This window comes from Hyperoodon ampullatus (genome assembly GCF_949752795.1).
Source record: "Hyperoodon ampullatus genome assembly, chromosome: 2".
Taxonomy (NCBI): domain Eukaryota; kingdom Metazoa; phylum Chordata; class Mammalia; order Artiodactyla; family Ziphiidae; genus Hyperoodon; species Hyperoodon ampullatus.
The window spans coordinates 18,431,384-18,503,472 of record NC_136915.1 but is presented as its reverse complement, the minus strand read 5'-3'; the positions used below and the strand labels follow the sequence as shown (position 1 = coordinate 18,503,472).

The 72,089-nt window shown below is 46.3% G+C and overlaps 1 protein-coding gene across 2 annotated transcripts; it reads right to left on the bottom strand.

Moving 5' to 3' along the window:
* Positions 1-23,824: 23,824 nt before the first annotated feature.
* Positions 23,825-66,032, bottom strand: ZBTB40 (zinc finger and BTB domain containing 40). 2 transcript variants are annotated; one of them, XM_079696348.1, is made up of 17 exons: positions 65,321-66,032; positions 64,715-64,848; positions 50,739-50,931; positions 49,980-50,122; positions 46,173-46,365; positions 44,304-44,440; positions 43,694-43,895; positions 43,201-43,334; positions 41,416-41,584; positions 40,663-41,130; positions 39,672-39,878; positions 33,386-33,550; positions 30,586-30,800; positions 29,202-29,364; positions 28,413-28,499; positions 26,961-27,187; positions 23,825-25,160 (listed from the first exon to the last, which is right to left on the bottom strand). In XM_079696348.1, the coding sequence occupies exons 1-17, from the start codon at positions 66,015-66,017 to the stop codon at positions 24,966-24,968; spliced, it is 3,729 nt and encodes a 1,242-aa protein (XP_079552474.1). In that variant the 5' UTR covers positions 66,018-66,032; the 3' UTR covers positions 23,825-24,965. The 2 variants fall into 2 exon arrangements, with proteins under 2 accessions (XP_079552474.1, XP_079552475.1); XM_079696349.1 differs by lacking the exons at positions 49,980-50,122; positions 50,739-50,931.
* Between the last annotated feature and the right edge of the window lie 6,057 nt (positions 66,033-72,089).

The following is a 72,089-nucleotide window of genomic DNA, read 5'->3' as shown; positions in this document are numbered from 1 at the left end:
GGCCCTCACAGGAGGCCGTCTCACCACAGAGCAGCCAGGACATGGAGAGGGGACCAGGCCGTGGGTTTGCTCCCATGCCAGCCTCAGGGACAGGTGGGGTGGATCTACGTGCTGCTTCCCAGCGGCAGGGGAAATGAGCAGCCAGAAGGGGTCGTCATCTATGAGGTGGCAACTGGGGGCTGGATGCTTTGCATGTCCCCTCTCCAGTCACCCCACACCAAGCTTGCAGGGGTATCATACCATTTACTTTAGGCTCTCTGGAGGCTCGGAGAGGGAGAGCAAGCTGTCCAAGGCCACCCAGCCAGGAAGTAGCCGAAATGAGATGTGAACCCAAGGATATCTGACGCTCAAACCAGTGTATGTCACTCTCAGCCAGATGAGATGACTCCCTGGGGCGGGGTTCTTGGGAAGGAGACAGAGTGTGCCTTGGAAGCTGGAGACCCATCTGTGGCTGGGGTCACTTAGAAGGAGCTCCCAAGAGTCCAGTTTAGTTTGTAATTGTCCCAGATGCAGATTTACTCCCTGGGATGTGACTGGAAGAGGGAGTAAGAGCCCAGGGCTGCCGGAGGCCCAGGATGTTTGAATTCCGGCCAAGCTGTTCCCGACCCTGGCCCAAGGTCATTTGTTCGGGGGAAGAAAGACAGCTTCTCAGCCCTGTGCTGGGGGAGGCTGAAGGGCAATGTTCCTGGTGAAAGCAGATTACCCAGTGAGGGGCCGGCTGGGCGGGATGGCACTGTGGTGACAGGTCCATCAGGGCCTCTCCAGGGGGATATTTCCTGGGGCTGCTGGTGACGGGCCTGGGCTGGGGAGGGAGTGCTGATGAGGGGGAGACAGCCTGGCCCCTCGCCTGGAGACAGCGATGGGCAGGGGCTCAGCCTCTCTCTGAGCCTCCTCCCCAGACGCCCAAGGAATCGCCCAGCCACCATCCCTGTTCTGGCTTGGGACCACCCAGTGAATCCATCCCCCTCTTTAACTCCATCACCTCCCTCTCTCCTTGCCACTCCTCCAGTCCCGCTTCCACCCGCAGGCAGGGTAATCTTTCTAAAGTGCGACACTCCCCTGCTTACCAGCTGCAGCCATCCCACTGTCCCAGGAGAAAGCCCTGGCTCCTTGGCCTGAGAAGCGAAGCCCTTCATGGCCTGGCTTCTGCTCTTTGTGGCCACACCCTGCACTCTTCTCCTATCTGCGCGGGGCCTTTGCACACGCCTCGGTCTCCTAACACCCACCCCTCGCCCTGCCACTTCCCCAGGGGGCCTAATTCTTCTCCAGTAGGTCTCAGCTTGGACATCGCCTCCTCCTTGAAGCCTTCTCTGAACTGAAGCCCAGAAGTCTGCGTTGGGTGCCCCCCTCCCAGTGTCCCTGTCACTTACCCCTTCATCATCCTCATCATCCTAACAGCTCACTGGGGTAAATTCTCAAGGTGTGCAGGGTGTGCGCTAAGTGTTGTGTCCATGTCGCCTCATTCCATCCTGGCAGCCACCAGAGTGTGGTAAATGCCTGTTTGTCTCATCCACCTTATGATTACCTTGAGTGCCTTATGATCACCCACTTTATAAAGGAGGAAATGGGGGCTCCAGGTGGGAATGATGTGCTCAAAGGTACCAGCAGGTGAGTGGCTGCTGGGAGCCAAGAATTCAAGGATCCTGATTACCTACGTTCTAGCTCACATCGTACCCTTGGTATCTCGGCTTCTGGGGGCTGGTCCCGAGCTCTAGCTGGAAGTAGCCCTGGTAAGTCAGACTGTAGCCAGGGCCACCCCTCCCAGCAGCCCTGCGCCTCTGGGCCCTGACAGATCTGAGCAGCTTCTAGCTGGCGGCAGGAAGGGGCCGCTCTTCCCAGGGCGGCCGGGAATTCACAGCCCACTCCTCGGACTCTCTCAGCTCCATTTCTGCAACCCCTCAGCTGACTCTGGAGTTCCTGACCTCACCCAGCTGTGACCTCCTGGCTTCCAGATCGGATCTCGTCTCCCGCTTGACCCGGATCCCCATCTCCACACTCAGATCTGCCTCTGGCCCAGCCCACCTCCAGCCTGCTGACTCTGCGCCAGCAGCTGGGGATCCCACCCAAGGCCCTGCCCTGCCGTCCGTCTGGCTTCGAACCCCAACGTGGGAGCTCAGCACTCTGACCCCACCTCCTCTCCCTACCACTGCCGAGGGGCTGGGGTGCTGGGGATGATGAAGTCGTCTCCGAAGGAGGAAGCTAAAGACGTAAACGAGCCCGTGAAATCCCGGATGACAGCCGTGACCACTGTGGCCATTAAACACAGAGCTTTAACGGCCCCCGAAATACACCTGGGGCTCTTGTCAGCAGCTCCTGCTGACAAGTCACACATGCATATGCGAGCCGTGCACACGTGTGCAAATGAGTGCACGCACACAGGCTTAGCGAGCAGCCCACGAGGGTAGGATAGGGAACCCCGGCAGATGGTTTCAGCAGTCCCCTTGGCCTCAGGATGGGGAGAAAGGGGTGCAGGGTGGGTCCCAGGCATCTTTCCATAGTCTGCATCCCTCGTGGTCTCTTCCTCTTTCAAATAGCACTTTATATTTGCATAGCACTCACTCATCCCCTGCATCCTTCTGAAACAGCTTTGAAGTGGGTCAGATGCGATCTAATATCCCCTCCTCCCCCCGCTTGTCCCACAGCACAGCCTCCGAATGCGCAGCACAGTGCCTGGCACACAGCAGGCATGGGGAGATGTGTGTTGGCTGAATGCATTCAGTTGCTGTAGCCATCAGGGAGATTCCGAACCGAGACCCTTATGCTTTGTCTGAGGCTCATTTGGTTGACTTGAAAGCCCTGGATGGGGAGTCTGGGCTCTGAGTTCTGGCCTTGACACTAACTCCTGTGTGACCTTGGCTTCTTGTATGACCAAGGCGTCCCCCTTTTTGGTGTCAGTTTCCTTATCTGAAAAGTTCTTGTCCTGCCCTGGTCATCGGAGCATCCGTGATGGTTGTCTGAATCACGTGGTGAATACTGGCTGGTCTGTGGGCCCTGCAGCCTGGCCTCAGGGCCGAGAAGGCTCTGTGAGGGGTGTTTCCTCTGTTGACAATCATCTTTGTTCACGTAGTGCTAAGTGCACTGCACGTAGTAGATAATCAGGGAAGTCTGGCTAGTCTGAACTCAGCCACCAAATCCTGCAAGAGTGAATTTTCAAGAAGCGTTCAGAAATCCCTTCTTCTGTGTCAATTCCCCACAGAGAGAGTTCTGTGGCCTGGCTCTTGCTTACCTCTTCAGACGCAGGTCTCACCACTCCTCCATCCCCACACTAAGCAATAACCACACTGAACTTCAGTTTCCGCAGTCTGCCGTGGTTCCCCAGCGCCCCTCTGCCATTCCCTCGGCTGGGCCCCTCCTCTTCCTTGCCCTATCCCTTTGCCTGGTGAACTCAGCTTCAAACTACTCAAACTTCAGGTGTCCAAAACGCCTTCCCTGTTTCCCCGCCCTGGGTGTGTGCGTCCTCAGGCTGCTCAGCCTCCTGAACTTCTGCCATCACAGAACTCACCTCTGTGACATGTCCATGCTGGGCGCCTTCTCCAGCCACCTTGAACTTGGGAGAGCTGGGATGGTGTCCTCTCCAAGGGAAACTCAGGGTTGGGGGGGGTTCTGGCACACTCATGTCCCCCCACTGCTTCCCACTGCATGATTTGAGTGCCCTCCTGGCTCTTCAGGCAGCCGAGGGCCTGCCACATGTGGCCATTTCTGGGGCCAAGACCCCTCCACGGGACTGCTTGCCCAGTGGGCTCCACGCCTATGCCAGAGCCACACTCAGCTGGGGACTGTCCTTCTACAGTGCCAGGCACAGGGCCGGTGCCCAAATGTCAGCCATGCCCTCCTGGGTGCCTTTTCCAAACACAGTGGGTCCCTCTCACATTCCCAAGGGCCTCGGGGCTCAATCTTCCCATCTCAGTCTCATGACTTTTGCCCTTTTCAGGGATCATCTTTCAGCCATAACGGGAAGAAGAGTCCAAGGACTTTTCAAGTTCCTGAGCAGAAAACTTCCTGTCCTTGCCGGTGGTAGCTTGTGACGAGACCAAACTCAAAGTATTATCTGCAGTGGGAAAGGTCAGACCGGTGGGGGGACGGCAATGGTGGAAAAGCAGGCAGGCCCGGCGGGCAGGGAGGGTGCTCCAGGCGGGCGGCGGGAATAGCGAGGGGCCTGCAGACACCTCGTCACAAGGGCGGGCGGAAGGCTGCCGGGGAAACTGAAGTGCAGGCCACCGGCGAAGGGCAGGCTCGGGACAGAGCTCCAGACCCTGGGACTGGGGACGCAGGAGGGCCAGCAGAGGAGGGTGTGGGAGAGCCGCTGGGGAGGAGCCTGAGCTGCTTAACAACTCTGTAAAATGGGGATAATCCCAGCAGCTTCCTCCCAGGGTTGTTCTGAGGATGGAATGAGTGGATGTAGACACAGCTCTGAGAGGCAGGCCTGGTGCGTAAGTTGGTGAAGATGCTGGTTGACTACCCACGCTTTTGCTCTGACTGTTGAAGTGATGGTGGTTATTTATTGAGCAGTGTGCTGGCCCTAGTCATGTGATGGCTTATTTCATCCCTGCCACACCGTGTGGGTAAATACTCTCACCCTGTCCCGTGGAGGAAGCCCCGAGGGGTGGAGTCAGCTGCCAGGGCGCAGCAGAGGGACGGGGCCCTGGAAGAAGAATCTGTGCAGAGCCTGCATCACGCCTCCTCCCAGGGCCTCAGGCTCTGCGTCCAGGACTCCATCCTCTGTTTCTTGCAGCCTCTCCACAAGTCCATGGCGGGCCGATCCCCTGGGGAGAGGTGGGGAGCCTATGGGGCAGTGGGATCTCAGCCTGGTGAGGCTGGCGGCTGACCCAGGGAGCCCCCAGGGGGAACCATGTGACAGGGCATGTCTGGGGGTGGCCTGGCAGGGAGGGGCCCCCACTCCAGGCCCGGGGATGGTGACCCCGCCCAAACCCTCTGCCCAGCCCTCACTTCCAACAGAGACTCATTTAAGAGCAATGACCAGCTTGCTAGGGGACTTCAAAGATAGTATTTGATGTGTTTTAGCAGCTTCAGCAAAACTCTAATTTGAATTTCAGGCGCTGGTGTGTGATTTCCTTGGTGACAGCTCCGAGGGAGGCTTGGGCTCGGCTGTCATCCAGCGGGGCCTCTCGCTGGCTGCCGCTGCCGCCACCCACATTCCCGGGGAGGAGAAACAGGAGGCTGAGAGGAGCCGGGGCTCCACTGAAGCTCAGGGAGGAGAAGAATAAACAAGTGACAGGGAGAGAGGGGAAGGGGGCGGCGAGAGCGGACGCAGAGGGAGCGGAGGGAGGCGGGGAGAAGGAGGAAGAGGAAGAGGAGGAGGAGGAGGAGGCTGGAGAGGATGAGGGTGAGGCCAGAGACCTCGGGAGAGACAGAGCCCCAGAGATCAACCCTGAAAGGAGGGGAAAGAGAAGAAGACCCAGAGGGAACAAGGTGAGAGAAGGAGAGAGGGAGAGAATCAAAGGGGCAGAGAGACAGGCTGGGGGAGCCAGCGAAGGACGGAGGTGGAGACAGACATGCAAGGACAGGGGAGGGCAGGAAAGAGACAGGGAGGGGAGGATGGACAGACAGATGAGAGCGCTGGGGCGATGCTCGTTCACGAAGCGCCCAGGGCCAGGCCCGGGGCCCCGGGGTCCCAGCGAACACGTGGGGTGCCGGATCCCGGGTGTGTGTGTGGGGGGTGCGTAGCTCAGGGCACTGGGTGGGGCAGGAGAAGAAAGTTCTGCTCCCAGACTCTCTCCCCCTCACACCTTAGCTGAGGTGAGGGAGCTAAGTCCTGTGTCTCCCGATCCCAGGGTACTGCTGTGAACCCATCCTCCCTCCACTGCCCCAACCCCCAGCAAAGGGGCAGCTTGCAAGCAGGAATGATAATGCCTAATCCCAAGGCAGTGTGTGTGTCCCAGGGAGATTGTAGTCCCCCCTACCCCAACAAACACAAACTCGCACATACGCATGATAGCCGGGAAGGAGAGGGAAAGGGAGAAGCAGAATGAGAGAGGGTTCAAGGAGCAAGGAAACGAGTCACTTCATCTCTCTGAGCTTCAGTTTCCTCCTCTGGGAATAATCAGGATCAGAATATCACACATCCCCCTGGGCTCTTGGGAGGGTAAATGAGATGATTCACGTAAAGGGTTTAGCCCAGCACCTGGCTCAGTTGAAGGGACACACACTCAGAAATGGAACCCGGGTCCTGAGAGCTATTTTCCCCATGACATCACCCCCTCCTGGGGACGAGGAAGGCACTGCCCTTCTCCCCTCCGTCCTCTCTTCCCATGCTGGGCAGAGAGAAGCCTTACAGGGCTGCGTGTACCTTCAAGCCCTCGTAGGACTCCCCCAGCCTCAGAGGGAGCTCTTGGTGTCACAGGCCCTATAGCTGCTGTCCAGACTGGCTCTCAGCAGGTGGGGAGGGATGGGGAGAGAGAGGGCAGCCCACAGACCCAGGCAGGGGCCACAGCTCTCCTGGATGCGTGAGAGCAGAGGCTGGGGGTCAGGACAAGGTGAGAACTCCAGCCCAGCACCGTCCAATATGGCAGCCACTAGTCCCACGTGGCTACTGAGCACTTGAAAAGTAGATAGTCTGAACTGAGATGATTTAGTATGAAAAAAATGTCAAATATCTCATTAGTATTTTTATATTGATTACACATTAAGATGAAAATAATTTGGATGTATTGGGTTAAGTAAAAGATATTGTTAAATTAATTTCACCTGTTTTTTTCTTACCCTTTTCACATGGCTGATAGAAAATTTAAAATGACACTTGTGGCTTGTATCGTATTTCTATTGGTTTCAGACCATCTGAGCTAGAAGAACCATTAGACATCCTAGAAGGGAAGGGACTTGCTCCAGGTCACACAGCCAGAAAGGAGTGTCCAGAAGATGGAACTTAGGTCTCAGGGACAGAATTGGGAAGACAAACACTAGTCTCCTCTGGTGTTGCCTGGGCCACTGGACGGGATGAGAAGGCAAAATTTCCGAGAGTTCTAACAACTACGAGGTGGATAAGCAGCTTGAAAATGCTCCTACTACGGCCATCAGAAGATCTTGACCTGAGGCTCTCACCAAGGATGGGGAACAGAGAATTAATGATGCCACAGCCACTGAGGGGTGTGCTCATTTAAAGAGGGGGGAAAAAAAGGCAAAGCTGAATTCTGGGCAACTGTGAAAGCTGCAGTCCTTACGTGCTTAATAAAAGGCAGAGTGGAAGTACTGCAAATAGGACCTGCTCTGGGCCTCAGGCCCCTAGGGACCCCGCAGAGGGCTGTGCAGAGAACAAAGCCAGTGTCTTCAGGCAGGAGACCGGGGCTAGTCCGTTAGCCTCTCTGGGGCCAGCTTGCTCATTTCTGACCTAGTGTCTGAGAGTGCAGCCTTTGGAATCCGATGGACCTGGACACTGGCTACCCTATCAGAGGCCCAGAGCAAATTACTACTTAACGACTCTGAGGCCCCAATTCCTCTCTGAAAAAATGTGCCTAGCTCCTAACTTCAAGGACTGCTGGGAGGATGGGTGGGTGACAGATGGGAAGGGCTCAGGCCCTCTGGGCAGATGGGCCTGGGAAGTATTCATTCCCTCAGCAAGCGCTTTCTGGGCTCCTGCCCTGTCATAGGCGCTGGGAATCCAACAGTGAGCTACACAGGCCAGGTCCCTGCCCCTACGCTGCCTACAGTGTAGGTGAGGAGACAGACCGATGAGTAGAGACATTTGTAAAAATGTAGATGGAGACAAGTGCGATGAAAACGACTAAAGGAGGGTGAAAGGATGGAGAGTGATATGGGACCTTTTTAGGCAGGGTGGACAGGGGAGGCTCTCTGGGAAGGTGACACTGAGCTACAATTAATATTATTAGAATCCAAGAACCCTGGTGTTGGGAAGGTCCACCAAGGCTACGGGGCTCCCCCTGCCCCCACCAGGAAGGGGTGCTCTTCCTGCACAGCTGAGATGGCAGCTCTGGCATTGGACTTCTGGGTCACAACCCCAGTTCCACCTCCTAGTAGCTGTGCGACCTTGGCTAAGTGCCTCCATTTCTTCCCCTGTGCAGTGGGGATGATAACACAGAATGAGGCTGCGCTGGCCTCCTGTGAGAGCCAGTGAGGCAGCTGGTCCACCCGCAGATCCGGACTCTGGCCCGGCCCTGTCCGGCAAGGCAGACCCAGAGACAGCGGCCCCTGGGGTCAGGGAAAGGCTAGGTTGCAACAGAGGCATGAAGGAGGGCTTCCTGAAAAAGCTGACATCTGAGTCACAGCTCGGAATGCCTTCCAGCGGAAGCAGGAGTCGGCCAGGGAAAGGGGAAGGACAGGCACTCTGGCCTTCGGGACAGCACGAGCAGAGGCTCAGGGAGCGGGGGGCCACTCTTCCTTCTCGCCCCAGCAGCGGGGTCAGGCACAGTGCGTGTGGGGCTGCTGGCAGTTTGATAACCTGGAGAGTGAGGTTTGAGGCTGGGAATTGTGAGTGATGAGGCTGGAGAGGCTGGCCAAGGTCACGTTGCAGAGAGCCCTGTCTGCCCAGCTGAGTCGCCGGGACTTCATCTTGGGCTCTCTGGGGGGTTGGAGCCAGGGCACGATGTGACCCCATCCATGTCCTAAGCAGATCCCTCTGACAGTTGCAGGTCTGTGAAGACAGCTGTATGGCCCCATGGGCCTTCCTTTTTCCAGCCTGGGATCTCCAGGGCCTCCGGCTGCCCCAAGCCCACCTCTTCAGTGTGTGCTCTGCTTGTAAACGGCGCCCAGAGAGTGAGGGATCGTGGCTCTCAGACGGACATCCCAGGGCTGCCCTGGCTGAGCATCCGGTGCATCTGCCTCCCTAAACCCACCCCTGTCTGTGTCTTCTCACACCCCACGCATGCCTGTTTTCAGCCAGTGGGTTCAAATCTTGGCTCCCCCGCTTACTACCTGTGTGGCCTTGGAAAGTGACTAACTTCTCTGTGCCTCAGTCTCCTCACCTATAAAATGGGGAGGAATCTCCTCATCACTGCGGGGTGTGTGAGTAGATGAGCTCATGTGTCTGTAGGCTGAGACTGGCGGCTCCTATGTGTCTTCCCATATCCATCGCCCTCGTGAAGTAGGCGGGGGGAAGAGATTGTACTTATCTCCCGTTTTAGAGATAGAGGATGCTGACTCAGTACATCAGGGGCACTGCTGGGACCAAGAGTCGGGTATTTTGGCACCTGGTCTGGAATTCTTTCCACCATATCTGCTTGCCATCAAGAGCAATATTTCAAGTTGAGGGATGGAGCTCTCATGGGAGGATTCCAGGCATCTTCCAGTGGTGATGTTATTTTTGAGCTGAGGGTCTGAAAGAAGGAAATTCTCAGCCTCCCCTCAACCCATGCTTCACCCTGTTTACCCAAAGGAATCACTCTACATAGGCATCTGCTCACTCGGCCCCTGGACGGGGAGCTGGGATCCAGCAGGCTGCCCTTGCCCAGAACTACCTAGTCACCTGTCCAGCCCTGCTTGGCCCTGTCTGTGGAGCCTTCCTGATGCTAGAGCCCCATCCCCACTCCTACCCCTGGCCCCAGCACGGCGCTTGTCATTGGGTTTAATGATTGCCTAGCTTCTTGCCTGTCCCACACTAGATTGTAGCTTAAGGGCAGTGTCTCTGAGCTTGGTCACCTCTGTCCCCAGCACCAGGACTGAGCCCTGTTATCGTGTGGCCAAATGAGTGTGTGCTCCAAGCCCTGACCCTCCCTCCCTCCCTCTCTTAACCGGTGTTTCTCTTTTGGCTGTGCCATGTGGCTTGTGGGACCTTAGTTCCCTGACTGGGGATCGAACCCAGGCCACGGCAGTGAAAGCGCCGTGTCCTAACCACTGAGCTGCCAGGGACCTCCCCTCACTCTTTTTTTCATTATTGCTCCCCAAGGAGCCTTTTAAGACATCCTTTCCCCTAATCTCCATGCTCATGAAATTTTAATACCATAGATACACTGTATATTTGTGTATGTACTTTTCACATATCTACACTTTATACATGAAAAGAGTCAGATTTTTTTTTCACTCTCCAGTTGCCAATTATCTTCCCCCTTAACCTTAACCCACGTCACTCGTAAGTTCTGTGGACTGCAAACCACACTGGCTAGGTTGACTTAATTGCTTCACCACAGTTAATCACTTCTTGGTGGAAGATGAACAGAGCAAAATTTAGGTTAGGGCCCATTTTCTGGTCAGATGGGTGTTATGGGAACAGGAAGCCAATGTGGACCCCAACCCGAGCTCCATCCACCCCAGCTGTGGGGCCCAGCTCAGGGGAGGCCGAGGGAAAGTTGGCCTCATGAGTTTATGGGAGGTCTGAGTTGGTTGAGCTCTTCAAGATTTTCTGGTCTGAACTCATTTTACCAAAGGAGAGATTGAGGCCAAGGGAGGCATGGGGGAGTGGGAGGCCTGGAGAATTTATAACCAGACTGTGAGCCTGATGAGGAGGGGACATGTCTTACTAATTCCTGTATCCCCAGCACCTGACACCATGTCTGACACAGGTTAGATGTGCAGGGCAAGGTGGATAAACAGATGAACGGGTGGATGGATGGATGGATGGATGAACGGGTGGATGGATGGATGCATGGATGGATGGATGGACGGACAGGTGGAAAGATGCACAAAGGAAGGGAAGATTGTGACACCTGGGTCTCTGGAAGGCTCTGGTGATGCCAGGTGCCACCTGGGACTCAGAAAACAAAATAGGAATGCTAGACAAGGTGATCACTAACGTCCCTGACTCCAGACCCACGTTCCAACTGCCTACGCTACATCTCTCCTTGGGTGTTTAACTGAAATCTCAAACTTAACATGTCCCCAAGTGAATTCCTTATTTTTCCTCCAAAACCTGCCCCTCACTCTTCTCCCCTCCAAAGCATATGGCAACTTCATGCTCCCACTTTCAGACTGAAAATCTTGGGAATCATCCTTAAGTCCTCTTTTTTTTCTCAGATCCCACATCTAATCCGTCAGCAAACCCTGTCTGCTCTACTTTCAGCATCTGACAACTCCTCACCAGCACCCTGGTCCAAGCCAACATCATTTTCCTTGCTTGGCTAACAAATGAGCCACTCAGAAACTTATTGAGGTTGCAGCCTCATTTTAATTTTTTATCTTTATGAAATTCTTCTGTGATGCAATATTGCAATAACCCCTAAGTAATCTCCCAGCACCCACCCTTTCTCCCTATATTTATTCTCTACACAGCAGCCGCAGCACTCGATCAAACCCTCCACTGACCAAACCCTCACGATGCCCTAGAAGGTCCTATGTAATCTGGGCCTGACTACGTTTCTAACTTGATCTCCTACCAGTCTCTCCCTGGCCCACTCTGCTCCAGTGCACTGGCCTCCTGTGTACCCCTCACACTGGCCGCGTGCACTCGCCTCAGAGCCCTTGCATGGGCTGTTCCCACTGCTGGGGATGCTCTCCCCTAGACATTCACACGGCCAGGCTCTCAAAGCCATCAGGTCTTTGCTGGAATCATTTAATAAGTGAGGCCTTTCCCAGCCCCCCTATCAAAACCTCCGCCATGCCTCCAGCCCCCCTGCCAATTTAATTTTTCTCATTGACGCTCAGCAATACCCAACAGACTACATATATACTCATTTATTGTCTGTCTCTTCTACTAAAATATGAGCTCCATGAGAGCAAGGATTTTATTCTGTTCTGTTCACTGTGGTGTCTCCAGCACCTAGAACCCTGTCTCAGCCACAGTGAGTGCTTAATAGATGCCTGTCGTCAAATGAATGAATTCTAGGAGGTTAGCGATGTGAGGGGTGTGGAAGGGCACCAGGCCTGTCTCGGGAAGCCTTAGGCATCACCTTTGTTCTCTGGCTCCTTCATTTGCTGCTTTTACTCAGTCGCTCAGTAGAGGCACAGGGCTCTATGGAGGGTTAAGACATGAACACAGACAGATACTGCATAATTCCACTTCTATGAGAAACTCAGACTAGCCAAAGTCAGAGACAGGAAGCAGAATAGAATGGTGGCTTCCAGGAGGAGTGGGGAATGGGGGGTGATGCTAACAGGAATGGGGCTTCCTTCAGGGGTGATGAAAATGTTCCATGGGGACACAGTTTCAGTATGAAATGATGAGAAAGTTCTGGAGATGGACAGTGGTGATGGTTGCACAACAATGTCAATGTAGTTCACACTGAACTTTACACTTAAAAATGGCTAAAATGGGGCTTCCCTGGTGGCGCAGTGGTTGAGAGTCTGCCTGCCGATGCAGGGGACACGGGTTCGTGCCCCGGTCCGGGAAGATCCTACATGCCGCAGAGCAGCTGGGCCCGTGAGCCTGGCCGCTGAGCCTGCGCGTCCGGAGCCTGTGCTCTGCAATGGGAGAGGCCACAACAGTGAGAGGCCTGCGTACTGCAAAAAAAAAAAAAAGGCTAAAATGGTAAGTGTTATGTATATTTTGCCACAAAAAAAAGTTATGAACACAAATTACCATATGATCAATATTGTGGGTCATACAGGGTATCAGAAAAGTCCAGGGGAAGACAATTTTGGCTGAGGTAACTGAAGGAAACTTTCTAGAGTGAGAGACATTTGGGCTGGGCCTTGAAGGATAGGGAAAAGCTGGGTGGAAAAGGCTGGCAGGGGGCATGGGTGGGTGATGGGGATAGCTTGGGCCAAGGCCTGGAGGTAAGCTTGTCCCTGAGTGTGTATGCTTGGCTGGGGTACACAGGGCTCCATGCTGGGAATCTTGAATCCCTGTCACTTCTCCCTTCCACCTGGCAGCCTGCGCATGAGCCCCCAGGAAGGCTTGTGGGGAAGCTTCTGACCAGAAGATGGGGGCAACCTGTGGAATCCAGGGGATCCTATCTCCTCAGGCCTCCTTAGTGGTGGGTTGAGGAACGCCCCCCCCCCCACCATAAACCTGGGGTTCTGGTGTCGATTGCCCAGCCAGCCAGCCAGGCCTCTCTCTGTTAGTACTAAGGCCACAGCCTAACTAAGGTCAGGGGTGGAACTCCGAGCAGGACTCCCTCCTCCTGTTACCCTGTGGGGATCAGAGTCCAGACTATGAGGCACAGTCTCCTCCTGCAACAGCTGGCCTTTCTGGGGTCAGGTCCAGGGAAGCTAAGAATAACCACTTATGGAGTCCCTTCTCTGCCTGGCACATAAGGGCCTTCACGGGTGTAATTTTATAATCCTTAGAGGCAGGCGAGGACTATTATCCTTCCCATTTCATAGATAAGGACAGTAAGGCTCAGAGAGGTTAAGTGCTTTGCCCGGAGCCAGAGAGCTGGGAAGTGGCAGGGCTGACGTTAGACCACATGACTGCACGGCCGGACTCTCAGCCCTTGGGCTACCCTAGGCCCTAGGCTTGCTTCAGACCAGGGCTCGCAGGGCCACTGTGCTGATGGCCTTCTAATCCTGGGGCAGCTCCTCCCAAGCTCCAGGAAACTTCCCTCTCCCAGGCCTAGATGCTTTTGTCGCCCGCTGTGCCGGCGGTGGGCGCGGCCCCTCCTACGGTGAGGAGAGGCAGGGCTGTACCAGCTGTATGGCGCCACAGGAGGCTCTCTTTGGTATAGCTCTTGGCACCTGCGCCAGTGTCTTGGCCCAAAGAGGACACGTTCCCCTTCTTCCAACTTCTCTTCCTTGAGAGCAGGGCGACAAGGTACTGCTGGGGGTTGTGCGTGCAGCCCCGAAGCCCATCAGGGCCTTCCCTGTGCACTCGCCACATGGCAGCCCCTTGCCCAGCTCGGGCCTCACAGCTCTGTGCGGGCAGCACCAGGACAGGTGAGGAACCAGAGGTTCAGAGGTAAGTCACACAATGTGAAAGCAGCAGGGTCAGGCCCAGATCCTGATTCCTCTACTACTTGTGCTATATAAGGAATCATAGAACACCGGAGAAGGGCCCTTAGAGGTCATCTAATCCACTCGCTGGGGTGGGGCTAAAGAGACCTGTCCAAGGTCACGCAGCTCGTGAGTGACAAGGAATTTAGTTTTCCCATGACTCTCATTATAAACGTGCTGGCATGTTGCCACATATCTTATTAGCTCCAAGATAAACAAAACTTGCATTTAAGATTGTGGTAGGCTTTTTAAAAAAATGTGTTTGAGGCCAGTGCCTTCTACTACAATAGTTGTCAGAAAGCCACAGACACACAAAGGTGAGCCTGTCCCCGCAAAGCATGCTTGGCCCCTGCCGTCCCCCTCCTGGACAGTGGACAGTGGCTGGTGCCCAGGCAGTGTGCTCAGTGCAATGTCTTCTCAAGGACAGGACAGGGAGAGGGCTTCCTGGCTGCCTCCATGGCACCTTCTAACTTCAGTTTAGCTCTGGTCTAGAGCTGGAGAGAAACAGGAGCAAGAACTGGGCATTTTGTATTTATACCAGCGTGACTCTTCCAGCAAGAGGTTACCCAGCTTGGACAAGTTTCTCTACCCTTTTGAGCATCAACGTGCTCGTCTGAAATGGGGTAACAGTGACGTCACTGTGGAGGAATTAGCAGGATCAGTCACGATGGAGGTAGAGCCCCTGGTACGATAAGCGGTGTAGACAACGACGAGGATGAAGATGGGGGGGCACAGAGCAGCGATGGCACTAACTGTATGAGTGTAAAGCGAGGGACAGCCTCACTGAACGAAACTAAGTGTTCTGAGCCCCGCAGCCAATGTCTACCGCTCACTCACGTGCACCTCCCTCCTGACACGGCACCAGGGGAAAGGTCGTGGCTGTTGGAGTCTGACAGACCTGGGTTTGAATTTAGGCTCAGCCACTTCCCATATGACGCTCATCCCTGGGCCTCCAGCTAGTTGCCATCCAGACGGTAACCACTAGCCACACACGACTATTTAAATTAAAATGTAAAATTCGGCTTCTCAGTCACACTGGCCATGTCTCAAGTGCTCAAAGCCACATCTGACCAGTGGCTCCCGCATGGCACAGTGCAGAGTAGACCGCTTCCCTCATCACAGGGAGTCCTCTTGGACAGTGCTCACCTGTGCCCTGAATGTGGACGTGGCGCCTGCACGGGGGATGCTGCACACAGGGCCTGGGAGGGCAGAGGGCCACAAGGGGCGCTCAGCCCGTCCCTGCTGCGAGCACTCTGGCTGAGCCTTGAGTCTCCTCACTCCCCTGGCCCCCATTGTGCTCTTTCTTGCAGCGTGGATGTAATGCTGGGCCCAGCTGCTCTGACTGCATTTCTGCTACTGACTCTCCATGTGACGAAGTGACGGCACCTCCTGGAACTTCAATTTCTTCATTTGCAAACTAATAATTCATACCCCTCCAGTCTCAGAGCAATGCTGCCAGTCAAGCAAGTAAATGATGGCAAGGGCTCTGAAATGTGGGGACTATAGCGTCGCAGGGACAGCACAGTGAGATGGGGAAAGCCTCCATCTGGTGTCAAAACCGGATTGCAATCCCACCTATCACTAGCTGAGGACACTTAAGTCCTCAGAGGAGGCCGCGTCTAAATGCCTTCACTGTAAAAGGGTAACAATGAAGATACTGTAGACTTTCATGTTACTGAGAGGATCAATGATGTATCTGAAAGCAGCAGAGTGCTACTCAAGAGCAAGGCATCATGGGACCACTGCTCCTGTACAAAACGAGGGGGGCCCAGCTGAGCCAAGCATCTGCCACCTCCACTCCTTTCTGTGCTCCACTTGCCTGAGAGCCCCGCTCCCACCAGGTGAAACCTGTCCTGCTCCAGGCCAAGAGACCAGGTTGGGACAGAAATGGGGGCACCAAATGGGACAAGACAGCCTGTTCTGCTGATGCCAGAACAAGACACCAAGCCTGCTTGGGCCACATGGCCAGGTCACATCTAGGAAGCCTGCTTCCATCTGTGACGTGTCCCTTGGGCTGCAGGATCTCGCTCCAGGTGGCTCCGAGGTCCCAGGCATCCAGAGCCCAGCGCTGCTCCTGGGTTTGCTGCTCACCAGTCACAGAGCAGGTGTTCCCTGGACACCAGACAGGTGCCAGACACCAAGGAAATGGGGATGGAGAGATGGCTAATACTGGGCCCTGCCCTCCAGGGACTCTGTCCGGCTGGCCCTCTTTTTCATCTTCCACTCCCTCACAGAAGTCCACCCTACCTGAGCTTCAGCAGCACCCAGTGGGGTCTCTACACTGGGATAGGGACCACCCGAGGCTTTGGGTCCCTTGATAACATGAGTGGTATTTTTATTGAGCACTTCCTACATGCTATGATCTACACCAGAGTCTTACACGTGTTCCTTTTTTTTTTTTTTTTTTTTTTTTTGCGGTACGCGGGACTCTCACTGTTGTCACCTCTCCCGTTGTGGAGCACAGGCTCCGGACGCGCAGGCTCAGCGGCCATGGCTTACGGGCCCAGCCGCTCCGCGGCACGTGGGATCTTCCCAGACCCGGGCATGAACCCGTGTCCCCTGCATCGGCAGGCGGACTCTCAACCACTGCGCCACCAGGGAAGCCCCACGTGTTCCTTTTAATCTCCACAATTCTTAGAGTTTTTACTACCTCCAATTTACAGATAAGAAAAAAAAAAATCAAGGTAAAGAAAAGTTAACGTGCCCAAGCACACATCTAACAAGGGACAGAGCAGGGATTTGAACTTAGATCTGAATACTCTGAAACAGAACCCTGAACCACTGCATTTTATATTGTCTTCTGATCCTGTATTCTCCAATGAAATGATTGGTGTTCTAGAAAACATTTTTTCCTTCAGGAGCCCAGGATAAGAGGAGAGATGGGGAAGGCAGAGAGGCCAAGATGCTTCCCTGAGCTGCCTGGTGGGGAACCACCCTCACCCACTTGGGCCAGGCCCAGTGCTGGGCTCAATGGGAGCCGAGGCAGGACCTGTAGCTGTCCTCTGACTCTAAGGAAGAGCCCCACCCGAGCCGTCAAGGGTCGACTGAGGATGGGTGACACTGTGAGGGGCAGTGGGGCACCCAAAAGTGACAGTTCCTAGGCCACAAACAATCTAGTCCCCAAACAAGGCAAAGAACACGACTCTTGCTGCTACTGGACACATTTCCAGCTGAGAAAAGCAGAGTTTCAGGCGGGCTGTTTCAGGCGGGCTGTCTCAGGCAGGATGGATAGAGGGGAAGAGGAAGGAGAGAGGAGCCTGGGAGACATGGTAGGTCCATGACAACAGTCCAGGTGGCACAGACCCGTGGCTGAAGGACTGGGAAGTACGGCTGCCTAGGTATTTTCCGGCTACCTGGGTATTAAGCAAGAAATGCTTGAATGTAGCTTGGTGTTTAAGAGCAAGCTCTGGAGTCAGGCAGCCTGGATCACATCCCAGCTGTGCAGCTCACTGGCCACTTAACTGTCAAGTGGCTTTTCTGGTGTAGGTTTCCTTGCCTGTAACGTGGGGTAACAACAGTACCTACATCATGGTGCTGGTGAAATAAAAATTACATAAAGCTCTTTGCCCAGTATCCAACATGTAGTAAGCACCTAATAACAGTAATTATTAATTATGAGAATATTTCTCAAAAATATTAATCCTCTCCCCAAAGAAAAAGACAAAAATAAAAAAGAAACACAGCATTTATAGATATTTAGGTCGTGCGTTTGGACTGGCATGGTGTTTTTTTTTTTTTTAATATTTATTTATTTGGTTGTGCCGGGTCTTAGTTGCGTTAGGCGGGCTCCTTAGTTGCGGCTCACCAACTCCTTAGTTGTGGCACACGGGCTCCTTGGTTGTGGCATGCGAACTCTTAGTCGTGGCTTGCATGTGGGATCTAGTTCCCTGACTAGGATTGAACCTGGGCTCCCTGCATTGGGAGCATGGAGTCTTATCCATTGCGCCACCAGGGAAGTCCCTGGAATGGTGTTTTTGGTACTTGTTTCTCATATACAACCCTTGCCTGGCCAACCAGGTTAACAGGCCCCCAGAAGCAGACATCACACACTATTTTAGCTCAATATGGCCCCAACCTCTACAGCATTGGGCATGGGTCCATGCACATAATAGGACCTCAGAGACTCCAGAACTTCAGGACTAAAAGACACCTGCTGTGCCAGGCTAACTGTGTGTGTGTGTGTGTGTGTGTGTGTGTGTGTGTTAACTAAAAGGATAACGCACAGCTCTTGCCCTTGAAAGGGTCACAGTTTAGCGAGGGAGGATCTTAAATCATCCTGTGACAATCTAATAATCCCATGCTCCCAAACCCACACGCACTCTTACCTGACATCTCTCTCACCGCCCCCCCCCCCCAAGTCATGCATGCATGCACATTTCCCCTCAGTTCCCTGGGCTCACAGGTAGCTCTAGCCCTGGCCTCTCTGGAAATGCTAGCTTTGGTCTGGACCCTGCGTGGAGCACAGAGGTTTCAACCTTAAGTGGAGTGAAAAGCCATTTGGCCCCATGCCAGCCTCATGGGTCCCCTTCCCCACCCCCTGCCCATTTTTATCAGACACTCTCGATGGCAGGTCTATGAAATCTCCCCTGGAGAGGGCTGTGGGTCCCTGGACTGACGTGTTTGATCAGCTGTTTCTGGTCTGCGCTGGGGGAACCAGTGCAAGAAGAGCCGGCAGGAGTGGTGTTTGATCAGAAAAGCTGGGAAGCTCTGGGCCCAGCTAGCTGCTGTTGGCCTTCTGCTACGCTCTCCTCAGAGGACAAAGAAAGGAGGATGTTCTGATGGACCAGCCCACAGGGAACTTGGGGAAACTGCTCGCTGGCCAGGGTGAGAGGTGGAAGTTGGGCTCTGCCTAAGCGCATGAGGGTTGGTGGGAGGAGCACTGCCCGTTCCTGGCTGAACAGCAGCAACACCTACCAAGCTCCCCAGGCTCACTGTCTGGTGCCAGGTATGTCAGGGAGACAAGTGTCTAGTGGACGTGGGACCTCTGCTCTGGTAGCACTGTGTGACAGAGCAGAGGACAGGACAGATGCACAAGGAAAAGCCTGGAGAACATTCACCAGAAGGTGAGCGCAGCTTCCAAGCCCACGTCCTAGATCCTCTCTTCTCAGTGAAAGCCTGAGTCCTGGAGTGTTTCCCAACAAAGGTCTAGGACGAGTCCACACTGAGCCATAAGCTATTTCTCTTTTTTCACCCAAACACACGCCCGAGTACCAGCTCATGGAGGGGAAGATAAACAATGAATCTGAGAGCTCCAGAGGCAAGGTAGGAAGGCCAGAAATCGTCACAAACGTAGTGCTTCCACTTCCCTCGCTCTCACTGGATGTGCTCCCGCCTGACATCCAGTCTGTGTCTTTCCTCAGACATGACCCCTCAGCTGTGGCACCAAGGAGCTCTGAGAGTCCGGCTCCAACCCAGGAGGTCCTGTCCCCCCTCTTATCACCGTCCACCCTGGCCTGGGACAGAGGCTCTGGGTTATTATATATAATGCAGCCCAGAGAGCTCCATGTGACCTTGGTCTGGGGCTCCCCTAGCCTCCACCCCAGGCCCTCTATCTTAGGGTACATCAGGCATCCTCCTTTCCTGCCCTCTCTGCCCTCTTCCCTCAGGTTCTTTTAAAGTGTTAGAAACACTAACAGACACCATCTATGAAGCGTCTATACTGTTAGCCATTTTACAGATGTTGCCTATCCTCCTCACTGTCACCATTAGGGACGACTAACCCAAGGTCACAGTCTGCTTAGAGGGGGCTGCGAAGCTCCCCAGCCCGTGCACTTTGCACCGCGCTGCTCTGCCTCTTGCAGCCAGCCCCCTGGCCCAGGCTTAAGATAACTACACCACCGGGGAATCGCTCGGCCCGCATCCTAACTCTGCTCAATCACTCCTGACCCACAGCAGCACTTCACCCTCTGTACACACACACTTTCATGGCCGGAGCCCAGCTGCCTGGGACACTCAGGATTATTGCTCCAGATACGACCGCTCCAGCCCCTCTCTCCAAAGACACCACTTAGGCAGAAAGGCATAACTTCCTAAAGGCCCTGTGGGCTCTGGGCAAGGGTCAGGACTGTCCCAGGAGAAGTGAGCAGAGTCACCCCCAGCCCTGCCTCAGGGCGGACCTGAGCTTAGGGGCTGCAGTATATGACGCCCCCGCCCCTGGCCTTACCTGCAGGACTCTTGCTGCAGAAAGTATGCACATCCTATCCGTGTGTCTGCCTCTCTTGTCTCCTTGTTGGCTGTCAGCAACATGACATTTTCAGCTGTTCACCATGAATAAGTTTCTGCTTATTTTATAGTTATCTGCTGAGCACTTTGTGCTTTGGGGGCAGTTGAGATTCAAGAGATAAATGAAAAGTGCTGTTATAAAGATCCCTAAGGATGCAGAGAGAGGAAGAGGAGAGACACGTAAAGGTGCAGGAATGAACAAGACACGTAAAGGTGCAGGAATGAACAACCTTCCCAGTGCTAGAAAGTGTAGGGAATGGCTGACCTGTAGGTGAAGGACTTTGTTAATTACAACTAAAATTTTCAACACCAAATTTCAAACACCAAACATTAAACATTAAATCTAGGCTTTTAATTAGTACTACAATTCTGTGGGGTAAATACAATAATTTCCTCCATTTGTGAATGGGAGCTGGAAGGAGGGAGCTCAGAGAGGATAAGTATCTCACCAAGGTCACACAGTCATAAAGTGGCATAGCTGGGATGTACCGAGGTTGGACACCAAAGCCTGTCTCTGAAACCCTGCACCACACTTGCTCCCTGGGAACGAGGGTTTAGAAAAATGAGACTCCACACGACAGGAGAGTTTTTTTGTCCTTCCCAGGCCATGCTAACATGGCCCACAGGTACACAATAGCCCCTAGGAAACCAGGCCTATCAAGCCTGGTCCCATCTGACAGCTGCCCAGAACCAAAGAGAAAACAGGTTTATAGCATCACAGGCCATTTGAAACTCATGCGGCATAGTTTTTTTCAAAGTACATATTTTATTTACATATAGTGCAAGTTGAACACAAATAATGGTTTGTAATCCAATTTAAACAGCCACCGTGTGCTGGCTGACCTGGCCGGACATGTGCACCCTGTCCTGACTGCGGGTGGTAGCAGGTGTGACTGGCCTTTGTAAGGGAAATGATGCAACATTTCCATGATTTGGAAGCAATCTAAATTAGCCGATGGGATAAAAATTTTTTTTTTTTCCAACAGTGTAATCCCCGAAGCACAGCAGCTTCTCCCTTCCTTACAGGCCAAGTCATAGGTGTAGCAAGTTTCTGAGTTCTGGCTGTGCTTCTGAGCTTTTGGCCCAAGTCCTACTAGCCCCGAGGTTTTCCATGGCAACAAGATACTCCTTTCAACCCCTAATTTTTCTTTCACTCCCACTTTCTCCCTACTTCCCAAGTATCCCTGCAATACACTAGGCCAAGCGAGCAGGGCAGGGGCTGCTGAAGTCTTCCTTTGGGAGGACTGATTAAAGCATCCCAGGATTTTCTCCACCACTGTCCAACTTCCTAGTCCCAATTTAATAGAAATATTGCTTGTCCCCTAGAACCATGCTAGGTAAGGCTGGCAGTTCCTCCAACCCTTAGTCAATTCTTAGATCTCAGGCACATGAGAGTTAAATCCCCCACCCCATATTATTAATAAGTAATCAGCCTATGGTGACCGCAACATCACCTGGGGTAGAGAAACTCTTTGGGCCCATCTCATCTTTCTCCTCGATTTACACCATGAGCAGAGAACAGGGCCCTTGTCTCCCCCATTTACCCCTGTTTGACTGGATCTATTTCACCCTCAGTCTGTGACTCTCAGGGCTCTTCCCTGGGGGATGAAGCTGAAATACATTCCATGGCTGGTGGGAGGGGAGAGTCAACAGCTTCCTCAGAGAGGACTTGAATGACCAGGGAACCTGGCATTCACACTGTAGACTGGCACTTGCTGGACTCAGGTTTTATAAAATAAACAAGTCTCTGCCCCTTTGCTGCACCTCAGGCTCTGCTCACACACTTGCAGTCCCATCTTCCCAGAGCGATCCTCGCTCTTGAGCCATCTACTTGCTGTCTGTCTCACTCACCAGGGATGGGCAAATGCCGTTCCGTAAGTGATCCCCATGGAATCAGACTCCAGCTTGGAATCTGTCTGCCCTTTCCTCCTCAACAGGTGTTTCATAAGCTCTGGGAGCAGAGAAGAGTTGGGGTCTTACTGAATAAATACGCGTTCCAAGAAGTCCACAGACTCCTCTACACCACTGCCAGTGCCCCCAGGGTTCAACCCTGAGGCCACAAGGGCAGCACCATGGCAACAAGGCAGAGACCACCACTGCCACATGAGAGCAAGTGATGTGGCCAAGGGGACCCCGATAACATGTCCTCCGTGGCAGCAATTCAGAAGGTCTCTTGGGCAGAAGTGGGAGAAAAGAATAAAATGGCCAAGTAGGGCTAGAAAAAGTCTTCCTACAATAAAATCCATGCTTGGACGTCTCTAGGGAGCAGCACTGTAACAGCGCTGTTGATGCAGCAGCTTGCCGAGGTCCACTCAGAGCAGAGACGAAATTCAGGGCGGACCTTTCGCTCATGTTGACCAGAACCAGCACAGGCCTCGTGCTCCTGCTGGCTGTGCCACAGGGTGAGGGTGCAGCCAGCAGCATTATCTCACGGCTCTGTCTGCTCTTGGCAAAGTGAGTTGTGAGTCTGGTGATGCTGAAGAAAACGAGTGTCCTGCCACGATCTGGGTCTCCAGCAGAAACCAGAGAAAGGGTGCCTCAGTACTTGAAAGGATCTGGAAGTTGGGTTTAAAGCTTATAGCTTTCTTTATTCAGAAGACTTTTTAAAAAGAAAAATCACTTTCCCCTACAGGTCCTCAGCAATTAATTTTTAAAATTTTGTTTTTTTTGGCTGGAAGAAGTTCTGATAACACTGCTATTCCCACCCACCCATGCACTTTTTTTTTTTTTTTTTTTTTTGCTGTACGCAGGCCTCTCACAGCTGTGCCCTCTGCCGTTGCAGAGCACAGGCTCTGGATGCGCAGGCTCTGGACGTGCAGGCTCAGCGGCCATGGCTCACGGGCCCAGCCGCTCGGCGGCATGTGGGATCTTCCCGGACTGGGGCACGAACCCGTGTCCCCTGCATTGGCAGGCAGACTCTCAACCACTGCGCCACCAGGGAAGCCCCACCCATGCACTCTTATCTGCCGGGCTTGGCCTCCATGCCCTGTAAGCAGGGCTGCTCCACTCTTTCAATGGGTTTTATCTGGTGCCAAGGGGAGATTCGGTGCCATCTCATCACTTGCTGATCAAGAGCAATCCTGGTCCGACAGCTCACAGAACTGAAAACCCTTAAGAAGACAGAGACGGCCGTGGCAGAAGCAGTGAGGGCCTCACAGGGAGGCAAAGTCTTAAAGGTTTGAGCACCATCTTCTGGTCAGTTATTGGCCTCTGAAAACTTCATTTACTTCAGAATGGGACAATCCCTGAGCTGACAAGCTCAAATGATTTGCACATAAAATGAGCACACAACTGGTGGCAGGGTGAGCTGGCCCAGCTGCCTGCACAGAGCAGGATGGACGCCAGCAGACACACTGGCCAGTGTTAAGGTCCCACCTTCTGCCCTTCCAGCAACGTGTGATGGCAACAGAAGTAGCGACCATGACCCAGATCGACCCCTCCCCTGCTGGTACCTGGTGATGTGAAATGTGCTTAGAAAGAAGGGGTGGCCTTGTCTTCTGCCAGCCTGTATTTTGAGGGTGAGTGATCAAACTGGGCAGTACCTTCCGCAGGGGGTCAACCACACGAGGTGGCAGGGAGCCGTGCTGGGTGTGTGAACACGGCCCTAGAAGACTTCAACCTTCTGCCATCAGGGAAAGGAAGATAAATGCTAGTCATTCCCTCCATCTAATTGCACTTCATAATGGATTCCATAAACCATTAATTATCAGATTATATTTTAGGAACTGAAGATGAAAAAGCTTTGTAAAATTCAGACTCCAAAGGATCACTGACCTGCAGTCATAGTGGCAGCTGGAAAGAGCTCAGACAACAGGCTACTCACAGGCAAGGAAGACCCTGGCAGGAGGAAGACTCAGGGGCCACCATGGGCGCTACTCCACCTGGCGCTGGTTCACTGCTACGTTACATTTATCACGTGCTCCTCAGGGAGGGGATGAGGCCTCCAGGTTGGGTAGAAGCTTTAGGCTTTGATTAGGGAAAGGGGATTGAGGACACCACAGAAAAGCTATGGGAACCAGCCTCAGGTGCAGAATACCACGAAGAGTTTCCTGGAAAGGCAGAGACGGTTTGCAGCTAGATGGCCTCACATTGAACATTCCCAGAAGAAACACTCCAAAGGCTTCGTTTTGGGAATGGCTGACTATACTGACAAAGTGGGACTCAGCATGGAAATGAAGCCTTCCTGTGTCAGCATGCTGCTACCTGTCCTACTGCCACCATGAGAGGAGGCTGGAAGGATGACAGACGTGAGGAAGGGGCTGAGTGTGCGCAAGGCTGGGAATCCCCAGATGGTCTGATGGTGCTTTTCTTTTTTTTTTTTTCTTTGCGGTACGCAGGCCTCTCACTGTTGTGGCCTCTCCCGTTGCGGAGCACAGGCTCCGGACACGCAGGCTCAGCGGCCATGGCTCACGGGCCCAGCCACTCCGTGACATGTGGGAGGATCCTCCCAGACCGGGGCACGAACCCGCATCCCCTACATCGGCAGGCGGACTCTCAACCACTGCGCCACCAGGGAAGCCCCCTATTTTCTCTCATTTTTAAATGGCCAGAAGGCACTGGCAGTGCCTGCAGCCCCACTCTGTGGGCCACTGTCTTGCACTGAACTGCTGCTCTGCATGCTGAGGGCTGCCAGCACATCACATCGCTCTGGTTACTCTGGTCACCAGCTCTTATCTCACTGCTCTTTCAGGCTCTATTTCAGAAGCTATACTCCACTTGGGGATGGACAGTGTCAGAGAAGCCACAGCAGCAGGCCTGCCTGCTACGGAGGGCGGTCGCGTTGGTGTTGATGACTCAGACTTGGTTTTATGAGAACCATGATGCTTCTGTCCGTTTCCCAAGTGAGACCACTTAGGTTGGTGCTAAGCTAAGATGCTCAATACTCAGGACATCGAGGGAGGAAGGGCAAAAGGCAAGTGCGGAGCATTCTCTCTACTGCAAACGTAGGACCCTCCACGATGAGCAGCCACTCACTTGGCCTCCCCACAGATTAGGGTCACGGTACCATCTAGCAAGTCCTCCACCGTCACTGCTACAAGCTCAGAGCTGGTCTGGGATGTCTGTGAATCTGGCAATGTCACAAACACCTGCGAACCCGCAAGCTGGGTCTCCTCCAAAGTGATCACCTGCTCCGTCTGGGCCACCGGCTCTGGGGTTTGGATCACCTGAAAGGGAAACACCGTGAGGCTGCTCTGGGCAGTGTCCACAGTTGGCTCCCCAGAATTTACATGGTTTTCATCTCACGCTGTAATGATATTTATGTTTTCACCTGAGGAGAGCAGTTACATGTGCTTAATGGGAAGAGGCAAGTCTCAAACCAGTGATGCAAAAGAGAAGGCAGGCAAATAATTTAAGTAAGTCTGTGTGCCAAACTGCTATAATTTAGCTCAGTATGCCACCTCAGGGTGCCTGGACTCTGATTACACACCAGTGAACGCGGGCTCAGTTTCTCACACTGGGTTTTCCTGTCTTGAGGATTACACTGCAGAAGTAAGTGCCGTGTGAAAGGAATGCTACTGAATCAAAGTGGTTCGTGTCAAGCTTGAACCATGGAAATGGGAATGGTTTACCAGAAGCCTCGGGTTGCCAAAGGTGGCATGTCTGGACCTTGATCAGGCTAAGAGCCTTACTTGGAGGCTACGTGGCTACAGAGCTAATGGCTACAGGAAGAAGAACGGGCAGACAAAATGTGGCTTCTGTCAGCTCCCTCACGCAGCTCACCAGGCTGGAGGGCACTGGCTTCTCTCCTCCACAGCCCACACACGCCCCTTCCAAATCTGCAGCATCTGTTAAAGATGCCTTTCCCATCTCAGGGAGAACTAGTCTGGTTAAGTACCCCCAGTTCCTGCCTGAACCTCCGAGTTGATGTTTCTGAGCCATGGAGCTCGGAACAGCTGGATGTTTTCAATACAGAGCGCCCGCAGAGGGCACAGCAACCCTGGCTCTTGAGAGCTGCCGAGAGCAGCAAGCGCTTTCCACTAGACCCGAGTGGGCAGAAATGGAGACGCCAAGCTCAGCCACGTCTCTGCTGTAGGAGTGAAGAGACCAATTGTGATGTTCAATAAAAAATCACCTAGGATAGCAGTTTTCAAACTGTTTTTCTTTTTCTTTTAGCAATGGAATCTTTTTTTTGCCCCAAAGGACATCTTACCCAGAATCCTAATATATAAAAAAGATAAAAGCAGAGCTGTTCTCATTGAAACGGCAGCAGGATTGGAACCCAGAGGCCTGGCCGCCTGTCTTGCCCTCTGCTCCCCACAGAGGCCTGTAAGAACACGGCTATAAGGGGCTGCTCTACGGGATAAGACGGGGGGCGGCCCAGCCAGCTCACAGTTCCTCTCCCGTCCATTCACAAATTACTGTCAATCAACAGAATGGAGTTTCTTTTCCCTTCCTGCCCACCCTCTCTGGAGAAGACGGGAAGGCAGTAATAGAACTAGAGACACAAAGAGGGGCTGGAGCAAGCATAGCCTTGAAATATCAGAAGAGGGGGGCTTTTCACCCAGGTAAAGGTGAGAAGCCCAGATGTTCAAATGTGCCCTGTGCCCAGCCCAGAGGAGCTACCAAAGCACTTCAGCTGAAGGTGGTCTCAACAAAGAGCTCATCTGCCCTCCTCCGAGGTTTCCGGCAACTCTCACCACATCCCATGGTGTTCTGCAGAAGGTGAGGGAGTGTGTGAATTGGGAGGAGAGGCCAATGTCATTCTGCTTTTGAAAATTCTTGTTCCAGCTTCCCTCTACTCAGGGGCCATTTCACATGTAGTCACCAGGAGGCTAGAATTTTCTGTTCTGTTTGGAAAGAGGTCCAGAGACTCTTCTGCAAGATCCTCCTGGTCATGAATGCATCACTCACGGGGCCCTTTGAGAGCCCCGGGGAGAAAGGCTAGCTATCGTGATGGGACTGCCTCCAGAGAAGCCTTAGGAGCCCCGTGTCAGCACCCTCATATCTGATGGCCCCAGAATCACCTGCACCATCTGTGAGGCGGCCGCTTGGCTTTCAGTGCCCATCACCTTTGGGTGTTCAGACTCCAAGTGACAGTCCAGCTGGGCCTGGGAGGTGAAGAGCTCCCCGCAGAGCTCACAGGGGAAGGTGCTCTCCGACTGCTTGAAGTGCTCAGTGGTGACGTGGTGCTGCAGAGCCCCGGGAAAGCGGAAAGTGGCTGCACAGTACAGACACCGGAACGGCTGTGACCCTGGAGGAGGGGGACAGAGGGAGTGACTGAGGGAAACGAGAGCAGGGAGGGGAGAGGAAGGTGCAAGGGGGGGTGAGGAGCACAGGCAGGTCCAGAGGCAGCTCTTCAGCTCCTGTGGGGCCTGGAGCGTGTACAGTTTGGGGAGCCCTCTCTAGGAAAACGGATACAAAATTACACATACAGGATTAGGGGCAGATCTTTGGAAGGGTCCCGCCAAGTGAAAGGCTCCAAGGCACAGCTTCATTAGCATCAGATTCAGGCTAAATCTGCCTCTGCCAAAGCCCATTATTCATTCAACTGTAATGATGCTGACAATGTTTATTTCGTCAATTCTAAGAAGCACATTTTAACGTCTCTGAAATGGGATCCATGGCATCTTACTACTGTTACAGGCCACGGAGGTTGGGTGCAATTGTCAACAAGTGCACTTGCACGGACATCTAAAGGGGCAGCATCAAGACTTGCAGAATGCATGTCCACAGTCTGAAAGAAAAGCCCTAAGACAGGAGCACTGCATGTTTTAAACTCACAGGAAACAAATGGTTTAGGAGGGAGGAGGTAAGGGTTGGATGTTCAGCTACATTCTCAAAGCAGGAATCAGAAGACTAGTTTTGCTAATGCTCAAGACACCAAAGCCACCTTACCGTGCGCTCCATCACCAGTGCTCCTGACGGTGGAGGGCAGCACCATGTGGAATAACACTCACGCCAACAGTCTGAACTGAGAGCTACTTGGGAAGCTGAATTCTTACGTTAATCAACTTATTTCTTACGTTTCCTTTTTTTATGTATGCATAGAAGAGTGCATAAAATCTACATCAAATTAAGTCCAAAGCAGCACTTAGGATAACTTGCAAACTCTAAGTGATAAGAAAGCATGGTTTAACTGGCAGCAGTTTTTCTTTCTTAACAGTTCATTAGAAATGGTGCCTCTTATATAACTGGCATTTTAGATTTGATAAGATATAGCAGGAACAATGATAATCATGGGTAACGCTTACGAGATGCTTACTGGCGCCAGGCCTTAAGTGTTTTCTGTGTACTAACATATTCAACTCTCACGGTTACCCTATGAAGTAGGTACTGCAATCGTCCCTGTTTTGTAGATGAAGAAACTGAGGCACAAGTTAGTTGTTACTTAGCCTGGGTTGCACAGCTGCAGATGGTGGAGATGAGACCCATCCCTGGGCAGTGTAGCTCAGGAGCATCTTGGAAGGGGCACTGACCTGAATGCTGGCACTTGATGTGAACCTGCAGCAAAGCTGGCGTGGGGAAGAGCTCCTTGCACTGGTCGCATTCATGGAACTTCATATCTGCGAAACACACGAGGAAAGAAGTGGTGGGAAAGAACAAAAGGAAGATTCTCTGAGCCTGGGGAGTAACAGGGCTGGGGGCGGGGTGATGGCTCACACTTAGCGAGCATCTACGAAGTGCCAGGATCCTGATACCTATGCTACATTAGTGCAATCTGTGGTAAAGAGCGCCAGATCTGGATCCAAGTGCCCGGATGCAGAGGGTTTTTGTGAGAATTAAAGGAGAAAACACACACGGGTGCTGAGCATAGCGCCGTGTACTCAGGAAACACTTCATAACTGCGAGCTGTTGTGATTATCCCCCAATTTATCTGTAACACAGGTATGAATAATTGACTTTCTGAAGAAAAGGAAACAGGTTCAGAAAAAGAAGTCACTTGCCAAGGTCACACAGCTAGAGTTAGGAGTCCCACCCTGGCCTGTGTGCCACGCTTCCCATGTGACACGACCAATCACCACCGAGGCTGGCAGGAGTCACACTGCTCTACGTCTCCAGTTGTAAGAACTACTGCTACTCAAGCTAGTGTTACTGATGGACTGACGTGGCACCTGCCGGTGTGCTGGGGAGGAAGAGGCTGTCACTGCAGCACGCCACACTCTAGCACTAGAAGTCGGGATTTAGGGCTGGAACCCAGGATGCTATGTCACCAAGCCCCTTCCACTCCTCAGCCCCCACTCCCAGTCCAGGGCACCCCAATTCACCTGCATGCTCTGCTTTGATGTGCTTCTTGTGTTCAATGGTGTTGGGAAAGGTTTTGTCACAGGAGCTGCACTGGAGTGATGAGAACTTGGAAGATCGATGGTTCTGAGCAGCAAACACGTCAGGGTGGTGGGTCCGATTGTGGTACCACAAACCAGACAATTGCTAAAAGGAATGTGGCAAGTGTTAGGTCTTGGATGTTCTAGCAAGCTGGAGAGTTCACAAAGCCTCATGAGAGAAAAGCGCTCCCAGGGAAGCTCATGGACCTGGAGTCGCACACTTACCCACCACAGTCAGTGCTGACATGCGAGGGGACGCTGGTGCTCATGGGAACAAGGCACCTGCGTATTTACTGAGGTCACCACAGGGCAGGGCCGGGGCCTTCAGAAACCCATTCCTCACAAGCTTAGGAGGGAGGTGTTAGGCTCTTTCCAGTGACGTGGAAGCTGAGGCACAGAGGGGTGAAGTGACTTGCCCAAGGTCACACGATTAGTAAACAGGAGGACCAGGATTCACACCCTGGCCTTCTGAATGGAGAATCTGTGCTTCACCACCGAGCTGTCTTGCTGCCTGTCAGAGGCCCAGGGCACAGCAGGGAAACCCGCTGGAGAGGGGCAGTGCTGTCCCTACTCCATAAGCCCCTTCTTCCCGGGTTCCAGAGCAGCGCTGCAACACTCTCCGTACAATTCCATGGTTTCCTAGAGACCAAGCCCAGGTTTTACCCAGCTCTGTAACACTAACGTCACAGCACAATGCTTGGAACAAAGTTAGCTCTCAATTTCTGTTGAGCTGAAATTAGCTGCTGGGTTTCTCTCTCTGTACCCAAATGCTATACATGCCAGCGAGGGCCATTCTTTTCTCTGTGGTCTTAGAGTTTCTCAAAGAAGTGGTTTCTTTTCAGATCTGTATGGGGTTTCCCTTCAATTACATAGCAAACTCTAAGGTAAAAAAGCAGAGCTCTTCCCCAGGAGTTAAAAAAAAACCCCACAAAACACCAATAATTGTGCTAAACAAGAAAGATAATTCCAGGTAGTATTACACACCCCAGTGTCATTCTCACATCCCTCAACACATGGGATCAATAGGTTCTAAAGAATGTAAATATCCAGGGAAAATGCAGGATTCAGTTCAGGACAAGGCTGAAATCTAAGAGAAGAAGTGCAAGAACTCTTGGCTCCAATTAAAGCTCCCCCACTGACCCCACTCTGACCAGGTCACCACAGAGGATCTGAATAACCTATCAGCTGCATTCTTCATGAGAACCAGCCAAATGGTCATATCCTGGAGACAAGAGGTGTTCTGCAAGCCACAAACACGGGGGCCAAGGGAGACCAAAGGGAGAGTGGATGAGGGCCCAGGAAAGGTGCCCGCAGAAGCTGAGCTCACTTGGTAGGCCTTGTTGCAGATCCCACAGCTGAAGGGCTTCCCTCCGACGTGGGTCACCATGTGCCGCTCCAGCATCGAAGGGGCGCTGAAGATCTTCCCACACGTGGGGCAGGGGTGGTACTCCTTGGAGTGCACCTCGTGGATGTGCTTTCGGTGATCCTGCAGAGTGGGGAAGCTCATCCTGCATTTCTTGCAGTCATACGGATCTTCTATGTCTGGTTCCATGAGGGGAGGGAGGGGGACACCACAGGCAACAATCAGTGACAAGTGGTTTTCAGTGTGCAGCTCCAGAAGCAAGACTGTTTAGAGGTCATGCGGGGTGACAGACTCGAAGGGCCAGAAATCACCGCATCCATCACCTAACTAACTACCTCCTACCTTCATCCTGGGAGGTGGGGTTCCTCTGAGGCTTCTGGATTAACCACCTCTGAGCATTAGTTTACCTCAATTCCTCATCTTACATCTTACAAGTTAAATTCCATCTTAGTACTTCCAGGGAGTATCACCTTTGCTCTTCCCCTGCTTGCAGTGGGTGTTTTGGGGTTTTCTAATTCTCTATAGAGATTTCCCACATACTCCCCGAAGCATCACTATTTCCTTTTTTGTCAGTAGTACAATGCAGTGGATGAATGCTTCCTTGATCCCCACTTTAGATTCAACAACAAAAACATTTTCATAAGTAATGTTTATTAAGTGCTATATGACATGCGTGTTTTAAGTGCCTACATATATTAAATCACTTAAAACTTCCAATAACCCTATGTGTAGGTTCTACTACCAGTCCTATTTTATAGATTAGGAAAATCAAGGTTTAGAGAGTGCCCAATGGCACAAGTATGATATTGCTGAGCTGGGTAACAATCCCAGCTTTCACTCCCAAGGTCATGCTCTGAGCTGCATGCTGCATTGGACAAGGCAACTCCTCAGTAGGACCTCAAAAATAAGAACTAGCACTGATGAAGAATACATTTGCCATCCTGCGGCAGGAAAGTTCAGTCTTTTTCTGAAGGTAACAGAAAGTAAAATGTTTGAATAATAAAATCCTTTGCCCACAGAAAGGCCCAGCCCATCAACCAATCTTATGTGTGCACTGATCCAGGTTAATTCAGGGATTCTGACACGCAGCAGCACTCGGCATCATTAACTAGTATAGTATCCCTGTGGACGTGAGCTCTTGAGATCTCAGTTTCACACTATCTTTTAAGATACTCTGAAGGATTTCTCCGTAAGCAATGATGTGATCCTATGAAACAGGCAAGGAACAGTCAATGAGAGAGGGGCCTGGATGCTGGGCCTGCTTTGGGTGATCCACTCCAAGTCATGGCAAAGTGTTTTGGGTCTTCTCTATTCTGAAAACTGATAATGTCTTCCCCTTTCCTGACTTCATGTGATGCTACTGGGAAAAGGAGACTAAAGCAGAATGTCATTTAAAGAGATTGAGAGGACTTCAAAGTTGTGGCACTGGATCCAAGCCAAATCCCACTCACCTGGAAGTCTACTGCAACTGGATTTGCTGGACAACCTTGTAAACTCCTTGCGGGGAGTGGGGGGCAGCACTTTATGTTTTCCTGTATTGCCCAGTGCCCAGCCACATGCTGGGCACATATAAGCTCTGGCGAGGTGCCTTGTTGGCTGGCTGACAACAGGCTTGAATGTGTTGACAGAAAGCACATGTCTGTGAGATACTGTATTTGCCAACAGCTAGAAACTGGTGTGTGGGGAACAGAGGTAGGGAGGGGAAAAGGGAAGAAGGGTATGCAAGGTGCATGGCATGAAAAAAAAAAGGCAGGCTCTTATGGTGACAGATGGCACTGGAGAAGGCTGCTCTTGTCACCAATACTCTCTGGCATTTATTGAGCATTTTCTATGTGGCAGGCATGGAGCTTCATGCTTTATGTGTGATATCTCTTTTATTCTCACAACAGCCCAATGTGGTAGTACTACTATTTTCTCTACCTTACAGAAGGGGCATAAGAGGCTTAAAAAGGTAAAGAAATTTGTCTAAGGCCTCAAAGAAGTAAATGGCAGAGTAATCAAGATTCAAGCCCAGGCCCGTGTGATTCCAGAGCCCAAGCTCTTAACCACCCTGCTGGGCTGTGCTGATCACACGACTGCTACAACAAGAGCAGCTGAAGATGATGTGACGTGACCAGCGGACGCCTCCTTGGCGATTTCCTGATGATGTGATGAGGAATCACAAAATCTCCTCTTCCTCCCCTGTGTGTGTTGAATGGAAGTGTGTTTTTGTCTGTATCAGTTCTAGTAGAAGGGGACAAAGATGGGGGCAGACACTACTAACTGGGTGAATACAAGGCATTTGGAAGAGAATGCTGGGCAGAAGGCTTTTTAAGGGAACATGACCAGGGACCACTCACAGTGGTACACATTAACTCAGAAAGTGTCCAGGCTGCTCCTATGGGGAAAGGCAGGTTATGACCATAAGATGAGAGTGGGAGTAGGAAAAAGAAGCTCAGCGGACAAATGGAAATATGCTGGTGCTCTGCGAGCCTGTCTGTTATAGAGACGCTTTCCTTCAAACATAATGGGCCTCCATCAGCCAAAAAGAGCCAGGTGGGCTAAAATGGAAGACAAGGAAACAGCCTGGACAGAGAATCACACAATGACACGTTAAAATGGGATTCTTCTTGAAATAGGAATGAGGGACTCTGGCTTTAGGAGAGGGGAAGGCACTGAACGGGGCCCAGCTCTGGTGGAGTGATGACTCTGTTACGACTGCTGCATGCCTTCCCAGCGCCAGGCCTGGTGCCGAGTGCCTAATACCCACAAACTCAGTACATACTGTGAAAGGTGTGCAGGTGGATGGAGAGGCCATTGGCTTGCCGGAAACCCTTGCCACAATCTCTGCAGACATATGGCTTGTCCCCGGTGTGGGTCCTCACGTGGCGGGACAGCTCAATGGACTGGGCAAACACAGCATCACAGTACTGGCACGCATACATTTTTCCTGGAAATATACATGAGCTTCTTAGAGGCAGCACTAAACATTTAGGGCATTCATAAAAACAAAATCACATTCTAAGGCACACAGCAGGGAAATATAATCTGGGAGATGACAGTAAAACACGAGGCAATTTGTAATACACTGGGTGAGAGGTCTGAGCCATCCTATCAGATGGTACCTCACAAACACAGTTGATCACACAGAGGGGGTATCAGTGTCTCCCTACCCTGAGGGATAAGGACAGAGTTCTCATCACACAAGACCAGCCATCTGTTAATCTGGCCACTACAAGTATGTAAGAGCTCATTCCATTCCCAGGGAACAGATATATCCTTGAGCCCAGAAATACGTGAGTCTGGATCCCGTGAAAAACACACAGGGCAGAAATGCAACTGCACATAAAAATGACAGACATGGATTCAGAAAAGAATGACAGCTTTCTGCCAGTGACTTGCTATAAAGATTCTCTTGGCTTCTCTATTTTCTCATGCACTAATGAAAATACAATGACCAGACTGCCAGAGAGTATTAGAAAATACCGGTAAAGAGCAAGTCTGGAAAATCGGCATTTGTAAAAAAATGCTAGACCAAATGTACCTTCAATCTCCCTTATGGGCCAACAGAGAAATGGGAAAATCAATAAGGTGAGAGTCCAGACAGCCCAGATCCTAGGGCTGACCTCAACTAGGGCAATCTACCTCATTTTCATTTTTTATATGTTACACTTTGGAATAAGATTTTGTTAAGAAAAAAAGGGTTTCTTACCATTTCCTCTAAGATCAGAACAAGACATGGGTGCCCACTCTCACCACTATTATTCAACATAGTTTTGAAAGTTTTAGCCACGGCAATCAGAGAACAAAAAGAAATAAGGAATCCAAATTGGAAAAGAAGTAAAACTGTCACTGTTTGCAGATGACATGATACGATACACAGAGAATCCTGAAGATGCTACCAGAAAACTACTAGAGCTAATCAATGAACTTGGCAAAGGATACAAAATTAATGCACAGAAATCTCTTGCATTCCTATACACTAACAACGAAAAATCTGAAAGAGAAATTAAGGAAACAATCCCATTTACCATTGCAACAAAGAGAATAAAATACCTAGGAATAAACCTACCTAAGGAGACAAAAGATCTGTATTCAGAAAACTGTAAGACACTGATGAAAGAAATCAAAGATGATACAAACAGATGGAGAGATATACCATGTTCTTGGATAGAAGAATCAACATTGTGAAAATGACTATACAAACAGATGGAGAGATATACCATGTTCTTGGATAGAAGAATCAACTTTGTGAAAATGACTATACTACCCAAAGCAGATTCAGTGCAATTCCTATCAAACTACCAATGGCATTTTTCACAGAACTAGAACAAAAAATTTTACAATTTGTATGGAAACACAAAAGACCTGAAATAGCCAAAGCAACCCTGAGAAAGAAAAACGGAGCTGGAGGAATCAGGCTCTCTGACTTCAGATTATACTACAAAGCTACAGTAATCAAGACAGTATGGTACTGGCACAGAAACAGAAATATAGATCAATGGAACAGGACAGAAAGCTCAGAGATAAACCCACACACATATGGTCACCTTATCTTTGATAAAGGAAGCAAGAATATACAAAGGAGAAAAGACAGCCTCTTCAATAAGTGGTGCTGGGAAAACTAGACAGCAACGTGTTAAAGAATGAAACTAGAACACCCCCTAACACCATACACAAAAATAAACTCAAAATGGATTAAAGACCTAAATGTAAGGCCAGACACTATAAAACCCTTAGAGGAAAACATAGGCCGAACACTCTATGACATAAATCACAGCAAGATCCTTTTTGACCCACCTTCTAGAGAAATGGAAATAAAAACAAAAATAAACAAATGGGACCTAATGAAACTTAAAAGCTTTTGCACAGCAAAGGAAACCACAAACAAGACGAAAAGACAACCCGCAGAATAGGAGAAAATATTTGCAACTGAAGCAACTGACAAAGGATTAATCTCCCAAATACACAAGCAGCTCATGCAGCTCAGTATCAAAAAAACAAACAACCCAATCCAAAAACAGGCAGAAGACCTAAATAGACATTTCTCCAAAGAAGATATACAGATTGCCAACAAACACATGAAAGGATGCTCAACATCACTAATCATTAAAGAAATGCAAATCAAAACCGCAACGAGGTATCACCTCACAGCAGTCAGAATGGCCATCATCAAAACATCTACAAACAATAACTGCTGGAGAGGGTGTGGAGAAAAGGAAACCCTCTTGTACTGTTGGTGGGAATGTAAATTGATACAGCCACTATGGAGAACAGTATGGAGGTTCCTTCAAAAACTAAAACAGAATTACCATATGACCCAGCAATCCCACTATTGGGCATATACCCTGAGAAAACCATAGTTCAAAAAGACTCATGTACCACAATGTTCATTGCAGCACTATTTACAATAGCCAGGACATGGAAGCAACCTAAGTGTCCATCAACAGACGAATGGATAAAGAAGGTGTGGTACATATATACAATGGAATATTACTGAGCCATAAAAAGAAACAAAATTGAGTTATTTGTCGTGAGGTGGATGGACCTAGAGTCTGTCATACAGAGTGAAGTAAGTCAGAAGGAGAAAACAAATACCATATGGTAACACATATATATGGAATCTAAAAAAAAAAAATGGTTCTGATGAACCTAGGGGCAGGACAGGAATAAAGACACAGACATAGAGAATGGACTTGAGGACACCAGGGGGCAGGGAGGGGAAGCTGGGACGAAGTGAGAGAGTGGCAATGGACATGTATACACTACCAGATGTAAAATAGCTAGCTAGTGGGAAGCAGCCACATAGCACAGGGAGATCAGCTCGGTGCTCTGTGACCACCTAGAGGGGTGGGAAAGGGAGGGTGGGAGGGAGGGAGATGCAAGAGGGAGGGGATATGGGGATATACGTATACATATAGCTGATTCGCCTTGTTATACAGCAGAAACTAACACAATATTGTAAAGCAATTATACTCTAATCAAGATGTAAAAAATAAATAAAGTAGCAGTACAGCAGGGAAAAAAAAAAGAAAAAAGAAAAACAGGGTTTCTTGAATCAAGAGTTGACATTATTGAGAAGCCCAGGACTCAGCCTTTGGCCTTCTTCTCTGTCTCCACTCTCTAGATGATCTTATCTCAGAGCCTTACATTCCACCTGTACATTGCTAGCTCCCACATTCTCTCTAGCTCCCACATTTACATCTCTATCTCCCAGCTGTCCCTAAAACTTCAGACTTATATCCACTGCCTATCAGCCTAGTTGTCCAGCTGGAGGTCCAAGGGTAGCTCAAATTTACCACCATGCCAAAACAGAGTTCCTGAGTCCACCGCCACCACCCCCGCAACCCACCCACCTATACATACACACACACTCCAGTTTCCCCCGTTTCAGTAAATGGCAGCATCATTTACCTGGCTGCTCATGCCAAAACCCCCAAAGCCACCCTTAATTCCTCTCTTTCCCTCATATCCCACATCTAATCCATTATCAGTCCTGTCACTTCTACTTTCAACAACATATCCCCAAACTTGAACATTTTTTTACAACCCCTCCAACACAGCTTCGTAAGACCCATTCTGGATTTTTAACCTCCAAAGTGATAAGACAATACATTTGTGCTGTTTTAAGCCACTGTTCCTGGTAATTTTTTACAGCAGCAATAGAAACGAACACACCTCACATAAAAACCAAAGTCTTTACCTTGGCTTAGAAGATCCTATAAGATCTGGCCTTTTGGTTTCTTTTTTTAAAAATAAACTTTTTTTTTTTTTTTTTTTTTGCTGTATGAGGGCCTCTCACTGTTGTGGCCTCTCCCACTGCGGAGCACAGGCTCCGGATGCGCAGGCTCAGCGGCCATGGCTCACGGGCCCAGCCGCTCCGCGGCACGTGGGATCCTCCCGGACCGGGGCACGAACCCGCGTCCCCTGCATCGGCAGGCGTACTCCCAACAACTGCGCCACCAGGGAAGCCCCAACTTGTTTATTTTTATTTATTTATTTTTGGGTCTTTGTTGCTGAGCACAGGCTTCCTCTAGTTGCGGCGAGCGGGGGCTACTCTTCATTGTGGTGCATGGGCTTCTCACTGCGGTGGCATCTCTTGTTGCAGATGACTTCTCTTGTTGCAGAGCATGGGCTCTAGGCACGTGGGCTTCAGTAGTTGTGGCACGTGGGCTCCAGTAGTTGTGGCACGTGGGCTCAGTACTTGTGACTTGCGGGCTCTAGAGCGCAAGCTCAGTAGTTGTGGCGCACAGGCTTAGTTGCCCCGCGGCGTGTGGGATCTTCCCGGACTAGGGCTCGAACCCGTGTCCCCTGAATTGGCAGGCGGATTCTTAACCACTGCGCCACCAGGGAAGTCCCAAGATCCGCCCTTTGGTGACCTCTCTGACCTTATCTCTCAACCCTTTTCCCTCATTTACTGTGCTTTAGCCCCTTCTAGTTGTCTTCGGTCCCTCCAACAGGTAAGTCTCATTCGTTCCCACTTGGAGAGGGGGTGCTCTGCACTCGTGATGTTCTCCTCCTAGATCTTCCATTGGTTCTGTCTCTCACTGTGTTCAGGTTTCTATTCAAATCTCCTCTGCTCTCTCTGATGAGACAAATATTAATAAATAGCTCCCAATCCCCACCCCTGCTGCTTATTCTGCTTTATTTTTCCTCATTGCAATGACTACTACCTGAATTTATATTACACATTTTTATATGGTCTGTTTTACCCGCTGGAAAGTTAGCTCCGTGGGCTTGTGTATAGTTACACTATCCCTAGTGCCTGGAATAATGCTCAAGAAATTCATTCACTCAGTAAATGTTTATTGAGGACCTCCTATTGCTAAGTACTATTCTAAGTTCCACAGATATAGCAGAGGGAAGGAAAACAAAAGACGAAGAGCTTTACCCTCATGGAGCTTGTATTCTAACAGGGGGAGACTAACTATAAACAAAATAAATTAATACGTAGATGACAGATCCTATGATAAGTGAGAGGGAGAAAAATAATGCAGGGGAACTGGGGCTGGGGCACTGAGATTTTACACAGGGTGGTCAGGAAAGGCCTAACAGAGAATGTGAGGTGTGTGTAAAGACTTGAAGGCAGTGAGGAAGTGAAGCCTGGAGATGTCTGAAGGGAAAGCATTCCAAGCAGAGGAACAGCAGGAACACAGGTCCTGCAGCAGGTGCCCTGCCGGTCAGAGGCCTTGCAAGGAGGCTGCAACGGGTAGAACAGGGCAAGAGAGGGGGAGAGCAGTAAGAGATAAGGTTGGAGAGGTACCGGGGACTTGATCATGCGGGGCCTGGCAGGCTACCCTTCAGATTTTACTGAATGAGGTGAAAAGCTTTTGCAGGGTTTTGAGCAGAGATGACCTAACGTGGTTTAGCTTTAGAAGGATCACTTGGGCCTGTGTACTGAGGACACTGTCCAGAGAAAGGGTGAGAGGAGGAGACCAGTTAGGAGGCTACAACAACAATCCAGGCGAGATGATGGTGGCATTTGTACTCACACATAAATGCTCCAAATGATGTACAGAATCCTCCGAGTAGCCTTCCCTGACAACACACCGCCCCCCCCCAACAACTGGACTAGAAACCCCTACTTCATTCTTCCATATCTCCCTGTAATGGTATTATTCCATATCACACCTCTGATCGATGACCCTGACCCTGCACGGTAACTGTCTCTATACTAGAGACACGCTGGACCGTCAGCTCTGTGATCCCAGGTATTCCAGGTAAATCATTTAGTGTCTGCCATTGCCTGATCCACAGCAGGTGCTCAACCAAGGGTTTTCTTATGCTTGAACTCTACCTCAAAGCCCAAAGAATTCCTGGCTTTATGTAAATTCTATAACTAGAAAGTCATAATATTATGTTAGCCAGCCTCTCTTCAGAAACTCTCACCAAAAGCATTTTACATGTCTGTGCACATATGTATTCCCAGCAACTGTGCACCTAGAGAGTCCACGTCTGTTTCTGTTTTTGATCTCTTTGAGATATATGTCACGCCTAATCCCAAATAGGTTTTTAGGCAGCTCACAGTGTGAAAGTTTGCAGGAAAAGTGAAGAAATTCTCCACACCTTACCTTCTGAGTGCTTCTTCTTGGTGTGGTAGGCCAGGGCAGAGGCCTGGGTGAAGGTCATGAGGCAGTGCTTGCACATGAACGGACGGTCCCCAGTGTGAAGGCGAAGGTGGTTCTTCAGGGTAGAATTGGCCGCAAACTTTGCCCCACACTCTTCACAGGAGAACGGCTTCTCGTCAAAATGCTCCGTCAGTTTGTGGTACTGCATGCCTAGGGAAGCCATGCCAGGGACCAGAGATGCTAGTGATCAATGTTATGAATTCAGCAGGAGGATACACCCGAGCACTGTCTCAGGCCAGGCCTCGAGAGGAAGCACAGCGTGAGCCACAGGACGCCAGGCCATGCTGCTCATCAGCCCACCACCCAGCGCTCCAAGCCACCTTGGTCCCTTCCTGGCTGGGTCAGGCATCAAGTGTTCCGGGTTTATCTTGTCTATCTCCTCTCTCTCTCTTAAATAGGACCCAGTCACCCAGAAAGAGTGAAACAAAGCTCACTTTTCTGTTTCATTAGGTTTGGGGCAACGGAAAACAATTCAAATTCTACATCCCCTGGTTTCTAGAACTCTTGTTTACTATCAAGAAACAAGTGATACATGGAAACCTAAGAGTCAGGTGTGAAATAGCTGACTATTATTATTAATAGTTATTATTATTATTATGAATAATAATAGCCACAATTTACTGAGTACTAACTCTATTGAAGGCACTGTACTAGGTGTTCAGCTATATTATCTTAAATCTTCATAGCAATTCACAAAAGCAGGTGGTATCAGGGTGCCTATTTAACAGGGGGAAATTAAAGCTCAGGGAGCTGATTCCAAAGCTCATGCTCTTCTCAAAACATTACCCTGCCTCTGCTCTATTTTCTAAGCCTTTCCTCTGCTCTGTTTTCTAAGCCTTTCCACAGCCCTTATTGCATATTGGAGGCAAGGCCTGGAATCCAAACTACAATATCTGAATTATCATCCTCTATTACTTCGCCTTCTTGAATGTACCTGAGGCATGAGCAAATTCTCTTCCACAGAGGTCACAGGTCACTGGAAGCCTCTTCTTCTTCTTCTTGGGGACGTCAGGCTCTCCACCTGTACCATGGGCCTCCAGCTGATGTTTCTCCAGCTCTTTCTTAGAGTCCTTGGTCTCGTTACACTCCTTACACTGCACCTGTTTGCTCTTGGCCACCCGACAGCGCTTCATGTGCACCTTGAGGCGGCAGTAGAAATGGAAGCTCTTGTCGCAGGCCTTACAGATGAAGCTCTTCTTGGCAGAGTCTGGGGAGGCAGAAGTATCTTTCTCTTGTTGTTCTGGCAAGGAACCAGTCTCTCCTTGACCGTTCTGTCTCCCAGGCTGGCAGTTTTCTTCAGCTGGCTCAGCTGCCTTTTCATCTGCTGTGTCCTTGGCTTCAAGGTGAAATTTATTACTCACCATCCACCTTTCCTTCTCTCCCTTTTCCTGAGTAAGGAAACCTGCACAGGAGAGAGATCTGATGGCTCTGGGAATTTCCTATGCTTCTACTTTGCTTTCAACTTTCCTTCTTAGGGGAGAATGGAGACTACTTGGGACTGTCATCTTTACTCTCTGATAAACACAGATAGCATCATTGTACATCTATGTCTATGACTTTTCTAAGTATTTGAGAGCATATAAAATAAAGCAGCGATGGGTGAACTCTTAAATGAACTGCTGCCTCTTCTCTCCAATAAGGAAACAACCTGGGGACCTAAGAGGACCCCACCCACTCTGTTTCTTACCGGCATACGCCAACTCCTGCATGACAGGCTGCAGGCCTGGGAAAGATCTGTGGATGCTGCACAGGAGCTGACATATTTCAATGGCCGAGATGGATTTTTCCATGGCTCTGCTCAGCAATGCTCTCAGGGAAGCTTCAGGGCTGGCTGTCTCAGAGGAAATGCTCAGAATCTAAATGAATACCGTGAGACAAAGGTTTGCGGTTAATATCAGCAGATTTTCTCCATGGTTTTCAACGTAGAAAACAAAGCTAATTTCAGGGAGGCATTGCTCCATCTGTAACAAGTATACATTTCATGCCATAAATATAGTGGAGAGCCCTCTTTCTCCAAGAACAGGGAAATTAACAAAATTTTAACAAGGAGGCACATATGAAGACAAATGTGCAAATATAAAGGTGCAAGCAAGGAAGCATTGAGGATTTTCTGTGAGAAGTATCTTCTCAGAAACCAGGAGTCTCCCAAAGAACTTTTCTAGAGCTTAGTATTATATGCTTGGAAAGCTATAGGACTTGGTTGTTGGCATTTCTGTCTTGATGATCAAGATAATTTTTCATAATATATAACTGTTTCAATGTTGGGAAGTAATTCTGCACGATCAGTGGCTTCACGTTTTTAGATACTTAGATGTACCCTTTTAAACATCATTTTCTTTCATAAAGAAACTCAGGTTTTTAAAGAAGGTTCAAATAGGGGCTTTAAAGAGGCCAAGAATATTATTTCAAAGCCATCCTCTCAGAATTTTAGAGCTATCAGCAAAAAAGAGTCAGTATACTGAGAAAATAAAGCTAAACCATCCACAGATGGCCAAATGGAATTCTCATTTTGGAAGATATTTTATTTCTGCTCTTTTCAAGTCTATCTAAATAAACCTGATGTCCCTGGAGGCAGGCTTGAGACTAATTAGCGAGGCTAAAACTGATCAACGGCAGAAGCCCCATCTCTGAAGTGCGAGGCATGCTGGAGAGAGTCTAGCAGACGAATCTCTCCTCTGAAGCCCCACAGAAATGTGTGCCATCTTCTGCCCATCTGAGAGTCAGACCAAGGTGGGGCTGTCACCTGTGTGGACAGAGTTAGGCCAGCCTTTCTACACACCACCCATGCCTACTTGGATCAAAAAGCATGACAGGTGAATCTGTAGTTTAATTTTATGTTCCTTTATAATTCTTTCCCACTCAAGATGCACATGATCCTGGGATGAACATCCGTGAATTCCCCCTGCAATCCCCACCTGGTTTTTCTGGGATGCTGGCCACACTGTGAGAAGCCTTACAGAAAATGAGTTGGCACTATTTGTTATCCCATATGGGCAAAAGCTTTGTTCTTTCTATGTTTATTTTGGCTCTTTCTAGAAGCCAGAATAGAGCATGTAATAAGACCAATTTTACTTTTCTTCCTCTGAAAAAAGTTGCTTCTTAGAACATGTGAGAGACCAGTATCATGGTTCTCTTTGAGTTTTCCTAGATTTAAACAAATGGAATAAATCTGGGTTTGAGTCACTTGAACCTGAGTTCCAGTCCTGGCTGCTTTGGTGACTAGCTGGTACATCCTAGATACATCACTGACCCCTCAGAGCACGAGCTCCCTTATCTGTAAAATGTGGGTGGTATCACCTGTCACCCAGAGTTGGGAGGATTATAAGAGCAAAAGCATGACAAGTGCTGCTTAGCCTGGGCCTGCCCGCAGCAGGTGCTCCAAGGAGCTGGTTCCTCCCTTAGGAGTGAAGACAGTCCCAGGCATCAACGCTGTAAAACTTCCCCAAACACTGTGTTGTTATCCCCACCACACCTCTTTCACAGTCTCTGCCAGGCGCTCTTCCTCTGAGGCCAAGCACTTGAGTTCAGCCCTTTGCTGGATGGCCTCTAGGATCAACCTGTGATGCCTCAGGATGGTTTCGAAGGCAGCACTTTCTGGGGTCATCACTGAACAAAGAGGGATTGAAAACTCATTAGTAAAACTATGAGCACCATTTTTCCCTTTCATCTTTTCTCAACTCAGTTCTTCATAATGAGAATATACTTCATCTATCTCCCACCTGGAGTTGGGAGTGAAGAAGATGGCAAACATCACTGTAATCAGAGTATAATTAATATAAGCTTAGAAGAACTGCTGCACATTTTACTTTGAAAGGTTTACAAACTCCCATGTCCTTGAACAAAATTGCCAGTCCTTACTTCTACTGGTCAGGATGTGGAAGACTACCATAAGAGAGCTGTTTTCTGCAAAGACTGACAATAATCTCTGGTGGGGGCAAAGCCAGCACAGAGGCCAGGCAACCTACCTGCCCGGAAGAAAGCGTCTGCGCCAGGCTCCCTTCGTATTTCCTCCGTGAGCAGGTTCAATGGGCAGGCCTTTGTCTCCTGAGCCACCAGCAGCAGTTGCCAAATGGCTGCTGCAGAGAGAGTCTGCTCTTCTAGAACTGCTGACATCAGAGAACTGAAACCACCTGAACCAGAGTCACGTTTCACAAGCTTCTCCATGACCTTCAAGATGCGGCACAAACATACACATAAGGGACTTTCTAGCCACTGGCCCAGCTGCAGAGCTGCAGGTCTGAGCACTGGGTCGTAGTGAACGTATTTCTGGGGAGGAGTTTTTCAACAGCCTTCACTTCTTTCAACCTGAGAGATGTTTATACACGAGAAGCTTCTTCATTCCTCCTTTTGAATGCTTTTCCTTATCACTGCAGAAGTTACAACTATCCTACTTGTCACTCTGCCTTAGAAATTGAATCACCTACTATCTCCTTCTCTGCTGACCCCTTAGCATTTCTCAACATGGCTGTGTGTGTGCATGTTTATATAAAATAGAAATACATTAAAAAAATATAAATGTTAATCTTTTTTCCTTCTCTCTCAATTTTGCCCACCCTTCCTCCCTCTCTCTCTTACCTCTCTTTCTCCAGGGGCTAAATTCTTCACATGTGGGATCATTTTTTGTAACATCTTGTTGTCTGTGAAAATCTCTGAGAGGTTTTCGTGATACCGCCTCAATAGTTGAATCCCATAATCATCAGGGCTTGCTTGGACTGTAAGGATATTAGCAAAACAACAACAAAACCTCCTTAAGGCCTTTTCTACACGACATGAGGGGAGTTACAAATGCGGACAGAAGAACACATCAGCACAGGAGCTCTCTCTCCTCTGGAGCAAAAGTGCAGCTCGTGGCTTGGGGTCTCACACATGTGTGCTCACGTCTCCTCTGGTCTACACTTAATCACTCAGTGTTGCAGGGTCACAAAACCACCAACACTTTGAAAGTTAGCGCCCAGTGGTAGAAGCTAGTGATTGCTCAACCAGGGGGTAATTAGAAGGCTGCACTTGTAAGAGGTGCAGATGTAGAGATTCAAGGGATGTTATCCACCAGGCCTGAGGTAAAGGATCCATGCACCGATCCAAAGTACAGGCAGGCACGAGTCAGGACAGCGGTAGCAAAGCTGACCCATTGTTCTTCTGTTTATATGCCCTCTGAGCCAATCTGTTAGTTACTTTCTTTTAAGAGGTTATATTTATTTGAAAGTAAAGAAAAATCAAAACTATCAGGCATTCCCCTTAGCTTTGTAGATATTTAAAAATTTATTTTCCTCTCTGGCCCAGTAACTCCACTTCTGGGAATCTAGCCTTAAGAAATGATCTGAAGGCAAAAAAAATCTGTGTACAAAGATATTTGCCACTGAGAAGCTTGTGATGATAACAACTAATATTTACTGAGTGCGTATTATGTGCTGAGCACTGTGCTCCATCTTTACATATATTATCTCACAGTAGCCACAAAAATGAAGGTGGAAGGTACCATTCTTACCAACATCTCACAGAGGAGACAATGAGGTTCAGAAGGGTTAAGTCACTTACTCAGGGTCACAGAGCTACCAAAGAAGTCAGGATGCAAATCCCAGTAATCTTGATAGTCTTAACCATTATGCTACATGTGCCCCTAGACAAGGGCATGAGTAAGACAGCATAAGTATACTTATGATAGAAACTACACAGCCTTAAAAAAATAGAATTCTAGGGAGTGTTCTGAAATGTGGAGGAGAATGTTTGTTATATTGATAAGTGGGGGAAATGGTAAAATATGGTAGAGTATCTCAACATTGTAAAAATAATGTGATAGATAAAATATGTCAATGTGTTAATACTGAAATTATCAAGTGGTGGGATTTGAGGTTTTATTCTTTATTTTTTAAACTGTTCAAGTTTGTATAAGTACATATTATTCTTACAAGCTAGTTAGAAAGTTCTCTCATTTCCCAAATAGCCTTCTTCTGAAAACCACTTCATTCTCAAACGTCCTGGGACGAGGGATGATTGGCTAGAGTTGGGTTGTTTTTCTAAGGGATAGTCCCAATCTGGTTGGACACGAGGGGTGGTTAATTCTGGGCACTGCTGGGACCGAACAGCACTCCAGTGGGAGTGGGGACATCAGGACCTGAGTTCCTGCTGCTCACACGTGTGAGCGCTGTGCGTCCATCTGCTCCACAGGCGTTCACAGGTGGCACGTGACAGCCCCGGGAAAGCCACACTTTTAGACCCTGAACCACGGGAACATCACGGGGGAGCTTAATGGAGAAGAAATTCTTAGATTTCCGATCCTAACTCCAGAGATATCGAGAATCACTGATTTGTGACAGCTAGTTTCTCTTTCACAATGGCCTTTCTTAACATTGTCTTATCTCCCCAGCAAGGAGCCAAAAGGGTGTTTTAAGCTATAATTTTCTGTATTAGTGGTTCCAGTCCAGAGAGTCAATAATTAACTAATACCTGTGGTGCTCGGCAAAGCAGCTAATTTCTGCAAATTCTCCAGCAGAAGGCCCAAGTTTGGGAACGTCATCTTCACAGCCTGAAGGAGTTTTACCAAACTCTCAGCGCTCAGGGTCTTCTCTTCAGCCATTCTGTGCAACAAATTTTCTATTGTCTCCTTGGGTGTTCCACCCTCACAGCAATTCAGAATCACCTGCAGTGGCAAGCAATCAACCCGACACCAGTTACTGGAAATTCTAAATGCATTTGACGCACCACTGGAAAGACCAGCAAGACAGCATTACAAGCCGCCCCGACTCCAGGTCCTCTTCTGCTTGTCTCTAGCGCTAGTTTTGTCATAGTCTCTTCCTTATTCTGTTTCAATAAAAGTCCAAAACATTCTCCAAACAAACAGCTCCATGAAAATCTTTCTTTCTCAATTGCGGGTCTGTGCATATTCTTTGCCTCTGACAGTTTGCATTTTGTGAAAATATTCTAACGCTAGGCCTATATGATAGAGCAAGCAGCTTACATCTAAGCTTTAGATTGAGTTTGTTCAGACACTAAGATTGCAAAACTGACTGGCAATTAATAAATACAGTTACAGTGTTTTTCGCCTCTGTTCAGTAAAGTACATGACAGTGGCAGAGGCCGCAAGTTCAGAGCAATTCTATTACTTTACTTCCTTTTACTTTATTTGCATTGCAATTTGAATACCCGGATACTTCATACATTTGTCTGTGGCCTCCAAAATAACAGATTTAAAGTGCACTTCAGGATCATTTTTCTAGCGGATTCCTCATTATCTAGCCCTCTCCTCCCCAGTGGCCACATGCACCAGCTCCAGTCATCATCCCACACTTCTACCCGCTTGTTCTTCCCTGGTATGCTAGAGGGTTTTCTGAGTCAAGAGGGCACAGGCCTCCAGCAAAAGGCTGAAAAATCAAACACCTGACAGTTATTTTAAAGATATTTTCCAATTACAATAGAACTAGCCTTAATGGACTGCAACTAAATATGTATAACTCGGCTCTTGTGGATAATGCAGGGGATTATTTCAATACATGTAATCTACAGGTTCACAGTAACTGAATTTTGAACTTTCCTTTGGGAAAATGCCAGCTCTCTGGAGAAAGAGTCAAGCAGATGGTCACGGTAGCATGCCAGAGGATGCTATTATCAAATTACTTCTGTTTTAAAATAATACATTTAGCTATAAAACCAAATTGGTTTTATATACGTAAAAGAAATACCTATATTACATACATGAAAGGCATGTGTATATTATAAATTAAGTTGTCACATACCTTGTCCATACAGAATATAGTCTTTCTCTTTGTTTAAGGCCTAATATATATTAGATTTCTACTAAATGAGCCATAATTTAAAACTTAAGGGCTTGTATCTAAAAACCGTACTGATTTCTGTGCTATCTCTTAGCTCATAAACAATAACCTGATACAAAACGAGGCAGCCAGATACTGTAAAGAGTCGGTACGAACTTTAAAGCCAGACAGGCCTAGTTTGAAACCCAGTTCTAAAATGTATGGCCTGTGTGACCTTGGGCAAGTTATTGAAGTCTTTAAACCTTATTCTTCTCATCTGCAAAAGAAGATAACAATACCAGCTCTTGCACTGTCAGTATGACAGTTCTCTAAAATGAAGTTGCCATTTGTAGAGCCGACATAACTCCTAGGACATATGTGACTGTTAATAAATGATAGTGGTTATTGATATCATTAGGAAGCAGGATGCACAGTGGTTCAGAGATGGGCTTTGTTTACAAGTCTGGGTTCCAGTGCTGGCCCCAAGCAGCTGAGCCTTCGGGTACGCTGCTTACCATTCTTAGCTTCTGTTTCTTCATCTTTAAAGTTAGGGTATTAACCATAACTTCATAAAGTTGCTGCGAGGGTAGGATTTAGTAATGCTTTAAAGGTCCTCAGCACGCTACTTGGCACACAGTAAACAATAAATAAATGGCAGCTATAGCAATTACTATTTTTGTATCTGTTTCCAATCCTGAAGTGAAAAAATGCTTATTTACCCCCAGAACCCAAGGTATGTTTACAGAAGGGCCATGGTACCTATGATTAGCATCATTCCATAAGAGAGAAAAAGTTCCAAAAGGCCTGAGAGCATGTTCCACGTGGTGTAAAAACACTGTGCCTATGCGATCAACATTCACCTCTACACTCCTACTTTATTATTTTGCTTCAATTTTCATGAGAAAGAGTAGCCTAATGAAGCTCTGGTGGAACCCCAATCCTAAGAAGTGGTTTTGTGATTTACAACTAATTTAAGTTTTTCTGCTTCAGCCCTTTCTGTCAAGTAAACTGAAAGTGACAGAAGAAAATGACAGCATGGTCTGCCTGGCTGCAGGGAATGGGGCTGAGTTTGGGCTCTACCTATAAATGCTATTTTATCAAGATAATGAAACAGTTCAAAGGACACATTCAATCTAGCTAGTAAGGAAAAAGTTTGAGTGAGTAATTGAATAAAATCACTAACCAAGGAATGAGATATTTCTAGAGCTATAAGCAACTTACTTAAACTGAGGGCCTGAAATTAAACTTAATCTGAAGTCTAAGGAGAAAACAGGGGTTTAATCTTACTCTGTTCGTATATTATCTTTCTCAAGAAGTGCAAAGGAGTTAAACTTTTAAAAACATAATTTGCAAAATATAATTTTGAGATTAAAGGTTTTCCCATTTTATATGAAAAAAGAGCAATATAAGATCGAGAAGAAGAAAATCTAGGATCCAGTCCTCACTATCAATCCAATACTCAGCCATCACACCAGTGGTTTCTAAACATTTTCTCTCCTGAACGTTTAAGCCGCTTCCCACAGTTTGATACCACAAAAGTTCTCTGTCCCTGTTCCTTCCTTCCAGATATAAAAATATTTTTAGCACAAAGTTGAAATCAATAACACCAACAAATACAGTTATCTACTTGACCTGAGAAGTCATGTCAGCAGTTTTATGAGGATTTTAGCAGCTGGCTGGTGGGAGTGTAAATTGGTACAACCTTCCTGAAGGGCAATTTGGCAATATATATCAAACATTTGAAAAATTTTACTTTCTATTCCAAAATCTCACTTCTTAGAAATTATCCTGAGAAAATAATCTGAGAAGTATGCAACGATTTGTGTGTAAAATGTTCCCCTGTAACATTATTTATAATAGCAAAATACTGAATAGCAATAACTAAGAAACAAATGCCCCAAAATAATTAATGAATTATGGTATATCCATTAGACAATACAATGCAGCTACCAAAATCCGTATGTTGGTACGGAAATATATTCACAATATATTCGATTAAAAAATAAAGTTACAAAGCTGTATGATAATCCCATCCCAGGATGATTCAAACAAGAAAAAGTGGGAGCACATGTTCCAAAATGTTAGTAGTGATCATCTCTGGGTGGTGAGATGGTGGAAGATTTGGACTTTTTTCTTTCTGCTTGTTTTCCCAATTTTCTAAAGATGAACAGTGTATCATTTCTGTAAAAAGTGTCATAACAATTAGAAATGTGCCTAAACACTTTAACTCTTGGGGCAAATGTTTTATATCAAAATCCCACGGAGTCAGAGCAGGAATAGCCATCCATCCATGCATCTAAAGATATAATGTCTGACTACAGTATGCAAGGCACTCAGCAAGCTGGTGCAGGGGATACACGGAGGTATGAAGCATGAACCTGAGCTTCAAGGTGCTTACTATGTAGTATGTGAAGAAATACTGCAAGGTAAAAAGTGCTCTGTGTCACAAAAGAGGTTTAAAACAAAGTGCTGCAGAAAGGAGGAAGAGATACTCGATGGTTACCCTTTTCTCAGAGCCAGTCAGGAATTCCTCCTCGCCTGTTTCCAGGAACTCCAAAATAGGTCTCAGCTGTGTTACACACCGGATCAGGTCCTCTTTGTGTTCTAGTAACAGAACAGACAAGGTCTTTCCCTCCTCTGTGCTCCCTGGGGGAAAAAGAGCTAGAGACGAATGAGAGAAGCTCGTCAATTTGAAGAAAATGACAGCATGGTTTGTCAAGAGAGATCTAACAGAATAGTAAAGTGATTCTCAGCCAATTCTGAGCACCCAAATGCAGAATCTCTTTTTGGAGAGGAAAATACTTTATTATTCTGTTTAAACTCTATGAAAGGAAAAATGTTTCATGTATCTGTTGAAACACAAAGCTGTAGAGCCAGCCAGAGGTTAACCTCTGGTTGGCAAGGCCACTGCTTTGTGTCTAACCCAAATGAGAGAAACTTTAGCCTTTAAGTGCTGTCAGCAAACCAGTTCACCGTGGGCACCCAAAACACTGATTTGGATGTGTGGCTTTCTGAAGGGCAGGAGAACACTGATGGTATTCTCCAACTAAAAGGTGTCCGATTAGTTAACTAGGGGGTAGAAATGAAGACTCAAAATCAGTTTGTATATATTAACATGCAGTCTCTGGAACTACAGGTAGAATTTATGTGAAAATCACTTTAACAATAACTAAGCCATTGAAGAAATGTATCACTGGAGCAAGCTTTACAGCATCTTCCCAGAATAAAATTCAGTCACTCAGGTGGATAAGGTTTCTCGTACCTTTTGGCTGCACTGCTTCTACAGCCTCTGGCTGTCTGTCTAACAGTGCTGTCTTTACCGCAGGATTAGAATCTTGGAACAGCCTCAAAAGGGACACGACAGTCTGAACATCCAGGCTTGCACTTCTTACTTTATCCAGGATTCTCTGGAATGCTGACTGTCCTTCTTCACCCACAAGACATCCCATTACGGTCTGTAGAACACAAGTGCCCAGAAAGACAGATTAGCCAGCCAAAGAACTCCATGCTCCTTGGATTTGGCAAGTGGGCCCTCAACAGTTTGATCCCCACCTACTTGACCTTTCTATGGCATTTGACGGTACTGTCACCTCTGCAGCACAATTCTCCTCTGACTTCTTGACACCGAAGCATTTTGGGTAAGAACTCACCTTTCTGACCACTCTTTTTCTGCCTTCCTCACTGGCTCTTCTTCCAAATCCATAAGCAAAAGCAGTGCCTAAGACTGATTTCAACTCTTTATTTTTTCTCACTTTATATACTCTCCTTTTGAAAAGCTCTCACACATATAGCTTTAACTATCACCTTTATGAAGACAACCCTGAAAACCAATGCACTAATCCTGAACTCTGTCTCAATCCAGAGCCACAGTGTCTGTTAGATGTGCCTTATCCTCCAGGGGTCTCAGCATCATATGCCTAAAACCCAACTCCCTTCATGACTTTTCAAAACCTAGAGCATTAAAATATCAACAACTCCAGGGGTAAAATAAAACAACATTAGCGTTCCTTTCTTTGGTCTGACACAGCATCTCTCACACAAATGGGAGGGATGCCAGCTGGAAGGCAGAATTAATATTTCTATTTCAGCAATAAGGAAAAATCTGGTAATCGAAACTTAATTTCATGAGTATAGTCTTATGTCTAATCTTCATATTTCTACTTGGCAAAACTACAACTTACCTCTGATGTTTTTTAGTGTCAATACTATAAAAGAAAATAGTTTTCTCATGAGAGTCTTTAGAGAGCAAAAAGGTTTTCTAGACACACACATGCACACACAGCCACATACACAACACAAAAGCATCTCTTGAATATGTACACTGGCAAAGTTCGCCTAGACAGTTATTATATATTTTGACAGTAATTATATGTTTAAAATTGTTGTTTAGAGGGACTTTATCTTCTTCTCTCCTCCCAAATAAACAGAATTATAAATGAGTTAGACTTTGTGTTTCTTGAGTTTGTTCTAGCTTGTTTCCTGATCAGAGAGCTAAGTTAAACTTAAAAAAAAGGTTCCTATGAATTTTGGTCATCTCCAAAAGTAAACGTCGATAAAACACAATTTAATAATCCTTATTAAGTTTTTACTGGAATAAGTAACTTCCATGAACATAAGATAAACTCATTTTGTCTCTATTTTAAAAATAATAAACAAATGAGATAAAAATGTAAGTTGAATGCTTAATTCTCTTTGGTCACATTTATTCATCCTTTCTTGCTTTTATTAGTTGGCCTAAAATCTCTTTAGAATGCCTCTTCCCTGACAGCAGTAGGGACCTGAGGTAGGCAGCCTCAGGTTCCCAGTATGCCTCCAGGTTTTCATGCCCTTGAGCTGAACCTAATGACTTGCTTCTAAGGAAAAGAATATGGTAAAAGTAATGGGACACCATTTGTGAGGCTAGGTTACTGTGACTTCCATCTTGCCCATGTGTGGACTCCCTCAGTGTCTTTCCTCTATGGGATGCAAGGTGCCATGTTGAGAGGTACCCTATAGAGAGGCCCATGTGGCAAGGAACTCACATCCAGGGTCAACAGTCAGTGAGTGAGCTTAGAAAGAGACACTCACCAGCTGAGCCTCGACATGTCTGCAGCCCAGGCTGACACCCTGAGTACAGCCCTGTGAGGGACCCTGAGCCAGGGACTCAGGTAAGCTATGCCTGGATTTCTGACCCACAGAAACTGTGAGGTCATAAACATTTGTTCTTTTAAGCTGCTAAATTTTAAGACTAATTTGTTCAACACAGGAATAGGTATCTTATAAAGACCCACTATTGCTAACGCCCTTAGTTTTAAACCTGTTTTTTCCTCTTTATTTTCCATTTCTATCCTCCCTCCCTCCCTCCCTCCCTCTTGTGCACTTAACTGATACAGCATACAGCTATCTCATTCTATCCTAGGCCAGTTTTCTTCCCCCCGAAGCTCTCTGAATACCCCAGATCCACCTCTCTCAGTATCCAATTTGTCTGGCATTATCGTTTGAGCCAGTGGGGAAGAGAAGCTTCCATCAATGGTGGCATCTGATGCGCTTCTCATTATCCTCTCTGCTGTTCCCTCCTCTGCAGAACTGCTCAGCAGTGAAATTAAAACATTTGTTAACTTCATTGCTCAGCAGTGACACCAGGGTGACCATCTGGGAAGAGAAGCAGGGGTAGGCTGATAAAAGGGCCAGGAGGGAGCAGACAGATGCCTGGAAAGCCCTGCTCTCTGCTCTTTCTTCCAGTACCTACTGGGGACCTGTACTAGAGCCAGTGCTGTAGCTTACTTCACCAGCCCCCTAAGCTGCCTGGGGCTCCACAGTGGAGTGAGCCTTTTTCTGAAATAGGGGATCTGACTAAACAGAAGGGTGTCACATATTGCAACAGGCTGGAATTCACTGATTGCTATCACGTAACAGAACTCTAAGAAATGGACAAAAACAGAGTTTTATTCTTTAACCAGACATTTGGAACTCCTTTGATTCTTAGAGTTAAAGGTACTTCAATAAATTTGTATCAATTCATGGTCACAGAAGTACTCAAAGTACTTTTATCTATGAGTGAAATATAGGTCAATATGTTTAAAGATGGGACAGTTTTCTTTCCCTCTGTTATATGTGAAAAAACCATTTAATCTTTCCCTTGCACTCAGATCTTTTAATTGAATTTACTTATTTTCCCAACCATATGCCTACTGCCTTCGGATTTGTCTTTGTTACACTATATTCTTGTTTGCTCATGCCTTCCTGAATGCTGAGGGCCAGGCAATGGTAATAATGAGACAGACCACAATAGCTCAATACCATCCCAGATACCGTGCATACTTGCCATCTACTTTACTCCTTACATCAGATCCTGGAGGCATTACTACGACTACTTAAAGGAGAGTCAGAGAGCTGAAGTAACTTGCCCAAGTTTGCATGGCTAGTGAGCAGAATACCCGGATGAAACACTGAACTCATTCCAATGACCTGGCGCGCCTTTCACCCAGTTCCATCTCCCAAACTTTGAGTGTAACCAAATCCATTTCACTGGATTTTATTGGACTTACTAGAATCAACATCACTTGAACACTGGGTAGCATTTAGACAATCTGTACCATTCCTCCTGGTCTCACTGATTAGTGAAGAGACTGGTATACAATAGGTACTTAATAAATGTTTGTTTAACAATGAAATTCCCTTCCCATAAGACCACTAGCCCTTCTAGCTATAGCTGCATATCTTAGATTTAATAATTAGCAGAGAGGAGATCTGAAAAAAACAACTTAAGTTCATCTCTCATAGACCTGTAAAGTGAACCCTATCCACTCACTTCTCAAGGTTACCCTATACTGTGTCAGTGAACACAGTCCACAAAACACAGACCTACAGGTCTTGACAAACCTCTGAAGTAGTAACACAGATGAAAACATCAGATTCACATAAGAGCCTTCACTGTTGTTTGCCTTTGAAACAAAGTTGAAGGAAAAAAGGATGCTACCAGGTCTTCAGCTTTGGGAGTCTTTCTAGAACTTTAGGTGAAAAGTGGATCAAACAGCAAGGAAATCAATAGCAGAAAAAGTTATCTCCTTACTCTAGTCAAACACTCACCTTGCTATCTACACAATTAATTAAAAGCAGGGACACGGCTAGGAATAAAGCAAGTAGACAATTAAAAGTTCTAGCATAAAAGGTGAAAAAAAAGTATAAGTTTGCCTTTAAATACAGGTTTTTACTCAGCTCAGCCAGAGAAGCCTCTTAGGTCAGTATCAGCTTTTTCTATTGGTAAGAGATATACTACACTGAGATAAAGACAAGGGGAAGCCACTTTCCCATCCCGGCACCCAAGAGATTTCTCCTTAATCAGTTTTGGCTTTGGTTTCACGCAATTCAAGCTGCCCAGGTTCTTCTCCTATTGCTGCAATCACTGCTCAGGGAATGGCTTTGCCACCTTTCATCATTTATCTCAGGAAAGAAAATAATCAGGACACTGGTTCATGATGTCCTCCCTTAACGCAATCCAGGCCAGGTACATACCTCATATCTGTTTTTAAGAAAAGGAACAGGCCGGTCCATCTCAATCAGAACATCACTCACAAGCCTTAACAGGCCTCAAAATTACAAACCTAAGTGTAGATTATAGTTAATGTTGAGCCATCTTTTTAATTTATGATGATGAACCAAATAACAGCCAACAACAACAAAAAACATTCAAAGCTCTCTGGGAGCTAAAGATGTACAAACAGAACAGTGACAAACAAAACCCCCAAACAACCTTTACAACTGTAGCTGAAATGCAGAATGATGTTCCAAGTGAACAGTTCTAATAAATACATTTGACACTGAAGTCTTTTGGGGATTCCTGTAGTTGGGTGACTTCTGTATACACTTCCCCAAAAATTACATACGTGGCAGGATTTCTTTGCTGTCAAGACATTCTATAAGGATAGGGGTCCAGTCTTATTTATGTTTATTTTCCTAGCAACCAGCTCAATGCCTGGCACATACCAGTTGCTCAGTAAATATTTGCTGAATCAAGGAGAAAGCAAAGAACAACACTTGGGAAATGGGTATTCAGCAGCTACTCAAAACACTGAGAGCTGTCAGCATAGACACTGTGACATCTGCCATCATACATTAAGAATTTTGTTAAGCCATTAACTTCTCCAGCAATGCTTCTCAAGATGTAGTCTAGGGCTTCCCTGGTGGCGCAGTGGTTGAGAGTCCACCTGATGATGCAGGGGACACGGGTTCGTGCCCCGGTCCGGGAAGATCCCACATGCCGCGGAGCGACAGGGCCCGTGAGCCATGGCCGCTGAGCCTGCGCGTCCGGAGCCTGTGCTCCGCAACGGGAGAGGCCACAACAGTGAGAGGCCCGCATACCGCAAGAAAAAAAAAATGTAGTCTAGAGATACCAAAAAAGCAGTCCATGGGGAACTTGTTACAGATGGAGATTCCCAAGCTCTACCACAACGTAAGAATCAGACTCTGGAAATGCGGTCTGGAGGTGTATATTTTAACAAATCCACCATTTTAACAAGTGCATCATTTTTATATATACTGAACTGCTGTTCTAGAGACTGATGGCTTTGTACGAGACACCACACCTGCAGTTCAGGAAGCTACTTCCAAGGGTAATGGTACCTATTTGAAAGCATGACTTGCAAATTAAGCTTAAACATCAACAGCAAACCGTCTCATGTCAGAGTAAGTGACCACAGCACTAGGATATTATAAGGCATTAAGTGAAAAAGGAGTTTCAAGACTCACTGAGTCTAAAAATGATTTTTTTAAAATGACTTTTAAATTTTTAATAATATTTTTTAAATTTTAATCACTTTATTTTATTATTTTTTTCTTTCTTTCTTTTTTTTCTCCCTTTCCTTCTGAGCCGTGTGGCTGACAGGGCCTTGGTACTCCAGCCGGGTGTCAGGCCTGAGCCTCTTAGGTGGGAGAGCTGAGTTCAGGATACTGGTCCACCAGAGACCTCCCAGCCCCACGTAATAGCAATGGCAAAAGCTCCCCCAGAGATCTCCATCTCAACGCTAAGACTCAGCTCCACTCAATGACCAGCAAGCTACAGTGCTGGACACCCTATGCCAAACAACTAGCAAGACAGGAACACAACCCCACCCATTAGCAGAGAGGCTGCCTAAAATCATAACACGGTCACAGACACCCCAAAACACACCACCGGACATGGTCCTGCCCACCAGAAAGATCCAGCTTCACCCACCAGAACACAGGCACTAGTCCCCTCCACCAGGAAGCCTACACAACCCACTAAACCAACCTTAGCCACTGGGGGCAGACACCAAAAACAACGGGAACTACAAACCTGCAGCCTGCAAAAAGGAGACCCCAAACACAGTAAGTTAAGCAAAATGAGAAGACAGAGAAACACGCAGCAGATGAAGGAGCAAGGTAAAAAGCCACCAGACCAAACAAATGAAGAGGAAATAGGCAGTCTACCTGAAGAAGAATTCAGAGTAATGATAGTAAAGATGATCCAAAATCTTGGAAATACAATGGAGAAAATACAAGAAATGTTTAACAAGGACCCAGAAGAACTAAAGAGCATAAAGCAATGATGAACAACACAATAAATGAAATTAAAAATTCTCTAGAAGGAATCAATAGCAGAATAACTGAGGCAGAAGAACAGATAAGTGACATGGAAGATAAAATAGTGGAAATAACTACCACAGAGAAGAATAAAGAAAAAAGAATGAAAAGAATTGAGGACAGTCTCAGAGACCTCTGGGGCAACATTAAACACACCAACATTCGAATTATAGGGGTCCCAGAAGAAGAAGAGAAAAAGAAAGGGACGAGAAAATATTTGACAAGATTATAGTTGAAAACTTCCCATATGGGAAAGGAAATAGTCAATCAAGTCCAGGAAGCACAGAGAGTCCCATACAGGATAAATCCAAGGAGAAACACTCCAAGACACATATTCATCAAACTATTAAAAATTAAATACAAAGAAAACATATTAAAAGCAGCAAGGGAAAAACAACAAATAACACACAAGGGAATCCCCATAAGGTTAACAGCTGACCTTTCAGCAGAAACTCTGCAAGCCAGAAGGGAGTGGCAAGACATATTTAAAGTGATGAAAGGGAAAAACCTACAACCAAGATTACTCTACCCAGTAAGGATCTCATTCAGATTTGATGGAGAAATTAAAACCTTTGCAGACAAGCAAAAGCTGAGAGAGTTCAGCACCACCAAACCAGCTTTACAACAAATGCTTAAGGAACTTCTCTAGGCAGGAAACACAAGAGAAGGAAAAGACCTACAATAACAAACCCAAAACATTTAAGAAAATGGTAATAGGAACATACATATCAATAATTACCCTAAATGTAAATGGATTAAATGCTCCCACCAAAAGACACAGACTGGCTGAATGGATACAAAAACAAGACCCGTACATACATTGTCTGCAAGAGACCCACTTCAGACCTAGAGACACATACAGACTGAAAGAGAGGGATGGAAAAAGAGATTCCATGCAAATGGAAATCAAAAGAAAGCTGGAGTAGCAATCCTCTTATCAGACAAAATAGACTTTAAAACAAAGACCATTACAAGAGACAACGAAGGACACACATAATGATCAAGGGATCAATCCAAGATGAAGATACAACAATTGTAAATATTTATGCACCCAACATAGGATCACCTCAATTTATAAGGCAAATGCTAACAGCCATAAAAGGGGAAATCGACAGTAACACAATAATAGTAACACCCCACTTTCACCAATGGACAGATCATCCAAAATGAAAATAAATAAGGAAACACAAGCTTTAAATGACACATTCAACAAGAGGGACTTAATTGATATTTATAGGACATTTCAGCCAGAAACAACAGAATACACTTTCTTCTCAAGTGCTCATGGAACATTCTCCAGGATAGATCATATCTGGGGTCACAAATCAAGCCTTGGTAAAATTAAGAAAATTGAAATCGTATCAAGTATCTTTTCCAACCACAACTCTATGAGACTAGATATCAATTACAGGGAAAAATCTGTAAAAAATACAAACACATGGAGGCTAAACAGTACACTACTAAATAACCAAGAGATCACTGAAGAAATCAAAGAGGAAATCAAAAAATACCTAGAAACAAATGACAATGAAAACATGACGACCCAAAACCTATGGGATGTAGCAAAAGCAGTTCTAAGAGGGAATTTATAGCAATACAACCCTACCTCAAGAAACAAGAAACATCTCAAATAAACAACCTAACCTTACACCTAAAGCAATTAGAGAAAGAAGAACAAAAAACCCCCAAAGTTAGCAGAAGGAAAGAAATCATAAAGATGATCAGAAATAAATGAAAAAGAAATGATAGCAAAGATCAATAAAACTAAAAGCTGGTTCTTTGAGAAGATAAACAAAATTGATAAACCATTAGCCAGACTCATCAAGAAAAAAAGGGAGAAGTCTCAAATCAACAGAATTAGAAATGAAAAAGGAGAAATAACAACTGACACTGCAGAAATACAAAGGATCATGAGAGACTACTACAAGTAACTCTATGCCAATAAAATGGACAACCTGGAAGAAACGGACAAATTCTTAGAAAAGCACAACCTTCTGAGACTGAACCAGGAAGAAACAGAAAATATAAACAGACCAATCACAAGCACTGAAATTGAAACTGTGATTAAAAATCTTCCAACAAACAAAAGCTCAGGACCAGATGGCTTCACAGGTGAATTCTGTCAAACATTTAGAGAAGAGCTAACACCTATCCTTCTCAAACTCTTCCAAAATAGAGCAGAGTGAGGAACACTCCCAAACTCATTCTACGAGGGCACCATCACCCTCATTCCAAAACCAGACAAAGATGTCACAAAAAAAGAAAATTATAGGCTAATATCACTGATGAACATAGATGCAAAAATCCTCAACAAAATACTAGCAAACAGCATCCAACAGCACATTAAAAGGATCATACACCATAACCAAGTGGGGTTTATCTAAGGAATGCAAGGATTCTTCAATATATGCAAATCAATCAATGTGATAAGCCATATTAATAAACTGAAGGACAAAAATCATACAATCATCTCAAAAGATGCCAAAAAGGCTTTCGACAAAATTCAACACCCATTTATGATTAAAAAAACCCTCCAGAAAGTAGGCATAGAGGGAACTTACATCAACATAATAAAGGCCATATATGAGAAACCCACAGCCAGCATCGTTCTCAATGATGAAAACCTGAAATCATTTCCACGAAGATCAGGAACAAGACAATGTTGTCCATTCTCACCACTATTATTCAACATAGTTTTGGAAGTTTTAGCCACAGCAATCAGAGAAGAAAAAGAAATAAAAGGAATCCAAACTGGAAAAGAAGAAGTAAAGCTGTCACTGTTTGCAGATGACATGATACTATACATAGAGAATCCTAAAGATGCTACCAGAAAACTACTAAAGCTAATCAATGAATTTGGTAAAGAAGCAGGATACAAAATTAATGCACAGAAATCTCTTGCATTCCCATACACTAATGATGAAAAATCTGAAAGAGAAATTAAGGAAACACTCCCATTTACCACTGCAACAAAAAGAATAAAATACCTAGGAATAAACCTACCTAAGGAAACAAAAGACCTATAACTATAAGACACTGATGAAAGAAATTAAAGATGATACAAACAGATGGAGAGATATACCATGTTCTTGGATTGGAAAAATCAACATTGTGAAAATGATTCTACTATCCAAAGCAATCAACAAATCCAATGCAATCCCTATCAAACTACCAATGGCATTTTTCATAGAACTAGAACAAAAAATTTCACAATTTGTATGGAAATACAAAAGACCTGAAATAGCCAAAGCAACCCTGAGAAAGAAAAACGGAGCTGGAAGAATCAGGCTCCCTGACTTCAGACTATACTACAAAGCTACAGTAATCAAGACAGTATGGTACTGCACAAAAACAGAAATAGAGATCAATGGAACAAGACAGAAAGCTCAGAGATAAACCCACACACATATGGTCACCTTATCTTTGATAAACGAGGCAAGAACACACAATGGAGAAAAGACAGCCTTTCAATAAGTGGTGCTGGGAAAACTGGACAGCTACATGTAGAAGAATGAAATTAGAACACTCCCTAATACCATACACAAAAATAAACTCAAAATGGATTAAAGACCTAAATGTAAGACCAGACACTATAAAACTCTTAGAGGAAAACATAGGCAGAACACTCTATGACATAAATCACAGCAAGATTCTTTTTGATTCACCTCCTAGAGTAATGGAAATAAAAACAAAAATAAACAAATGGGACCTAATGAAACTTTAAAGCTTTTGCACAGCAAAGGAAACCACAAACAAGACGAAAAGACAACCCTCAGAATGGGAGAAAATATTTGCCAACAAAGCAACTGACAAAGGATTAATCTCCCAAATATACAACCAGCTCATGCAGCTCAATATATCAAAGAAACAAATAACCCAATCCCAAAATGGGCAGAAGACCTAAATAGACATTTCTCCAAAGGAGATATACAGATTGCCAACAAACACATGAAAGGATGCTCAACATCACTAATCATTAGAGAAACGCAAATCAAAACTGCAATGAGATATCACCTCACACTGGTCAGAATGGCCATAATCAAAATATCTACAAACAATAAATGCTGGAGAGGGTGTGGAGAAAAGGAAACCCTCTTGCACTGTTGGTGGGAATGTAAATTGATACAGCCACTATGGAGAACAGTATGGAGGTTCCTTCAAAAACTAAAATCAGAACTACCATATGACCCAGCAATCCCACTACTGGGCATATACCCTGAGAAAACCATAATTCAAAAAGAGACATGCACCACAATGTTATTGCAACTCTATTTACAATAGTTAGGACATGGAAGCAACCTAAATGTCCATCAAAAGATGAATGGATAAAGAAGATATGGCACATATATACAATGGAATATTACTGAGCCATAAAAAGAAACAAAATTGAGTTATTTGTAGTGAGGTGGATGGACTTAGAGACTGTCATACAGAGTGAAGTAAGTCAGAAAGAGAAAAACAAATACTGTATGGTAACACATAGATATGGAATCTAAAAAAAAAAAAAAAAACGGTTCTGGGGTTCCCTGGTGGCGCAGTGGTTGAGAGTCCGCCTGCCGATGCAGGGGACAAGGGTTCGTGCCCCGGTCTGGGAAGATCCCACATGCCGTGGAGCGGCTAGGCCCGTGAGCCATGGCCGCTAAGCCTGTGCATCCGGAGCCTGTGCTCCGCAACGGGAGAGGCCACAACAGTGAGAGGCCCGCATACTGCAAAAAAAAAAAAAGATTCTGAAGTACCTATGGGCAGGACAGGAATAAAGATGCAGACATAGAGAATGAACTTGAGGACACAGGGAGGGGGAAGGGTAGGCTGGGATGAAGTGAGAGAGTGGCATGGACATATATACACTACCAAATGTAAAACAGATAGCTAGTGGGAAGTTGCCACATAGCACAGGGAGATCAGCTCAGTGCTCTGTGACCACCTAGAGGGGTGGTATAGAGAGGGTGGGAAGGAGACGCAAGAGGGAGGTGATAGGGGGATATATGTATACATACAGCTGATTCACTTTGTTATACAGCAGAAACTAACACACCATGGTAAAGCAATTATACTCCAATAAAGATGTTAAAAATAAATAAATAAATAAAAATGTTTTTAAAAAAAAATACTGAGTTAATGTATCAGCAAACAAAAGCAGTCATCACCTACTGAGCTCCTTCTATGTGCCTGGCGTTTTAATGTGAGTTTTACATAAATCTTAATTAATTTCACAATGACCCTATGATGTAGGTGATAACACTCCCAAATTTTACAAATTAGGAAATTAAGGTTTTCAGAGATTAAGCTGCTGAAGCTAACAATACTAGTAAATGGTAGAGCTGGATAAATAAATGGTATATCCATACAATGGAACCCTGCTCAGCAATAAAAAGGAATGAACATGCAACAACTTGGGTGAACCTCAAAATACTTATGCTGAATGCAAGAAGCCAGACCAAAAGGAATACAGATTATATGATTCCATTTATAAAATACTCTAGAAAATGCACATTCATCTAGAGAGAGAGAAAGCAGATAAGTGTTACCTGGGGAAGAGCAAGTGGAAAGGGGCAGGATGGAGGGATTACAAAGGGATGTGAAAACATTTTTAGGGGTGATGGATATGTTCACTATCTTGATTGTGATGATGATTTCAGGTTTCAAAACTTAGCAAACTATAACCTTTAAATGTGTACAGTTTGCTGTACATCAATCATACCTCGAGCTGTCTAAAATAGAGTGAGAGAGAAAGAGAGAAGTACAGGCCTACATACAAAGCAGTACCTCCCAACTCTATATTTAATTTAATCTTACGTTCTTAAAGTATTTTTCCCTTTTTCTTTCTGTAGCTGAACAATTTATTATAGAATAAAGCAGAATCAGTTTTAAATATAGCTACCAAGTGATCTGTAGTGCTCTTACTCTGACCTCTAAAACCGAGGAAGAAATAACATAAGCCTATAATGATCACCAACAGTGAATCAGTGTTATTGCAAAGTACTATTAACGTTATTGCCATCAAATGATCAGGACAAGCAGTGGGGGGGAAATGCTGAATGAATCCCTGTACAGCAAACATTTCTTGAACACCTGTTATGTGCCAGACACTTTTAGGTACCAGTGTTAGGAAAAAAAATGCATAAGACACAGTTTAAGTTAGTACAGAGGTGACACTAATAATTTGAGTATTGCTGATCTAAGGAATGATGTTGCTCCTCTGTAACCAAAGTTAAGTGGAGAGGAAGTCTTAAGAGAGAAAATGAAGAGGTGTGTCTATAAGCTACTGAGGTAACAAACTAGTGACAAAATGATGGATTGAACAGTTAAGAGAACATCCAAGTGCAAAAATATAAAACCATAATGTCCTTCAGCATAATCAGTACAAAGAGTACCAAGGATTTAACCACTTGAAACCTCCCCTAAGAGAGTCATCAGGGTCAGCCCAGTCTTGTAAACAGCTTATCTCTCAAAAAAAAAACAATTTATAGCCAACTGTCGATAAACCATGGTTAAAGTAAACACTTGACCCTGAATTTGTTTTTTTTTTAAAGTAACTTGCTATGAATCAGGGAACTATTTAAATAGTAGAAGGCATTTATTGCTTGGATTAATAGTAACTAACAGACACTAAATTGTCTACAGCAACATGGGAGGCCTCCCCACACTACCCCCTCAGTCAGATGAGCAAGCCTACAGGGGCAGTGCCGGCTCACTCTGCCAGCACCTCTCAGAATGGGAGGCATGGCCGGGAGAAAGGGGAAGCAAGGGAGTCCTCAGGTGGCAGGGCAGTCAACCCTGCAGCGTCCAGTGTGAGGAACTGGGTAGTGAGGGAGCCCACAGGTGGGGATGCACCTCACTGAGATAATGAAAAAAACAGAAAACGTCAGCTAAGAAATAGAGCATGATAACCATTTGACAGTTTTCTGTCAGGTGATGCCTATGTACGTTTATACATACAAGACATACACGTATCATTTTTACCCCTTTGGGAGGCAGTAACTCAATGTGTAAGAGAACAGCTCTAAAGTCAGAATGCTTAGGTTTGAATTCTTGCTCAGAGTTTAGTTTTATGAGCTCTGCAACCTTGGCCAAGTTACATCACCTCTTTGAGACAGTTCTTCTCATCCATAAAACAGTGATAAAAAATAGTATCCACCTCAATGATTTTTGTGAGGATTAGATAACATTTGTATTGATACCAAGTGTATCAAAGTAAGTATTCAATAAGTGTTCACCATTATTGTTTTTATGTCTGAAAATGACCACTGTATTCCTAAACACGATGCAATTTACTGTGTGAGTCCATATTAAATCCTTTTCGTACCATGTTTTGAGTATTTATTGTTGTTTGGTTTTTTGTTTTTATTACTTGATCTCTGATTTGGGGTTATCCATGACTACCTTCTGCCCCATTTTATTCCTGATTAATCAGGAGGAAATGGTAAGCCCAGTTAAGTATCCTGGATCAAAACCGGTTGTAAGCTGGGATCCACCTAGTGATCAAAATATAACTTCGTTTTGAAAGTCTCTTGCCTAGCACTTTTGCATGACTGTCCTTTAGGGGATAAATGTCAAAAAAAAAATTTTAAGTTTGAAAAAAATTGAGACCCTGATAACTGATCTGCTATCCTGAGAACATTAAACCAGCAAACAAATAAAACTCATGGTACCTACCTCCTTCTGTGCACCTTTAATTTCTGAACATTCTTCTAGTCTTTTTAAAACATCCTGGGTAATCAAGAGTGCATCTGAGAAGATTTTTTCATTTTCTAGAAGAAAATTCAGCTGGTAATGTTTCCCCTCATACTCTGAATGTAAAACAAAACAAAATTTTAAAAAATCAGTGATTGATTACTTGAAATGATTTTTAAAAGTTTAAGCTGTCTGAGAACCGTTAGGTCATGTACTGCATTTGTAAATAACAGCTAATGTATCAGTTATGAGTAATAGCAAACAGCATCTCTAATGGCTTCCTCCTTTGTGCCATCATCATCCTGGTTAAAATAATGGTAAGAATCAAAGATGGTACATGCTTATTTCAATACTGTTTTTCTGCTCTGTGGTTCATCTTCAGGCTTGCAACACTTAAAACCACAGACACTTTTAAAAGAAGAATGTCCTAGTACAAGTATTGCATTGGATTTTGGTTTCCCAATCTAACAGTGGTCTTTGATAAATTTATCAGTGAAACAAACAAACAAACAAAAAACTCATAAAGGTCACTGAATCTAGTAACTGACAACAGGATAGATTACAAAACAACTATTAAATGAATATTACCTGGTTCTGGGCTTGCTTCCTTTGCCTCACTAAAGGTTTGTACAACAGGAGAAGGGGAAAAAACTTCAGCTGTCAGAGGAGTCTCCACTGGGGTGTCTGCATTCCCCTGAATCCCCTGGGCAGTGGAAGGATCCACACTCATTTCTTGCACAACTGTTTGGATCACTTCCCCCATCCCGGCTTTCACAGTGCTCCCTGGAGGGGTGGAAACCTCCGGGGAAGAATGAAGCTCTCCAGCACCCTCGGAGGAAAGGATTTCTACTTCAGGCTTCTCCAACTCCTTCCTGGATGACTCTGAGGATGGTGTGGAGACATCCTTCACCACCTGACCCTGAACGGAGCAGTTTACAAGGCTAGTTAGAAGATTTTTACAGCTAACAGCCACATCAAACATCTGTAGGCTGTCGGCTAAGGAGATGATTTTGGAGAAGTTGTGCTTGCCCACAGGTAGTTTGCCAGTGTACATCATTTCTAACAAGAGGGCAAACTCCTCAGGGCTCACGACAGATGCATCGATGGAGATGGTGTCTGTGTTGTCCAGCAGGGTTTTGAACAGGAGGCTGGCAGCAGCCAGGACAAGTTTGTGGGCCCTGAAGTAAATGGTACCAATGGAAATGGTGCAGTCACAGAACTGCTGCTCCTTGCACAGCGTGTAGAGCTGCTGCAGCAGCTGCCGGCTATAGTTGGGGAGCTCCATCGCATCAGCTCTGTCTGAGGACTTCCTTTCCTCTCTTCTTGCAGAATCACTTTGTGAAGATCAGCACTAGATCCTGGAGAAACCCCAAAAATGTCATGTTAATACTTCATAAGCACATAGGGAAATGCTCTGAATGAAATATTAAAATGAACAGGCAATTCATTGGTTCATTCAGCAAATGCTGCTGAATAGGAAGGGGTACTGTGCCAGGTATACTGAATTAATCATGATAATAACTGGCATGGGTTTAACTGCATGAACAGGACTATGCTTAGTGTGTCATCTGGATGATCTCATTTGATCCTCACAAAAACTCACCGGAAAAGTACTATATCCTCCCCATTTTATAGATGAGACTGAAGCTCAAAGAGACTGAGAGAACCAGCTTAAGGAAAAACAGTCATTAAGTGGCATGCCCATGTCTCACTGATTTCAAAGCTGTAAGTAACTACATTGCTAAATGCATTCTGCTCTCTAGTTCTCAGCCAAATGAAGGAGACCTATATATATAAACAGATTTATAATACAATGTCCTCCTATTTCTTGACCTATCTGCAGCACTGAATACAGGTCGTCATTCCCTCCCCTTTAAAATGGATTTTTCACTTGATCCTGCGCTCTCTGGTTCCTTTGCTGGGTTCTCTGCATCACTTTGGCCTCTAAAGTTTGCTGTGCTCCAGGACTGTCATCTCATTTCTCTCTCATCTGCTTCCATGCCTTTGAAATATCTAAATGTTGAGAGCTTTCAGATTTATATTTCCAGCTCAGCCCTTTCCTCTGAACTGCAGACGCACACTTCCAACTACCTACTGAACATCTCTAATTGGAGGCCTGTTAGGTTTCCTAAACTTAAATCGAAACTCCCCTGCCATCTTCCCCACTTCACAGCAATTCTGTCCCTTCTAGTTGTTCAGACCAAAAACCTAGAAATCATCCCTGACTCCTGTTTTTTCTCATATCCCTTACCCAATCCTTTACAAATCCTGTTGGCTCTACCTTCAAAATATATCCAAAACCCAATCACTTATTACTACCTCCACTGGTCCTACTCTGGTCAGCCCAAGCCACCATCACCTTTTATTTGGATATTGCAACAATGTCCTAACTGGTCCCCCATGCCTCCACCCCTTCCTAGCCCTACCCCTACCCTACTCTATCTTCAACCCAGTAGTCAGAGTGATCTTTTCAGCACGTAGCCATATATGTCACTTTGCACAAAAGCCTCCATGGTACCTGGTCTCAGAGTAAAAGCCAAAAGCCAAAATGCTTACTCTGGCTGTCATTAGCTCTAAAACCTCATCTTCTGCCTCGCTCCCCCTCACCCATTCTGCTGTAAGCACCAAGCCCTCCTTGCTGATTGTGGAACACGCTAAGCATATTCACCTGTAGGTTTCTTCACATGTGTGCACAGCTCACTCTCTCACTCCCATCAGGATTCTGCTCAATGGCCATATGATCAATGAGGTCTTCCCTGACCATGTTCTTTATTTTATTTATTTATTTTTTAATGATTTAGAACATTTAGTCAAATCTGACCATGTTCTTTAAATATCAACCTCCTCTCCAACCTCAGAACATTCCATCCCTCTTACTCTATTTTTTATCATAGCCTACTGACACATATTTTTACTTACGTATCATGTACCCCCTTCACTAGAATATAAACTCCATTAGGGAAGGAACTTTTTTTTTTCATCATCTGCTGCATCCCAGTGCTTAAAATTCTGCCTAACACAAACACTGTTGGTTAGTTGGTGGAATGAATAAATGAATGGCAGGAAATGTAATGACAGAGATTTGTACTTAGAAGCCCAGTTTGGGGAATAGGGATAACCAAGAGTTAGAGTAAGGTTTTTGTGGAAGAGCTAACAGCTAACCTGCCTTAATAAATGAGCAGGCACTGTTGAGGTGAAAAGAGTAGGAGAAAAAGGCACTCCAAGAAGGGAAGCCTGCATGAGGCACACAGATAAGAAAACATCACATGGCAGGAAGGAGGTTTAGGAGGGGGGATTATAAGGAGTTCAGTGTTACTGGAACATATAGAAAGGGACAGGGAGTGTCAGGAGATGAATCTGGAGAGGCAGGCAGAGGTTCTGGCCACAGAAAGATGCATGGGCCATGCTTAGGAGCTTGGATTTATCCTAAAGACAATGAGGAGTCAATGAAGGGTTTGAGGGGCTTTAAGCAGGAAAGTCACATGGTCTTTGACATTTGTCAAAATAACACTGGTTGTCTTTGTTACCTTTCCACTCCACCACTATTCCTTATTTTCCCACATTTGAAACTGACAAATGAAAATAAAAATGAAAATATTTCCGAGTTCTGGTTTCCAGGTTTCTGGTCTGGCATGGAAGGAGCTTAAAAGTCACCATTCGAACTTGACAGGTAAAAAGGTAAACAGATGGAAAAATCAACAACTCTTCTTAGCTCTGTCAGAGAAGTGAGGTCACAGGGCAAAACTACTGCTCCCAAAATTGGAGCAACAGGCAGAGAATCACAACTTCTCAGAGCAGAAACCCACCAAGAGAAATCCATGGGAAACAGTGCCAGAATAGGAAAACTAAACCTAACTTAACGAATTGATGGAGGCTCAGGGTGGACAAGTCTGAGAGTTAAAAACTCCAGAGGGACAGAGTCATAATTTTGTGAGTTTTAACTCCAGGAGCTCTACTGGGTACTCACAGTGAATACTGGGGGAAAATTCCCTTCTGCTTCTGGCAGGAGGAAGGAGAAAGTAACCATTTTAAAATATGATAGAGGATTCTGTTCTTCTCAACAAGGCCTAGAATAAGAAGAAACTATTTTACCAGAGTCTAACCTAACTGGAGGAAAGGAAATACCCAACGTCAGCCCACTCTAGCCATCCTGTAGCACTTAGTGAGGTGGGGAGGGAGAGACTGAAAAGTATCAGTGAAGTTCACAGTCCAGGGGCACAGACTTACCAAAAGACTGAGACCTAATAATAGGTCTATAAAACACACTTCCTCCCTTCACATCTTACCACTCCATGACTACAGGCATATTTACCACAGTTCCTTTTACCCAGTACTTTATGTCTACCTTTCAAGAAAAAACTAAAAGGCATATTAAAAGGCAAAAAACACACTTCAAAGAGACTGAACAAGCATCAGAACCACAGTCAGATATGTCAGGAATTATCAGACAAGGAATTTTAAAAAAATGATTAATAAGATAAGGGATTTAAAGGAAAAAATAGACAACATGCAAAAACAGATGGCAATGTAAGCAGAAAGATGGAAATTCTAAGAAAGAATGAAAAAGAAAAGCTAGAGGTTAAAAACACTGTAACAGAAATAAAGAATGTCTTTGATGCACTTACTAGTAGACTAGATATGGTTGAGTGAAGAATCTCTGACCTTGAGGATATAACAATAAGAAACTTCCAAAACTGAAAAGCAAAGTGAAAAAAACAGAAGCAAATATCCAAGAACTGTGAGACAACCACAAAAGGTAAAACATATGTGCAATGGGAATATCTGAAGGAGAAGAGAAAAAGAAACAGAAGCAATATTTGAAGCAATAATGACTAAGAATTTCTCCAAATTAATGTTAGACACCAAACCACAGGTCTAAGAAGCTCAGAACCCCAAGCAGGATAAATGCTCTTAATAACTATACTTAAGCATATCATATTCAAACTACAGAAAAATCAAAGTTTAAAAAACAAATCTTGGGCTTCCCGGTGGTGCAGTGGTTGAGAGTCCGCCTGCCAATGCAGGGGACACAGGTTCATGCCCTGGTCCAGGAAGATCCCACATGCCGCGGAGTGGCTGGGCCCGTGAGCCATGGCTGCTGAGCCTGTGCGTCTGGAGCCTGTGCTCCGCAACGGGAGAGGCCACAACAGTGAGAGGCCCGCATACCGCAAAACAAACAAACAAACAAACAAAAAAACAAATCTTGAATAAAGCCAGAGGATAAAGCACCTTTCCTTCAGAGAAGCAGATAGGAATTACATCTAATTTCTCCTCAGAAACCATGCAGGCAAGAGAAGAGTGGAGTGAAATATTCAAAATGTTGAGAGAGAAAACAAACAAACTACCAACCTAGAATTCTACCCTGAAATGTTTTCCTTTAACAGTGAATGTAAAATAAAGGCTTTCTTAGACCAGCAAGATTGAGGGACTTGCTTGCCAGTAGACCTGCCTTCCAAGTAATGTTAAAGAAGTCATCCAGAGAGAAGGAAATGATAAAATACAGAAATATGGATCTACATAAACTAATGAATAGCACTGAAGAATGAATAGGTGAAGGTAAAACAAAAACTGACATAGATAGCAGTTTTATTTTTTATTCTTAACTGACATAGACAGCAGTTTGTTCAAAATAATAACAGCAACAATGTATGTGATTATGTATGCTTATGTTTATACAGGTAACCCTTGAACAACACAGGTTTGAGCTGTGAAGATCCACTTACATGTGGATTTTTTCAATACTAAATACTACAGTACCACGTAATCTGCAGTTGGTTGAATCCACAGATACAGAGGGCTCACTACAAAGTTATATGCAGATTTTTGCCTGTGCCAGGGGCCAGTGTCCCTAATCCCTGCATTGTTCAAGGGTCAATTCTATATGCTTATGTATAAATGAAATGAATCACAGCAATGATACAAGGGAGAGAAGGGAAGGATTAAGATTACGTTATTATTATTATAAGGTACTTATAATACATGTGAAGTGGTACAGTGTCATTTGAAAGTGGATTTAGATTAGTTGTAAATCTATTGCAAACTATAGGACACCACTAAAATAAGTTTTAAAAAGAAGTATAACTGATATGGTAAAAAGAAGTGAAAATGGAATCACGTCAAATGCTCAATTAAAACTACAAAAGAATGAAACAGTATGTTAGACAAAAGTAGGGACAAAGAACAAGGGCAACATATAGACAACATTAACAACTATGGTAGATCAATGCTCTAAATATACTAATTAAAAGACAGATTGTCAGAGTGGATCAGAAAACAAGACCCACTCTCATGTTGTCTAGAAGAAACCCACCTAAAGATGTATATAGATTAAAAATAAATGCATGGAGAATGATGTACCATGTTAACAGTAATCAAAAGAAAGCAGGGGAGCTATATTAGTTTCAGATAGAGCAGACTTCAAGTAAGGAAAGATATTAGGGATAAAGGGGAGTTACTTAATGAAAAAGGGGTCAATACCCTAACAAGACATAATAATCCTTATTGTGTAGGCAACTAACAAAAGAACATCAAAACATGTAAGGCAAACTGAAAGAAATACAAAGAGAAATAGGTGCATCACTATTATAGTTGGAGACTTTAAACACCTCTCTATCAGAAATGGATAGAGGGGCTTCCCTGGTGGCGCAGCGGTTGAGAGTCTGCCTGCCGATGCAGGGGACACAGGTTCGTGCCCCGGTCTGGGAAGGTCCCGCATGCCGCGGAGCAACTGGGCCCGTGAGCCAAAATTACTGAGCCTGCGCGTCTGGAGCCTGTGCTCCGCAACAGGAGAGGCCGCGATAGTGAGAGGCCCGCGCACCGCGATGAAGAGTGGCCCCCGCTCTCCACAACTAGAGAAAGCCCTCGCACAGAAACGAAGACCCAACACAGCCAAAAATAAATAAATAGATAAAGCAAACTGTCAACAAGTAAAAATAAACACTATAAAAAAAAAAAAAAAAAAAAAAAGAAATGGATAGAGCCTGAAGGCAGAAAATCAGTAAGGACACCGGTGAAGTTAATAGCACCATCAATCAATTGACTATAGATTACTTCATCTATAGCAGATTACATATTCTTCTTAATATCGCATGGAACATTCAACAAAATAGACCACATTCTGGGCCATAAGTTACCTTTCACAAATTGAAAAGAATAGAAACCATACACTCTGTTCTCAGACCATGATGGAATTAAACTAGAAATCAATGACAAAAAGATAGCTGGAAAAATCTCCAAATACTTGGAGATTAAACACACACTTCTAAATAACACATAAGAAGAAATCTTAAGACAAATTCAAAAATATTCTAAACTAAATGAAAATGTAAATACAACTTATCAAAATTTATGGGATCAG

Coding starts and splice junctions, on each gene's coding strand:
- ZBTB40 (XM_079696348.1), bottom strand. CDS start 66,017: ATGGAGCTCCCCAACTATAGCCGGCAGCTGCTGCAGCAGCTCTACACG. Junction 29,365..30,585: donor TCTGCAACAAGGCCTACCAA/GTGAGCTCAGCT, acceptor CATTCCTTTTAG/CAATTGTCTGGTTTGTGGTA. Junction 28,500..29,201: donor CATCAAAGCAGAGCATGCAG/GTGAATTGGGGT, acceptor TGTGTTTCGCAG/ATATGAAGTTCCATGAATGC.